This window comes from Mastigoproctus giganteus, chromosome 6 (genome assembly GCF_048544385.1).
Source record: "Mastigoproctus giganteus isolate SK-2022 chromosome 6, ASM4854438v1, whole genome shotgun sequence".
Taxonomy (NCBI): Eukaryota; Metazoa; Arthropoda; class Arachnida; order Uropygi; family Thelyphonidae; genus Mastigoproctus; species Mastigoproctus giganteus.
In genome coordinates this window covers 5,795,359-5,863,746 of record NC_143580.1, presented here as the reverse complement: position 1 = coordinate 5,863,746, position 68,388 = coordinate 5,795,359, and the positions used below count along the sequence as shown (strand labels likewise).

At 39.3% G+C, this 68,388-nt stretch overlaps 3 protein-coding genes across 3 annotated transcripts in view; 1 reads left to right on the top strand and 2 right to left on the bottom strand.

Annotated features, from left to right (window-relative positions):
* The window catches only part of LOC150083857 (clotting factor B-like), a 7,116-nt gene extending 6,298 nt beyond the window's left edge, over window positions 1–818 (bottom strand). Inside the window, exons 1-2 of the mRNA XM_090374901.1 lie at window positions 729–818; window positions 277–344 (exon numbers count right to left, since the gene is read on the bottom strand). Of these exons, the coding sequence (XP_090231027.1) occupies window positions 277–344; window positions 729–781 (121 nt within the window). The 5' untranslated portion in view covers window positions 782–818. The remainder of the gene's footprint in view (window positions 1–276; window positions 345–728) is intronic.
* Window positions 819–8,931: 8,113 nt separating this feature from the next.
* On the top strand, window positions 8,932–48,629 carry LOC150083856 (clotting factor B-like). The gene is made up of 13 exons (XM_090375449.1): window positions 8,932–8,989; window positions 12,277–12,576; window positions 12,723–12,793; window positions 14,928–15,040; window positions 15,146–15,399; window positions 15,534–15,700; window positions 21,296–21,356; window positions 21,537–21,782; window positions 21,918–21,988; window positions 24,250–24,368; window positions 24,500–24,753; window positions 24,860–25,023; window positions 48,358–48,629. Exons 1-13 carry the CDS (start codon window positions 8,932–8,934, stop codon window positions 48,544–48,546), a joined length of 2,067 nt encoding a protein of 688 aa, XP_090231575.1. The 3' UTR covers window positions 48,547–48,629.
* Window positions 48,630–51,076: 2,447 nt separating this feature from the next.
* On the bottom strand, window positions 51,077–67,310 carry LOC150083855 (clotting factor G beta subunit-like). Its single transcript, XM_090375818.1, has 8 exons — window positions 67,231–67,310; window positions 65,308–65,385; window positions 64,607–65,200; window positions 64,278–64,351; window positions 60,031–60,152; window positions 56,972–57,228; window positions 56,617–56,780; window positions 51,077–51,857 (listed from the first exon to the last, which is right to left on the bottom strand). Exons 2-8 carry the CDS (start codon window positions 65,366–65,368, stop codon window positions 51,693–51,695), a joined length of 1,437 nt encoding a protein of 478 aa, XP_090231944.1. The 5' UTR covers window positions 65,369–65,385; window positions 67,231–67,310; the 3' UTR covers window positions 51,077–51,692.
* Window positions 67,311–68,388: the final 1,078 nt, after the last annotated feature.

The following is a 68,388-nucleotide window of genomic DNA, read 5'->3' as shown; positions in this document are numbered from 1 at the left end:
TGTTTATAATTTGGCCAAGTTAGTCGATCTCTAACATTCAGGAAACTTGGGTTTTTCTCCCAGAAAACAGCAAAACTCACGAGGGAAAAAAAAAAAAAATACACAATTAACAAGGAGAAAGTAATTTAAGGATAAAGTAAAAGGAAGAAAATTTTCGAATTTTGACGTTTGCCTCAATAAAAATAATTTTCTCTAAAAAACATCCCGCTTTTCAATTAATATATCTTTAAGATTCTTTAATATTTTAAACATTTTTATTTATAATAAAACACCTACCGTGACTGGTCCCCATGACAAGGGGGAGCAAAATGAGCAGAAGTATAGACAGATGCAAATGAATAAATCTGAAATAATAAAAAAATAATTATCATTATTGCATACGTGTAGAAAGAAATGGAGGAGATTCATAACTGTGAATTTATCTTAAGAAACCTTTTAAAGAACAGGAATAAAGAAACTTTTTAATTAACTCGCACTGCACTCTCGGAGAAGGAAAGTATTTTAAAACCTCCCTTCTCCTTTCAGAAAGGAAGGGCCATACAAAAGGAGGGGTGCATTGGATTGCCGCACCAGGGGTACGGATCTAGTGGACACCAATCGAGGAAGCCATCAACGTCTCAACATAAATAAACCAGTCCCCTTAACTCCTTTTGGATTCGAGCCCCCAAGTACATTTGCACTGCCCTGAAGAAAGGAGTAAACGATAATGAACTAATTCGGACACTTACCTTCTTTCGATTCGATTTCTCTGCAAACAATCCATTTTTAAGATGTTTGACATCGTTGTTAATGAACAACCACAGCCTCCACTTCGCTGAACCTTATATAACTGACCCCTCCTTAGTTGCAAATTCGGGAAAGTTGCTTCAAGGAACTAAGGATGTTTGTTCTTTATCACTTGAGTCTTCCGTTTTCCGGAAAATGTAATTTATGAAAAGAAAAGAATTGTTGTTCTGGTTGTACAGGACTATGCAGCCCTTGATCGATACCCAGCAGTTATTGGAACTTTCAATTTTTATGTTTGAAGGTTTATTTCTATCAAAACTCATGTCAATGAGAAGAAAATAATTTTAACTGTTTCAATAAAAAGTAAATATTTTAACTGTGTCAATAAAAAATTAATGAAGAATTAACTCGTAACTACTGTTAATTCAAAATAATAAAAACAGTAAAAATATTTAAAATAATATTTTTTCAGACAGAAGCGCCATCTCCTGACAGAGAATTGAACTATAACTACAATCATCGAAAAATACAATTTTGTGTCTTGGTAGTACTGTAGTTACGAAATTCAAATTTATGGATGTTACAATTATTTTATGTATTTTGGCCCACTTCTGAGTATATAAATGGAAACAAATTTATTTATTGTTATTTATTTGGAAATATAATAAATGTAAAAAGAAAAATGTATATTTTTCTTCTCTTACAACTTAACTCTATTTCGTTATTTTGCCGCGAGATGGCAGGAGAGGAACATAAGAATATAAGAACACAAAACGTATATTTTCTGAAGGACGCCATTTTTGATTACAATAGTAGTAGTAATAAATAAATTTCCTGTTTATACTCCGGGACGACCAAACGGTCAGATGAGTTCACAAGATAGACAGAATACAAGAAACAGCACCGTATTCACGGGCTTAAATCCCGGTCACTCAAAGCACGTGTACTTATGCACCCGCGCGCCTAACCACAAGGCCACGGCGGCCTAGTAGTAGTAGTAGTAGTACTAGTGGCATGTGATGCAAGAAAGCAAATTTATGAGCTTATGCAGCATCAGCCAAAAAAAAAAAAATCACACCATTCCCTCCAAATGCCTGTCCAGTTCCTCCTTAAATTTATTCAACCTATCAACTTCCACAACGACAGATGGAAGTTTGTTCCAGCAATTAACCACCCGCTGGCTAAAGGCAAATTTCCGCACATCTATTCTACATCTGTCTTTTCTTAATTTGAATTTATGCCCCCTTAGGTTCGTAATCTGAACAAGTGGAAGGATCCCATCAGAATTCAGCGTGCTCAACCCATTCAAGGCCTTATATACCTCAATCAGATCACCGTGCAGGTGCCTAGTCTCCAGCCACTGCAATTTGCAGAACTTAAGCCTCTCTTGATAAGAGGATCCCTTCATTCCCTCACCAATTTTGTTGCCCTTCTCTGTACACGCTCAAGTAAATCTACATCCTTCCTAAAATGAGGCCTCCAGACCTGTACGCAGTACTCAAGTCGTGGCCCGACCATTGCCTTATACAGAGGGATAATCACCTCCTTTTCCCTGCTAGCAAAATTCCTATATATCATTGACAAAACCCCATGACCTGCCCTGGCAGCCTGTCTGCATTGCTCAGAAAACTTCATATCTGACTGCACAATTACTCCCAGGTCTTTTTCATTTTCTACCACCTTAAATGTAGTACCACACAGTTGGTACGTTTCTCCGAGGTTACTTCTACCCATATGCAGTACTTTGCATTTGTCAAGGTTAAACTTCAGTTGCCACTTCTTAGCCCATCTGTCCAAATTATCTAGATCCTGTTGCACTAGCACACTGCCATTACTGTCATTAACAACCCTGCCAACTTTGTATCATCTGCAATCTCATTGACAAATATACAAAACAACAGTGGACCCAACACCGAACCCTGTGGGACTCCACTAATAACATTAGTCCACGAAGAGCAGCACCCATTGATTACCACCCTCTGTCTTCTCGCACTTAACCATCCTTTTATCCACAGCAGCAATTTGCCTCCAATGCCACACTGCTCCAATTTGTGCAGCAGTCTTCCATGTACAACAGTATCAAAAGCCTTTCTAAGATCCAAGTATATAATATCAAAGTTATTCCCTGCATTCAGTTCCTTTGTAACCACATCATAATATCCTATCAAATTTGTCAGACAAGACTTTCCCTTAACAAACACATGCTGTGTCTGAATTATTGCTGCAGTCTTGTCTAGATGATCCTGCAATGCATCTTTAACCAGCGACTCCATTATTTTACCCCGAACAGAAGTTAAACTAACTGGTTTGTAATTACTCGTGTCACCCTTCGATCCCCCTTTGTGAATTGGGGATACAATTGCACATCTCCAGTCCGTGGGAACCTCCCCTGAGTCCAAGGATGCTCTCATAATTATGGCTAAGGGTTTGCTTAGTTGCTTTGCCGCCTCCTTTAAAATAACTGGATTAGCCCATCTTGAAGTTAAAGTTAAACGTAAGAAAAGACCCCCAGGTCTTTTCTTACGTTTAACTTCAACAATTTCTCTTCCACTTTGCTCTCAGTTATTACAAAATCATTAAGCACACTGCTACAATTTGATAACCTTCTGCCATTTTTAAACCTTAATAATTCCTCACGTGTGAATGTAGATGCAAAATTTGTTGTTATTTAAATATTTCTTATTACGCATGTTTGTGCTGAATCCAACGGCGCTGTTGGTTTTTCTGTAGTGTCAATATTTTTGCAGTAATTCAAGGATGTTTCAAAATGTTTCATTTATGTTTCAAAATAAGAATCTGCAGGTAAAGGAAACACTAAGTGATAGTGGCTGCAGTGTGCTGAAGTGGGATTTACTCAAAGAGGTAACTACCATTAGGGATAAAGGAACGAGTTTCTGCTTTCGTAAAGGCGACTACATTGGTCTCAGACAGTTTTTATATTCTGTATAGTGGGACCAACTGATGATGTTACCAACAGTAAATTCTAAGTGGGAAGAATTCAAGGAAGTGATCGGGGACGCTACTAGGCTTTCCATACGATTAAGAAATACTGTTCAAAGTTTAGGCCCAAATGGATGTCAGATGAACTGATGAGACTCGTTGCAGAGAAGCAAAATGTTTGGGATGCATATACATTATCAGGAGACACAGAAGGCTATGGTATATATGAGCTAGTCTGTAATCAAGTCACAAAGGACGTTAGGCAAACAAAGACAGATTACAAGACATGTTTGGCAACGGATGCTAAGAAAAACAGCAAGGGTTTCTTTAGTTATATAAACTCTAGACGGAAGGGGATGAATCAGATTGGTCCACTTCATATCGATGGGTTGAGTTGACTGTTGATGATCCTGCTCAGATAGCAAACAAACTGAATGAGTATTTTGCGTCTATACTTACACATTAGGAATTCTTTAGGAAAGGGGATGCCAGAAGTTTATTAATCGCTAACAGAGAGCTAAATGATTTTATAAAACTGAGGGCTAGGTGGAGGAGAAATTGTTGAAGTTAAACATAAGAAGTTAAAAGTAAGTTGAAGTTAAACATAAGTTGAAGTTAAACGTAAGTTTAAGTTAAACGTAAGTTTAAGTTAAACGTAAGTTGAAATTAAACATAAGTTAAACCCGGGGTGGATGGGATCTAACTGGATAACTGGATAGATACAGTTATCTTTAATATAATTGGATTTATCCAGTTATATTAAAGGAGGCGGGAAGGGAACTAAAGAAACCCTTAGCCATGATTATGAGACCATTCTTGGATTCAGGGGAAGTCCCCACTGACTGGAATGTGCAAATGTTTCTCCAATTCACAAAGGGAAGGGGGGGGGGTTCAAAGGGTGACACGAGTAATTACAGAGCAGTTAGTTTAACTTCTGTTCCGAGGAAAATAATGGAGTCACTGGTTAAATATGCATTGCAGAATCATCTAGATACGACTGCAAAAATAATATTGACGCATAATAGGTTTGTTAAGGAAAAGTCTTGTCTGACAAATTGGATTGGATACTATGATGTGGTTACAAAGGAACTGGATGCAAAACATAATTCTGATATCATATACTTGGATTTCTGGAAAGCTTTTGACACTGTTGCGCATGGAACAGTACTGTACAAAATTGGAGCAATATGGTATTAAGGGCAAGTTGTTACAATGGATAAAAGGGTGGTTAAGCCAATTTGAGTGTGAGCAGATGGAGAGTGGTAATAAATGGACGCTGCTCTTCGTGGACTTGTTATTAGTTATTTATTATTTGTTATATGTTATTAGTGGAGTCCACCATGATTTGGTGTGGAGCCCACTATTGTTTTGTATATTTATCAATGATATTTATGAAGATATATCAGGCTTAATGTCGAAGTTTGCAGTTGATACAAAGGATGGCAGTGTGCTACTGAACGTGTTCTAGAAAAGTTGGTCAAATCGGCTGAGAAGTGGCAACTGGAGTTTAACATTGACAAATGCAAAGTATGGATAGAAGTAAACCCAGAGAACTGTATCAAATGTGCGGTACTACACTTAGGGTGGTTGAAAGTGAAAAATGACCTGGGAGTAATTGTGCAGTCACATATGAAATTTTATGAGCAGTGCAGCCAGTCTGTCAGAGCAGGTCATGGGATATTGTCAATGGTATACAAGAATTTTGCTAGTAGGGAAAAGGAGGTGATTATCCCTTTGTATAAGGCAATGATCAGGCTTCGCCTTGAGTACTGCGTACAGGTGTGGAGGCCTCATTTTTGGAAGGGTGTAGAGTTGCTTGAGCGAGTACAGCGAAGGGCAGAAAGATTGGTGATAGGAACGAAGTGTGTGGTCTTACCAAAAAAGGCTTCAGTTCTGCAAATTGCAGCGGCTGGAGACTAGGCACCTGTGAGGTGATCTGATTGAGGTGTATAAGTTCTTGAATGGGTTGACCAGGCTCAATTCTGATGGGATTCTTCCTCTTGCTGAGTTTGCGAACCTAAGGTGAAATAAATTCAAATTGAGGAAATACAGTTATAGAATAGATGTGCCGAAATTTGCCCTTAGTCAGCGGGTGGTTGATTGTTGGAACAAACTTCCATCTATCGTTGTGCAAGTTGATAGCTGAAATAGGGAACTAGAGAAACGTTTAGAGGGAATGGATGTGTGAATATGTTTTTTTTTTTTTTTTTTATTTGGCTGATGCTACATAAGCTTGCTTTCTTGCATCACATGGCTCTACTACTATTATTATTACTACTACATAAGTGAGTAGCGCATACTTATTTATTTATTTTTTAAATGAAAATATCAAAAAACAAGTCTGTAAATTGCGTGTCTGAGGTCGATTTTTTGTTTACTGGGCGAAAAATCTGAGCAGGAGAAAAAAACCATTCTATTCTCCCCTGAGGCCGACTAATTAAGCCACGTTGTGAAAAAGGCCCATAAAAATTCCTCACATCATCGACGGGACTCGAACTCAGGTCTTTTCCGTCCGTTATTGGGAGGACAGCAATTGGTACCGCGAATGAATTAAAGGCTGTGAAGACAGAAAATGCTTATTGATATTAGACTTGAACTTCTGTAGAATGCAGAAAATATATGTGAAGGAAGGTTGTTCCAGAGAACAGAAGAAGAAGGATAAGTGAAAATGATTTACAGTGTTGAAGAATCTGTGTTATTGCTTTGATTTAATTAGTCTTTATGAAGAAATTGGTATTGATCATAATTCAGAAGAGCGAAGTCCCTTCTTAGACAACTCAAGTCAAAGTTTGAAAGTTATGTTGCTTCACAATTGGAAGATATTCACACCGAATCTCTTCTATTCATATTAAGGAAGGCTACGAATATGTGAATAAATGTATTAGAGAAGATCAAGAATGACCAGTATAAATGGGATGTCCATGTGGAGGACTTCGATATTCTGGGGAAGAGAAGAATCTCTCAGAATTGAGTACAGCTTTGGGCACGCATGTAGTAAATAATGAGTTAATTCTAAAAAAAAAACAGTCTTCTTTCATCATTCCATATGAAGTTGGAACTGATCAACCAATTCGTGAAAGCATTGGATCCTCAAAATGACGCCTTCAAGTATATACAGTCGATGTTTCCAAAATTTCCCGATGCAAAAGTAAAAGGTGGTATATTTAGTGGTCCACGGGTTAAGTAGATACTGGCTTCAAAAGAACTGGAAGGAAATATGATTGATCCTGGGTGAAATGTCTAGCAGTTGTTTCATCTCACGGTGAATGGTTTTCTTGGTGAGATTAAGACTGAAAATTACAACGAACTGGTTGACAACTTGATTGAAAATTACTGAAAAGTGGAATATAGAATGTCAATCGAACTCCATTCATTGCACTCTAACATTGATTTTTCAGACGAAATCTGTGTGATGTTAGTGAACAGCAAAGGGAAAGATTCTACCAAGACATGTAGTCGTGGTAGAATCTATGTTGGGAACCAGATATAGTTGCCCAACAAATGAATCTATGTTGGGCAACTATATCTGGTTCTTGTTTCGAGATAACCACAGTGACTACAAGGGAGGCATTTTTTCATTAACCGGAGGAAGATTTCTACTTTTTAATTTGTGATTTTTAACTCGTTATTTGTATCTGTGCAAAAGTCAAACACTGTTAATAAATCTAATATGGTATTGCTGAGTATTTACTTTTCTTTCAATTCGGGCAAAGTACTGATGCTTTGCAAAACCTAAGGTCACGTTCAGAATTATCAAAACAAAGTTCATAAAGGAATACTAAGAAATTCAAATAAAGCAATCTTTTTGAATATTTATTGCATAATCTTATAAACAGAGCCAAATTTTTAAGTTTTCTTTATTAGCCGCAGTATTTTGAAAAGTATCAAAAGAAGTTAATCACACATTTCGAGAATCCCTTGAGATAAATCGATCAGTACTACCAACTGAAGTGTAGGATTTTATCCCTGTGACCTAAAAGCAAGAAATGGCTGAATGACTTTCTGGTTTTTTAATGAAAGACAATGAACAAAAGTCGCACACTCTTTTCATTTCTGTATTGTTTTTCTGGGGAATCTCGATTACTTTAAAACAATTTCAACTTTTGTAGAAAATTTCGAAATAGTCCTGTGTCTACGTAATTAGGTTTAGTCCATTCTCTACTGGGGTGACGAGTTCTCTAATCTTCAGTTATTTTTAGCAATGGATCGACCCCTGTCCTACTACATACGAATATGGCTATTGAATCATAGGTGGCTCTTATTTTCCAAGACAGTAAAACCAAAGTTTGAAATATTTGATTAACTTTAAGAATGCAGTATAATGTACTTGGTCTTATGAGCCAATAATCTGAACATCTTGTACTTCAGACACATCGGGATTTAGACTTTCCATCAATGATAATTGTCTTATAACGTGTGAAATTGTCGAGGTGGGAATGAAATATTAACTTCTAAGAGCCTGAACCAGAAATTGGTGCAATTTTAAGTGGCATTTTACTTCTTAAACTTCTTAAGTTCATTTCAAGCAGGGCTAAAAAAAGACTCAGATTTCTTCTGCATTTTTTAGTGTTTATCTTTTCTTCCTCTGAGACTTTCTTGATCTCAGGAGAAGAAAATGTAAACAAAAAGATAAATTGACATTGGAACAAATAATTTAGAAAAATCTTAAATCTAAGATGGTTTAATATCATGCGAATGAACTGTGTTTTTTTGTTGTGATTAACGTTCCCCTCATGTTTCCTCTTTCCTGGTACCATCCTGTCCCCCGATTACCGCGCAAAAAACGAATTCGTAATTCAAGCAGGCAATACGAGATCAAGCACCAAATGTCTGTTAGAGGAAGCAAGGCGTGAATCCTTTGGTTTATATTTGGAAGAGCGACATCGCAGGTCGGCATGCATCATTGGTTTTCGCTTCTTTACAAGTTTTTCTTCGTGACAGGCTCTTGAACTTAGCATGGTGAAAGATACCCCTGCTGAAATCAGGAACTCAACTGTGTCAACAAGTTTTTAGTGAGTGTTTGTGTGGGTGACACCCCCAGTAAATGTTGACAACTGCAGGGTCTGTTAACCAACACCGCAAATGTGTATAAGTTTTGACATCCCATGAGTTGTCGGTCAATTTTTCCCTTTAGTAAGCCCTAATCATCTTCAGGGTGTGCTGACGTATGTTTTATTGCATAATCCTTCCCATACACCCACCAGGAAACATGTTATTACTCTTCTAACAGTACGCGTCGTTCGAGGAAGGGACCGTGGTAAAGCCATGAGGGTCTGGCTCGTATTTCTGATTTCTGTACATTCAGTTTCATCCCACCAAAACGGTAAGTGCGCATTTGTCGTCTTAATATCATTTGTTTACCACTGTTTAATCTGAAACGAAAGGTAAATAGGGATGAAGATTCAACAATAACAAAAGTAGAATTGATTATGAATTTTTACATGGTTGCCAGTATGAATTATACCTATATGAGATCTATGCGAGAGTGAGGTATTTTCTATTGTTTAGTAAATCTGTTAAAAATATAGAACTTTTGCTAAAATATTTCCAATACTTATTTCGAGGGCTAATAGCAGTTTTCCACGCTTCAAGCAGACATGGAATGAATTCATCCTTCATGACTAGAGAGTTATGGAAAATCTGTTTTAGAATATTCCTCGAAAATTTCTTTACGCTATTTGTGATAAAGTAGACCAGGCAAATCTATACTGTTCTTCCAAAATGTAGAGAAAGAACTTAATCGGACGTCCACTTTTAATGTCGATCATAGCGGCTTTAGAAGCAATACTGTCTGGAATGGATATTCTGGTGATATACCATTCCTGTTCGAAAATGACGTTTATATCTATGGGATCCGTTTGTTGGGGGCTAAGGCCTACATCGGATGAATCACTCCAAATGATCCCACAGTTCTTTTACAGGATTAATTCCCAATTTTTGTGAGGTTAAGAATGCTACATATCTTTGAAGCTCTGCTGCTTACCAGGAATAGTAAACAAATCATGGAGTGTCTTCTTCCGGCCAAACTTATTCTTGCTGGTTTTACCTCATAGTAACTAACAACTCTAAACCATGTTGCACACCAATATGTTGATAAACTCCGCTAGCCTAATAATGCTCCATTTGTATGAGATGAGATTCTAGATGGCAAATGCCTTCTCCACATTACACCTTCAATGACTCCACCGAAGCAGTGCAACTCTTCTTATAGGTATCTCATACCATGTGACCAAGGACGTCATGGGTTATTTCATTTGCCTACTACTGGGGAGAGGCGTAGATATTGGAATTCTCTAATCAATTGGTAAAGCAGTGTATGTTAGTATGGCCTTCTCAGTATTGTTTGAATTCAAACTGTGTTGAGTATACTTTCTTTTCGTTGGTTGAGAACTGATTTGATGTCAAAGCAATAGAAATATCACTTGGAAGATCCATTGCAAATGAAAGAAATTTGAGTATTCCTTGAAGAGTGGCTGTCCAATCTAGATTTGGAAGCTGGATATTGAGATATACTTAATTAAACTATTAGAATTAGCGTTAGCAAAGGCACATGATGCAAGAAAGCAAGCTTATATAACATCAGCCAAAAAAACACACACCCTTCTCATTTCACCCATCCACTCGCTCGAAACGTTTGTCTAGTTCTGCCTTGAATCTATTTAAGCTGTCCAACTCTACAAAGACAGATGGAAGTTTGTTCCAGCAATCAACCACCCGCTGGCTAAAGGCAAACTTCCTCACATCTATCTCACAACTTTCTTTCCTCAATTTGAATTTATGACCATCTCAGGCGATTATTCTGAGCAAGAGGAAGAATCCCATCAGCATTGAGTATGCTCAAACCATTGAAGTCTTCATACACCTTAATCAGATCACATCGCAGGTGCCTAATCTCCAGACACTGTAATTTGCAAAACTTAAGCCTTTCTTCGTAAGAGCACCCCTTTGTTCCATTCACTAATCTTGTTGCCCTTCTCTGTACTCGTTCCAACAGCTCTACATCCTTCTTAAAATGAGGCCTCCAGACCTGTATACAGTACTCAAGATGTGGCCTGACCCATTTCCTTATACAACGGGACAATCATCTCCTTATCCCTGCTACAAAAATTCCTGTATATCATTGAGAAGACACCATGAGCCACTCTTCCAGACCGTCTGCACTGCTCGGAAAACTTCATATCTGCCTGCACAATTACCCCCAGTTCCTTTTCACTCTCTAACGTATCAACCGTGTAGTACCACACAGTTGATACGCTACTCTGGTGCTACTGTTTCCCTTATGTAGTACTTTACATTTGTCAATGTTAAACTTCAGTTGCCACCTCTCAGCCCATCTGCTCAACTTTTCTAGATTCTGTTGCAGCATTGTACTGTCATTAGTGTCATTAACAACTCTGCCAACCTTCGTATCGTCTGCAAACTTGGACATTAAGCTTAATATACCATCACCAATATCATTAATAAATACAGAAAACAACAATGGACCCAACACTGAACCCTGGGGGACTTCACTAATAACATTAGTCCACGATGAGCAGTGTCCATTGATTACCACTCTGTCTTTTTCCCCTCAACCATCCCTTTATCCATAGCAGCAATTTGCCTCCAATGCCACACTGCTCCAATTTGTGCAGCAGTCTTCCATATGCAACAGTATCAAAAGCCTTTCTAAGATCCAAATATATAATATCAAAGTTATTCACTGCATCCAGTTCTTTTGTGACTGCATCATAGTATCCAATCAAATTGGTCAGACGAGACTTCCCCTTCACAAACCCATGCTGTGTCCGAGCTATAGCTGAAGTCTTGTCTAGATGATCCTGCAGTACTTATTTAACCAGTGCCTCCATTAATTTTCCCGGAACAGAAGGTAAACTAACAGGTCTGTTATTACTTGTGTCTCCCTTTGATTCTCCTTTGTGTATTGGGGTCACAGTTGCACATCTCCAGTTCATGGGTACTTGCCCTGAGTCCAAGGAAGCTCTCATAATTTCATAAGAAGGGGTTTCTTAGTTCCTTTGCTGTCTCCTTTAATGTAACTGGATAGATCCCATCCAGTTTGCTCTTTTTAGATATTTTTAATAAACCAAGATATCAACTTCTACCGCATTTCCTCTTTGCTCATAGAATCATAGAAAGATTTTTCCTGCAAGAACTTAAACCAACAAAACAAAATCATGATCATATCATGTTGCTGTATGCATTGTTATAGGGATTAGAATTGAATTTTGTCAAAGGGACTACTCTTATTTCAGTCTACTCGACAAAAAATTGTTCTGCTTGTGTTCAGCAAGTCCGAGGTGTTTTCAACTATCACTTGGGTCTGATGATTGTGGCAGTCATTACGGTGTTTTGTAGTTACATAGGCGGGATTCACCGTCAATTCCGGTTCTTTGTTTTAGAATCGTTACATAAAACAAAGAACTGGCGTTCCAACCTATTGGTTCCTTTGGGGAGTTTGCTGTACATGAATTTAAATTGCTCTCCAAAGACTATTTTTCATAAGACTAGCTTTTGTGTTATTAAAGGTTTCTTACGTTAAGAGTGGAGTGAACATAGGAAGTGAGACTTGTGCGAGGAATCTAACTATAATTATTTCTCTTTTAACAGCACATGCTTACCACCTTCCGGGAGAATACTTTTATGCTACAGGAGTCACTGAACACCCTTTAATACCTAGTCTTCTCTCCAGAGAATCGCCTCAACACTTGGAGAGCTGCCAGACCCCAGATGGAACTTCAGGATTATGCAAGCGTTTGCTGTCTTGCGAAAGTCTTAGTACAGAGGAGAATGCAGCCACCAGCATCTGCCACTGGGATGATGACATGAATCCCATGGTCTGCTGTCCTGATGGAAATTACCGTAATCGAACGAGGAGGATGACATTAAGAAATCTCAGGAATCTGCCAGGTAGGTTTGTCCTGTTTGTACTGTTGTTTTTGTTATAAAACAAAGATCCCACGAAAAATATAAGACGATTATAGTTTTATTACGATCCTTATTGGCACATCACAAAGTTCGATGTAACTTTACTCAATTTGCTTTCATTGTTCCAGGATGTGGCGTTCGCAGTGTTTTGACCCCATTCGTAGTTGGAGGACAAGATGCAGATGGTTGGCCGTGGATGGTAAGTCATGTGCATAACTATCGAAATAGAAAGACAGGTACGGGCAGAGTAACAGAACCATCATCCTGGCTGGGTGCATCGCTCAGAACTAGTGTAGGACTAATAATACAACTTCCTCAATGCACAGAATTGATAGAAGCGTGGCGGAAAGTATATCTCAATGAATATCGCCAAAACTTCTGTTCGAAATAGGCAACTCAACCTGTCCATGAAGGTAGTATTGGAAAACCATGTCTAATGTTAAAAGATTTTCTTTCATGAGAAGGAATAAACGTTACTTGGTTTTCAAACTTCGTTTCTTGGTATCCTTCTCAAGACCTGGTTTCATTACGAAAAACAAACGAATCAATCATGAAATATAGACAATTGATAAACACGATGCATTGATACCACATGGCCTTACATTGCCTAATTACCCAATATAACTCACTAAGAATCCATTCTGCGATTTTTTTTTTTGAACACCAAATGATGTGCATTCTATTGCTCTGTCCATTCCCTTGGTTATCTCAAAGCAGACGCAACGGTTTAAACCCGATACCTTGGATGAGGTTTTAAGTCTATTATTTTTTCTTTCTAGTACACTGATCGGCAAAATTAACAGAACTCGCAGAAAACGTGGTGCATCTCGTGCAGCTTCCGATGAATCTGGACAAAATTTGGTATGGTGGTGTATAAGGAGACTGCGAGAAACTTCGGTAAGGTATAAGGACATTTATAGGGGGTATATTAGAATTACCAAAAAGGGTCGCATTACAGAAGTCAACACATGATACTCGAAAATGAGGTCACATTACAGAAGTCAATACATAATACTCGAAAATGAGGTCACATTAACTTCACTACGGCATATGATCTCCTCCAAAGGATAAATAGGATTGACAGCAGTGAACCATGTTCGATATAAGGGTGTCTATAAGATTCTGTGGCAACAAATCTCATTCTTCCACCTTAGCTTACCAAGTGACCGAGGAGTTGGCTGCCGGTGTGCAATGTGCGCCCAAGGGAGTCCCACACATGATCAACCAGATTTAAGTCTGGTGATCGTGCTGACCACAGCAATCGTTGTATATCTTCGGTTTCAAGATATTCCTCCACCACTTCAGCTCTGTGTGCAGTGGCGTTGTCGTGCAAGAAAATAAATTCTCCTAAAGGTTCGAGAATCTGTTCTCGGTACCTCTGCGCAGTTATGGTGCCCCGATCATAAACGTGAAAAGGGGTGCGGCTGTTGATCCTTATTCCGCCACACACGAGAAACGCCTCCACCATAAACATCTTTTGTCTGATGTTGGAGGGATGGTACCGCATTCCTCGTTGTCTCCAGATGAGATAACGTCTAGAATCTGTTTGTAGACTAAAACGGACTTATCAGAGAACAGAACTGTACTCCATTTGTCAGGGCTCTGTCACATATTAATAGTACCAGTTTCGACGAGTTCTGTGGTGGTTTGTGGCTAACAGGATACAAAACCTCTGGCTTCCTTGCTTACAGTCCACTTGAATTGAGCCTTCTTAACACATTCCGGTTGGAAATTTTTTCACCTGCAACCACAGCAATCTTAAAAGACAGTTGATGAGAGGACATCGTAGGGTTCTGTCTTGCTGTTAGAGCCAGATAGCTGTATGTTCTGATTGACGCTGTCCTCGATCTGCCTTGGCCAGCTCTTCTTGTAATGGTTCCTGTCTCCTGAAACTGCTTCCAATAGTGTCAAGACAACACTGCGTAACACATTACGCCAACGCGCTTCCTCCGCCTGCGACTGCCGGGTTTCAAGTCGTGCAACGGCCCACCATCTTAAAGAATCATCTAAACAGCGATGACTTGCAATTCTGGGTACTGGAGATGTGGCCATCCCAGTGAGCAAGCCAAAAAAACGAGAATGAAGTGATGTGGTCGCAACCCTTGTTTTTATAGGCATGAATAATTTGCATAATGTGCAGCTCTGTAAGGTGGTAAGAGTAGATCGATTTCTATTGGAGACTCGGAATTTGTATATCAGGATGCCTATTATATCAAATGGCGACTGTTAATTTTGTCAACCAGTGTATTATATGTACAAAGTACTAAGTGTACAATCGTGTTATGTCCACCCGTATCTGGATTGTTATAATGTGATACTCTTTTCATATCCAGGCAGGTATTTATTACACGAATGGGCTTGGAGAAAGATTTGTCTGTGGAGGGAGTGTCATAAGTCGTCGATACATTCTTTCTGCTGCTCACTGCTTCGGACAGTGGGGAAGCGTGTAAGTATACCTTGGAAAGATACTGTAAAAAAAGTCTTTTTTTCTTATTACCTGAAGGAGAGAACCTTTTCTGTGGAACTAATTTGCTCTTTCATTCCCTTTCAGATCCCCATTCAACATAATAATTCGAGTGGGGAGTTCAATCAGGGGGAGGGGGTCGGCGTATGTTGCGAGGTCCATTAAAGTCCATCCAGAGTTCCAGGATGGGATCCATTACAACGACATCTCTCTGATCCAACTGAACGATGCCATTAGAGAAAGTAACGTGGTCCCTGCTTGTTTGCCCTCACCCGGAGTGTTCACGAGTAACCTTTACGGATTGAATGCAGTCGTCCTCGGATGGGGTAGGACCTCTTTTGGTAAGTACGACGCCTTCTTGTATGTGGGACTTCAATTTATTTTACGAGAAGCCTATCAATTCATTAGATGATTTTTCAAACCTTGTTTATTGTTCTGTTTGCTTTGAAATGATATTTTCACTATCTTTCCACAGAGGGGACCACCAGCAGAGTACTTCAGGAAGCTACGTTGCCAATTGCTTCGAACGAGAAATGTAACCGAGCTTATACCAGTCTACCCACCGAAACTTCGCTCCCGATGGGCATCACGGACGTTCATGTATGTGCCGGTCCTGAACATGGACATCGAGATGCTTGCTTGGTAAGGCTAACATCAATGAAAGCTAGTTTACAATTTTATCTATACCATGTTCATCACAATTAATTACAACTTACTGTTTTGACAGGGGGACTCTGGAGGACCACTCCTAGTGCCCAATCATAACGGAAGATGGTTTGTCGTGGGGATCGTGTCTTTCGGCTTCAGGTGTGCAGAGGCAGGCTTTCCTGGAGTGTACACTCGAGTGTCGAGGTTCATCGACTGGATTACGAGTAACATGAATGTTTAACCGAAATCGCCGCATTCGACCTGTAAGAAATTGTACGTTTTAATAAAGATATTGAAAGAATTTGTCTGTGGATCACTGATTGCTCTTCGCAGGTGCATGTAGACTTAACAAATTGAAGTCTCAAAAATTTCTCAACTGCCGCAAGGGAACATTATGTGTATCATCTTAAAATCTGCGCGTGAGCAGATATAGTCCACGGAGTGACAGCGCAACTCTAGGAAACGTTTTGCCAATTCTTCCAATAAGTAGCTGGAGGTGAAGAGGGCACTTGTCATACAGTAGACAGAGTTGGTTTAGGAGTTATTTTTCTGAGGGACATGTGACTGTAAGGTCAACCATATGTCTAGTAAAATCAGAAAATTTGCTGGTTCTATTATAAGACTATGAAGGGCAGATTGGGGTTTGTCTCATCATGGTTACGTATGCAGCGGGATTTTAGTCCCATAGAGCGGCTCTTGTAAGATTTCAGGCTAAATTAAACTAATTGCAAAGAACTATGCTTCTTAGTATATTAAGGATATGTAGAACTGTAGCACGTCTTCGCCTCAAGTGATCGATAGGGCTGTCCCATCGGTTTATCGAGAGTTTTGCTATGGGATAAAGAGGAAAATGTCTACTAGACTTGTTGGTGTAGAAGTTGATATAAATTGTGACATTAAGAGGGAGAAGAGATGATGGTAAAATGAGATTGGCCATCTTGTGGCAAACAAGATGGGACACTTTATCTTCTGGTTGAATGACCAAGAAATTTATTCCTGATTTTATCTTTTTAAGTGACAGAACAGTTCTAAACTGGTTTTCACCGAGTTTATAAACATCATTTTTAAAAACAGATCACTGCTCAACGAAAGCAAAGTTAAATTATTTGTGACCTTCGGACACAGATCTCTGTTTTTGTGGTGAGGGTGAAAGTTGGCAGCATATATTGTATGTGTGTACAATTTACGACAACGTCAGGGAAATAATCAGGGAAAACATTGTTGAGAATGAGTTAGGTCAGGAAGAGATATTTTTATGCAATTGGAGTGTATATCAACTCTTCCAGGACTTTGCAAAGGGAGTCGTTGAATTGAGGAAACATCTGTTAAACAATTAAACCAGGTTATGTGTTGGGAAGATTGCTTAGGGTGTCCAGAATGCTCTAGACTGATGGTGGTGATGAGGTGGAGTGTTTTTTTTTTACGTCTCATAACCAAAGGCCTTAGGCGTCCCATCTACTGGAACTGGCCCAGTGGTTTGGACAAATATTTAGAAGCAGCCTTCCTGGTGATAGCTGCTTCTAGTTAGCCAAGAGATCAGCACAATACAACATGCAGAGGCTGTTCAACTTACAAAGAAACGAAGCGGATTTGAACGGACGTTCTGGGAACTGCCCTACCTACACACAGTAGAACCATGAGCACACCTTTCCTTATGATCATAATTTTTTTTTGGATAATGAAAGTTCTCTTATAAATGATTCTATACTCGTATAGTGGAATTCAAAATAAAAGTGTACCTAAACTTTTGGTACACCTTGTAGGCAGTGTTTTTAAAAGATAATATTTATTAAATTAGATTTCCATTTATGCAATCGCATTTCGGATATGAGCATGTGACTCCTTTTCTAAATGGGGTGGGGGGGTGGTACTTAAAACTGCCCTAGACATTTGAAAACACCGAAGGATTTTACGTGACTTCTGATCCCGTCCTATCACTCAAGAGACATTAAGGTCATGTGACTTGGCCTTAATTGGTGGCGTTTCACGACTTCAAGTTTATGTCACGACGTCAAGTTCTTGTCAAGCTAGTTTTTGGAACTTTCCACAGCTTTATTCCCTCGGGGGAGGAGGGTCTTTCAAGCTATTTACCCGAATCAATCACGAATTTCAGCGACGATTAATTGGAAATTTCAATTCCTCTCCCCATTCTGCCCTTCCTCTCGAAGGTAAATTATTATCACAGAAATCTTTTGGTTTCCGCTGTTATTTCCAGAAAATACTCGTTTTAAAATAAAAACAGAGGGCGCTCTGGTCTGCGCTTCTTCCTGTGTTCAGTTGGACACTTTCCTACAGGAAATTGGGACTACCTGGACAGGGAAAAATCAAGTATAAGGTGCTTGTGACGCACAGAATTACCTTGGTGATTCGTACAGGGACATTAACGTACACGTAAGGAACTTCAAAAGGCCCGCGCACAGGTAAGAGAGTTTTCTTTGTCTGGGGGGGGATTCTTTCTAGAATACCTTTGTTTAACCTCAACCATAATCGTATCTCTTGAAATAGAGACAAACACCTTAATTTACATTTTTGGTGTGAACTTCCTAAGAGTTAAAAAGCCTCCTTTAAGTTTCTTTTGTTCAAAGAACAAAGCACTACATACCTTTGGTCACATGACTAAACCAAAATGGCTGACCCACTTGCGCAGTTATCCGATTTGTAGAATTAGAAATTGCGAAGTGCAAAAGGACTGTTTTTTGGTCTAATCAGTTCAAGCAGTGCTACCAAAACGCCATCCTACCTCCCCCTTTTGAAATTAAGCTAAACAGTGCGTTGAATATAATTTGAATTCAATTTTAAAATAAGCAATATTTATCTAATTTATAATCTGAATCAAACAGTATGCGTTGATCATGATATACCAAAATATTGCAAAATTAGATGAAAAGTATACATCTGGCCAGTTAATGACCAAATTTACAATTTATAAATTATATTAAAATTATTTATTTAGCTCTCGCGGGTGGCACAGTTGGTATAATCGTCGTCCTCACCAGATCTGATGGAAAAGACCTGAGTTCGAATTCCTTCGATGGCGTGAGGAATTTTTATGGGCGTTTTTCACAATGTGGCTGAGTTACTTAGTCTCGGAGGATGGTAGCATGGTTTTTCCTCGGGAAACTTGGGATTTTGTCCAGTAAACCGACTACAGAACACACGCGATTTATAGACGTACAAGGTGCAGCTAAAATGAAACGAGAATCATTACCAGCTCTTAATACTGCGCATGTCACGAACATTCATATCGTGCAGTAGCTTTGTTATTTCCTATACGGATCAGCTTTTGTTTTGTTGCAATCATTTAAGTTTTGATGATCTGTGCCTCTTTAAGGTACGGTGACGAAATCATGAGTCAGCCACGTGTGTACAAATGGTACGAACTGTTCAGAGAGGAACAGGAAGACGTCCACGACAAGAAGAAGAAGACAGGAAGACCTCCAACTTCAAGGACAGACGAGAATGTCGAAGACAATTGGAGAGAACGTGCACCAAGACCGTCAGATAAACATTCGACTAATTGCAGGACACTTACACATTGACAAAGAATCAGGAAGAACAATTTTGACAGATGGGTTGAGTATGAGAATGCGTGCACGCGAATGGTTCGCAGTGAGGGTTTTTAAAGAAAAACTAGATCGAAACATTGGAGCACCCGCCTTATTCGTCAGATCTGGCACCGTGCGACTTTTTTCTGTTCGCAAAAAATAAAATCCACCTCAAAGGAAAGCGATTTGAGGACTTTTCAGACATTCAGAAGAATATAACGCAGCAATTAAAGGCGGTATCTTCCACTGTTGTTTTTAGATCCTGGAAATCGCGAATTCAGTGCTGAATAGGTGCTGCTAGAGAGTACTGGAGAGCAATAAGTTGCGGATGCGCCTTAAACTCAACAACAACATATTATATTTAGAATTACAGCAATATATAGTTATTCTAAAATTAAATTAAATTATGGGTATTGAGGTTTGGTTCTAATCTCGTCACTGACCACAGATGAGAAATCGCATCGGACAGATGGAAAGCACATTTTCTGCTTTGCCAATCTTCCGTCGATCAATAGGATGAAGCGCAACTTGCTTGGGATTTTCATCCAACAGACATATAAAATTTAAGAAATTTTACGTAAATTGTGTGTTTTATATAGTGGATAAACGTATTTGTCAAAAATCAAAACCCAGATTCTGTATAGAATAAACGTGCAACTCCTGCACAACACCGATTAACTCGGCCACTGTTTGAAAAACCCATAAAAGTTTCTTCCATCAGATGTAACACGATCATTGGTCTTTCCCACACCATAACGAAGATCGTAGTGTGGTAAGCATACATCGTATAGAAGCTATTTTGTATAGATCATCCAGAAATGAAGAGCTCATAAAACTCACCAACACTGCAACGAATATGGATGCCATGAAAGAATAATCAGCTCTTGTAGATCATACAGATTTCATATAAAATAGAGGATTCTATTCTTCCTTAGAATACCAAACTGGATCCCCAAGGCCATGAGAGGTTATTGGTAATGGAACCAATCGACTGAAATAGATGATCAAATAATCATTCTGTAGTTGTTTTTTTTTTTAAACAGTCGCGTTATTAGTCACGTTTTAAGGATTAATGTGGGGGTGGTAACCTTCTCACTGCCGTATACAACTCTCGCACCTAGCTCAGTCCTCCCTGAGGGTGTTATTTCGCTACTTGGGTTTCGAATCCAACAGTGACAGAAGAAATTCTTAAAGCCTTTTCATTCTGGATGTAGTTAGCCTAGCTCATCTGAGGAGGAATAGTGTCCCCCGTACTGTCAGCAAGATTATTCAAAAGATGTCAGTAGATAATACGTTCTGTCATGTCCGCTCTTTGACTATCTTGTCCAACAGCGAAGGGAGTTATGGTCCATAGAAAGCAACCAACAACAAATTGTATTCTTATTAGCCTCACAGAGACTTCTAAGATTTCATCTCAATATCGTTCGGCAGTCAAAGTTCTACCGTCGAAGGCATAGAGGGGTGTGCGGCCAATAAGTGATGCCTCCCAATACCATTATCCTCCACAACCAATCAAGTTGAATGACTTGAATCAAAATCTAATGACTGGAAATATTGAAAGAGACGTAGCCACCTAACTACCTTTGAGCCGATATCATCGACAATTAGTCCATATCAGATTTTGAAAATAATAGAATGATATTTAATTGCAACTATTGAAAGTATTTTAAAAGTATTAAAAATACGTTAAAAGTATTTGAAGATAAACTCAGTTGTTTTATTTTCCTCTTCTCTTATCCCATTCGCACACAAATGAAGGTTCTGTTCTCCCGTGGAATACCAAACTGGATCCAGGACCAATCGACTGAAATAGATAATCAAATAATCATTCCATTGTGTTTATAAACAGGCGTATTGGTCAGGTTTAAGTCTGTTTGCAGAATTAGGGTGAATACAACATAATTCTATTGAACCCAATAAGAAATTTCTCTGGTCTCGCCTGAGAGGGAACACATGGGTCCTTATTTAAGGACCTTGTCGTAGTTCCAAATATGATATACCGCTTTCTGATTAAAAAGATCTTTTTTCTTTACATTCTTTTCAGATGGTGCCTTTGTTAATCCTGGTGTATACTGCAGCAGTCATCGCTCATCCAGCCTCTTTGAGTAAGTTCTCTTATCAATAAATTTAAATACTGCACTTTGTTCAATGTCCCAGTTGAAAAAATGAAATCTTTTCACCTGGGACATTGCAATGGTTATGTTGCAAGAGATTTTACATAATTTTTATCTCCTGGATTTGTCTGAAAGAGAGGCTACTTAAGTAAGAACTATTTTTTTCTACAGATGATGAAGTGTTACCAGACAAACCATGTGTGACGTCAGATGGCTTGAGAGGGTCGTGCACACTAATGATATTCTGCCCCGAAATATTTTCTTCATTAGAAAGAGGTCAAAATAACGTCTGCCAATCCGAGAAAGAGAAAATTCCTGCCGTGTGTTGCCCCAGTATAAAAACCGGAAATGGAAACTTCGCTTCCGTTAAGAGGATTCAGAAGAGGGACACACCTGTGCCCAACCTACGAGTGAAAGGTAATAATAATGAAAAAAGCAAGCGTAGTTTTACAACTGCATTTTCTGTTTCCCACATGCATCTAACTTGATGCTTTTATATTAAATACTACTGTACTTTACATTGACTTATAATTCATATATTTGATTGGACAGGATGTGGCTTGAGGAAGGATGTGAACAGCTTTGTAATTGGTGGAAGAGACGCAAGTCAGTGGCCATGGATGGTAGGTGTTGTATTTAAATATTTAATAACCGCAAATAAGGTACATTTGTATTTTCTTATTCTGCTTTCAAAGATTTTAATTAAATTAAAATCATAATTCTTCCACCTCGAATTGATAAATAAAAACTACAAAGGCTGATCATTTAATTCGCGAAATGACAGCACCACCGTACAATTACTAAAGTTTCGGCGAACTTCCGGTAGACAGCAGGAGAGTGTGTGTTCAGGAATATATTTATAAAGTTGCAAGTTCTGTCAGGTAGTTCGATTTGAAGAGAGAGCAACTTTTAAGGTGACAAGTGTTTGAAGAAGACGGTAATTTTCAAGTGGCATTAAAGAAGCGCCCTGGACAACAGGGGACTTCCACCACTCCAAAGAAAATTGCAAAGACCTAGGAGATTCTGGTTGAAGATGGGAAAATCACACTACGTCTTTGGGCTGGCTACACTTTCGGCAAGTAACTTCTTTGCAGCTACCAGACAACGTGTACCCGAAGACAACGTATTCTTAAACATACACTCTCCTGCCATTCAGATTGATGAAATTTATGTTGTTGTACGGTGGCACTGCCATTCTAGAGTTAACTGATCAATTTTTGCATTTATAAACCAGGACTTCAAGACAGTCGCTTTATAATGGAAAATACTTTTCACCATGCATTCAACTCTCGTTCACGTGCACTGATACTGAACTACATATTTAGGGGTTCTCATAAACGAAATACATTGCCCTACCATTAATATCCGGACACTCCTCCATGGATAGGGAAACAGGGTGCATTCATGCATGCAACACGTCACAGAATCTGTTATAAATATGCACACTGGGTTTCGAACAGACAATTGCAAAAGTGGGCACGCAAGATGACACGTTCAACAGAGTTAACAGACTTCCAACGTGGAATGATAGTAGGATACCACATAAGCAAGCGTTCTGTACGAGATATTGCCGTCACTCTGGGGATCCGTAGGTCAACGGTTAGTGGTTAGTGATGTCATATGCAAATAGCAGAGGAATGGGCTTAAATCTGCCAAAAAACGACCTGATAAACGTCGAAAACTAACAGAACGGGACAAGAGAATTCTGCGAAGAACTGTGCCCCAAATCGTAATTTGTCATTGTCTCGAGTCACACAAACCCTCTGTTAGAGAATTGGGACTAATGTCAGCACTAGTACAATACGAAGGAAACTCCATGATATGGGTTACAATGATCGTGAAACTGTTCACAAGCCATTCATCACCTCAACAAATGCTAGACGCTGATTAACATGGTGTAAGGAGCGTGAATCCTGGACTGTAGACCAATGGAAAACAGTCCTATGGACAGATGAGTCAAGGTTCTCACTCTACCAGTCTGATGGTCGTTCCTGGGTGTGACGAATGTCAGGGGAATAGTTCCGTCCTTCCTGATTGTATCCTCGCAACAATGAAGTTTGGTAGAGGCAGTGTCATGGTATGGGGCTCCTTTCATGGTTTGGCTTGGACCCATTAGTCGTTATCGACAAAACCATGAATACTGTGCAATACCAGGACAACCTGGACAATTATGCACTTCCAACGTTATGGTAATACTTCGGGGAAGGCCCAAACCTGTATCAGCAAGACAACGCGCCATGCCAACTGCTCGGGTCGTAACAGAGTGGTTTGATGACACGGGTGTGGAAAAGCTGGATTGGCCATCCCAGAGCGTTGATCTGAATCCTATTGAGTATCTTTGGGATGTATTGAATCGTCGGGTACGTGCACGTCTAGATGGCCCAAAGAACAAGCCCGAATTAGTGCTGCGTTAAAGGACGAGTTGAGCAACATATCATCTGACATTTATAAAAAGCTGGTGGAGAGAATCCGCGAAGATTGAAGGCCGTCATAAAAGAAAAGGGTTTCAGCACAAAAGATTAAATGACACAATAAAAAGTCTTTTTTTTTTTTTTTTTTTGTCTAACTGTAGGTGTCCGGATATTAATGGGAGGGCAGTGTACAAGGGAGATTTAAATACCATTATAAAATCCACTCCGTTCATATATTTTGATGTTAAAATATTTTAAAATTAAGGAAAGAGGAAGTACAGCCATAAAACCTGCGCAGAAGTGGCACAGTGGTTGTAATAACAGTCCTACACACACACACACAAAATAATTATAAAATATATTCAATTATTAAAATATAATAAATTAAATAATCTTAATAACCTTAAAATTGTGATGATCTTTCTCTTTTTCAAATGTCAGGCTGTATCGTGCTATTTACATTTGTTACGCAGGCAGCCATGTTTTTTGTTCAGCCGGATTCAAGTGAGAAATTCCAGTGTGGAGCGACAGTTATCAATGACCAGTATATCCTAACAGCTGCCCATTGTGTCTTTGATGGACGAACTCCCCGGTGAGTGTTGCAATGGAAATTCCATCCATTTTCTTTTCATATCTTAACCTCTATTGATTTATGTTTATGTCTTTTTGGTTGCATGATGGTAAGCACCAGATAAATGGTCATTAACTTGAGTTTCTTTCCAGACCTGCTTCTGAGATTATTGTCCGAGTGGGGAGTCTTAGAATGGGGGAAGGATCTGCGTATGAAGTGAAGTCCGTGAAGATCCACGAAGATTACAAAACTGGGTCCCACGATAACGACATTGCCTTACTAAAGCTGAAGGAAAAAATTAAGGAAAATGGAGTATCGCCAGCATGTTTGCCCAGTCCAGGGATGTACAAAGCCAATTTCTACAACAGGACTGCCTTCGTTGTTGGATGGGGGCAAACAGCCTTTGGTAGGTGGAGTTCAGTTATTATTATTTTTTTTTTTTATGTGGGTTTGACACTGTCCTCTTCAGTTCCCTAGAAAGGTGATTAAAAAGTTTTAATTTTCTGGTGTAGCTGGTAGAACGAGCAACATGCTACAAGAAGCACCGGTTCCCATCATTTCCAACAAGAGGTGTAACAGTACTTATGGCCAACTCAATTCCCCCTCTCTTCCACAAGGAATCACAGAAATGATGCTTTGTGCCGGATATCCCAGTGGCATGAGTGATACGTGTGGGGTAAGTTGTGTTATTTTCACCTCTTACATAAACATCTATTTACCTGTATACCTAAAGTGGAAATTAAATAACAAGAATGCGCGCGCAGCCACTACACACCAAGCGCCGCAAACAAAGCAGTTAACTTGTTAACTTTTTGTTAATGAGAAATCCAAGCACAAATGGAATTAGACCTATAGTACTTAGTACCGTGCATGACTTGAAAGTTGAGCAAATAAAAGAAGATATTTGTTGACATTACACTTGAACTTCGTAGATCATAATTTTCAGGAAATACGTGTGAAGGGAGGATGTTCCAGAAAACGTAAGTTGAATAAATAAATTAGGAAGAAGAAAAGTTGATTCTGTTCAGTTTGAAGTTGGACAGTAAAAGGATGTTGATTGGTTGCTGTGAAAGAGAGAAATTATAGAAGCCAATTCAGGAGAACAGTACTCATGGAAGTATCTATAGAAAGGGCATGCAGCAGAAACAGAACGTCTATGAGACAGAGAGTGGAGAGACTCTGTTAGAGACGAGTCATTGATTAACCTAACTGCACTCTTTTGAACGGAATCCTGAACATGAGAAAGGTTTTGGGGACAACGCCCCAGATATGGGAACGATATTCCATGGTAGGGCGGATTTGCGATTTGTACAGAGTGAACAGCTGTTTGGAAGAAAAGTAACGCCGAGAGATAAAAAGAAAACCCGGTTTTTTAGATGCAGCACAAGAAACAATGTTTGTGGATTGCTTATGCCAAGATAGATTAGAAATCAGGATAATCCCCAATAGATATATGATCTTGACTAGGAATCAGAGTATCCTTGAAGATAAGCATAGGAATGGAAGAATCCTTTTTGCGAGATATAAGACAGGACTGAGTTTTAAAAGATTTAAGCCAACTAAATTATTCTTGCCCCACTGGAGAAATGCCTGGAGATCAGCACTTAAGGAACCGTTAGTGTATATTCGAGAAGTTGAAGCTGTTTGTGCAGTGCAAGGTTACTAAAACTGGAAGGTGGAACAGTTATTTTCTTATATGAATGTTCTCTATTTATTATTATATTGTATTATCACTGTTAACCCCGGCTTGGTGGCCGTGAAGGACAATGCTGTAATCTATCAATATGTTATTATTGCAATAAAGAGTTGTTAGATGGAAGGTTATTTAGAAGACCTTTATGCCAAACATGATTAAAAGCCTTTGAAATGTCATGAGCAATTGCTTGAGTTTCACAAAACTTTTCCGTTGAATTTGTCCATAGATGGGTAACATAAGTCAGAATATCATCAATGGATAGACATTGATGGAACCCATACTGGCGATCGTTGAACAGATGGAAGGAATCTAGATAGTTTAAGAGTTGGCGGTTAATTGATCTCTGCATTGCATTTCTTTAGAAAGAGTAGGGATGATAATTGGATGGGAGGGATTTGTCACCTTCTTTACGAACTGGTTGGATATGAGCAAATTTCCAAGTAGAAGGGAAAATACCTTTGGAATACGAAAATGAATAAAGGCCACACGAAACAGAAGTAAGCTCAGCAGCACAGGTTTTGAGGACAAGTGGAGAAATGCCATTAGGATCTGGAGCTTTCTCAGCATCATGATTCGTCAAAATCCTTCTGACATCCTTTTAATGGAAGTCCACAGGAAGCATTGAATAGAGTGTACTGGGAATTGTAGGAGGTGATTTCCAAGATCATCAATACATGAATTAGAATAAAATTAGGATGTATCAGGTTAGCTTTATCTTTGACTGAAGAGGCGATAGAACCATCTGGTTTTGACAGATGTGGGAATAGAGATGGGCAAAAGCTGCGGCTAATAGTTTTGGCAAGAGATCAGAATGCTCGACTACCGTTTGGATAAGAAGTAAGTTTTCTACTCTTAGCCTGTTAGAAATTCAGTTTGGACTGATTAATAACTCCTTCGCAATTGTTGCGAGCTTTGGTCTGGGCAGAAAATTACGCTTCTGGAGATTTGTATACAAGCCAATTGCGCTGTGCAACATTCTTATCTTGAACAGCCGTAGCACATTTATTGGAAAACCAAAGATTAAATAAAGCACGAGATTTTAAGGTGGAGTGTGGAATAAAAAATTTAATCCCTACAATAATAATTTCATTGGCACGATCTGAACAAACATTGACATCAGAATATTTCAAAGAGTAATCCGAACAAGGAAAAGAAGAGAAGAAATTTCGCAGTTTATCCCATGTTGAATTCTTGTAATGCCAAACAACACGAGGTTGGAAATGGCCATGAGAGAAAGGTTCCATTGGTAAAGAGACCATCACCAAGTTCCGGTCTGAGGTGCCTTGTTTGCGAGAAAAAGATCAAGCGTGTTATTATTATTATTATTATTATCCGTTTATTTCTCTTTCGAGACACCCATAGACAGCACGTGGCTAGAGGGTGTGGTTACATTATATCATTATTTACAAGCATATTTACACGAACTTATTTACAAAATTTGGAGATGAAAAAACAGAATATGTGGTTAATGAATTAATTGTTAAGTTGGTTTAATTAATTGCGAATGGTTGTTAAATGCTAAATATTATTATATAAATTATTAAATTAGTCTTCTTATTACATTTGTACCTGCTGGTACACATTACCAAAGATTTCTGTCCTATACATTTTGTCTGTACATAGTTTCTCTCGATCTATATTTAAATTATTAAAATAATTCACAGTATTTGCTGGGAAAAATCTTCCCAGAGAGTCCAATTGGCACTTGAGACTTGGTTCTTCTCTGTTTATTCTCGGTCGTATCATCCGAGGGCGAGTGATCACGTTTCCCACTTTCGGCGCATCTATTCTCTCCGTTGCCAGGGTTAAGATGTTTCTAGTTATGATGATATATTTCCAGGGTGTGATATCCAAGCAGCCAGGGTGTTGGCTGCGTGGTTATTATTGCCTGGTATTCTGGTAGGTAAATGAACAATCTTTGCGAGGTCATTAATTGCAAAAACCTCAGCATCTCGACCAGCTGGGTCCATGTGAATAGTTAGGGGAGTTGGAGAATGATAGAGGTAACAGATGAATGAACAGATTTCCAAGCAGAAGGGAAAATGCCTTTGGAATACGAAAGTGAATAAAGGCCACACAGAACAGAAGTAAGCTCAGCAGCACAGGTTTTGAGGATAAGTGGAGAAATGCCATTAGGATCTGAAGCTTTCGTACAGCTCTTTCTATATTCAGTGTCAACAAAAAGATTTTGATCTATTACTAAAGAATCACTGTTGGCCTGAGGGAGCCATTATTCGACCTTTCTATGGACGCCCCCCTTTTCCTGGTACTAGGTCATCAGCCGCTGACTTAGCTATCGAAACTAGTCAACGGGAATGACAATTCGAGCATTTTTCAGATATTCGGGAATCTCAACTGGGAAGAACCTCTATAAATGATTCATCTATCGCTTTATCCTACCAGAATTTGAATGACTTTAACTCTTGTGAAAATACCTTTCTGTCATGTCACATGCCAACAATTAAACCAAATAACTTATGCCTTACTACAGCATCAAAAGGTGCAATTACTGTGTTTTATATGAACGCAAGCAGTCTTGTAAAACCATCAGGTTTTACATCTTGTAAAAACTATCAGGTTTATCACATCTGCACACAGTTGCAGATGTGATTCTAAAGGGGGTGGAGTTGCTATTTACGTTCACAATCATCGGCGATGCTCTGCCTTTCCTATCACAAATCTGCCTGATCAAGCTTTTGAAATCACTTTTATCCGCATTGCTTCTCTGGTGATTGGGTGTCTATACCGACCTCCCTCAGCTTCAGTCAACAGTTTCTTTGTAACTCTTGACAATATTCTATCTCACTTCACAAGCAAATCCCTTAGTCTTCTGCTGATAGGAGACTTCAATATTAACATACTTCAAAGCTCTTCCTCTCAAGTGCAAGACCTCCTAGATGTCATTTCTTCCAATGGTTTTTCTCTTCTGACTGACGGAATTATCCCGACTAGAATGGGAAAGTCCCACAATTCCCTTCTTGACTTCACAATTGGGAAATGCTCACTAACCTATGCAGTACTGGATGCAACCATTTCTGATCATTCCCATCTTAATGGTAATTGAAAATGAAGAAATTGTGGAAGAGATCATGCACACTTACAGATCTGTCACTCCATGCTCTCTCAATCGGCTCTGTTATGACTTCCAGCAGGCTTCGTGGGATGGGGCGATTGCTACAGATGATCCTGAAATTGCGACGAACTTCTTCTTTGAGCAAATCCTAAATAGTTACGAAAAATGCGCGTCATACATCAGGATCCCAGGGAATAAAAAGACCACTAGGCCAAGACGGAAATTATCCCATTTATCTCAAACAAAATTTGTAACATGCTAAAGAAAAGGGACAAACTTGCAAGAATTGCTAGAGAAACACGAAAGGAGGCGGATAAAAACAAATACGCAACGTACAGAAACAGTCACCGACAGTATTCGGTCGAAGAAAAGGAAATATTATAGTTCCCAACTTAAAGGCGTCATTACAAGCAAGGAAAAGTGGACAGTCTTGGACAAGCTACTACCTGGAAGTAAAAAGAAATCACAGAGCTACGTTGGAGATGTAGTTGAGAACGAGCTACTCATTTCAGATGACCAGGAAAAAGCCGCAGCCTTCTGTAATCACTTTATCTTAAGTGTGAATAATCTTTATAAAGACGAAGTTGGCTCTAGAGATAATGCAATGAAGAATCTGTCAAGCACTCAATGAGGAGCTCTTTTTTTCTGTCTCCGCTCTCAGATCAAGAGATTTTAGAAGCAGGACATCAATTAAAAGTAAAGGGAGCCCGTGGCGTTGATGAAATATCTTCTGCTCTGCTGAAAAAGGTCCTTAACTCAATTCTAACACCACTGAAGTATATTTACAATCTTTCCTTTCAATCTGGTAAATTCCCGTCTCAATTCAAAAAAGCAGTCATTGTTCCTGTTCCTAAGGGTAAACACTGCAATTCTATCAACAATTTTCGTCCAATAGCTCTACTCCAAATTTTTGCAAAATTATTCGAAAAAATTCTTCACGGCAGACTCATGGGTTTCCTGGAAGTCAATCAGCTTATCCAACAACAACAGTACGCTTATCGTTCAAAAAGATCCACTGACCTGGCAATTGTTGACTTCTGCTCCAGGATCACGGACTGTCTTGAAAAGGGTCACTATGCAATAGCACTGTTTCTAGACGTATCAAAACCTTTTGACTGCATAAATCATAATATCCTACTGAACAAGCTCAACAATCTTGGCTTGAGAGGAAAAATTAACCTTCTCCTTGAAGACTACCTTACTGATAGGCCATTTGTCGTTAAAACAAACCAGTCTTTTTCAGACATTTCTTATTTCTCCAGGGAAGTACCTCAAGGCTCACTTCTTGGACCTATCCTATTTGTTCTTTACATTAATGAATTTCTCTCTCATCTTCCATCTTCCCACCTAGTAGCGTATGCCGATGACATTTCCATTCTAATCACTGATAAATACCCTAACCAGCTTCAATGCAAGATCTCTGCCCTGCTCTCTGAAATGAATAGTTGGCTACAAAAGAATCAGCTTATACTAAACCCAGAAAAATCCAAATGTATGGTGTTTAGGACGAAAAATAAACCATTAAATATTGATTTCGAAATAACATACAAAGGAAAACAACGCGAAAGAGTGAATGATACCAAGTTTCTAGGAATCTGGCTAGATGACAAGCTGAGTTGGGATAAACAAATGATCACCTTACGAAAGAAGACTTCGTCACTAGCAGGAATACTCGCCCGAGCCTCTGCCTGGGTACCTCCTTCCCTTCTCAGACTAGTATTCCTTTCCTTAATACAGCCTCACTTCACATATGGAATCATCTTATGTGGTACGACCAGTCAATATAACCTTACGAGAATCAATTCAATTGTCAATCGATGTGTTCGTTCAATTTTGGGCCTTCCCTGGAATGCATGGGTGCCTTCGAGATATAAGGAAGCGAGACTCTTAAGCATCTACCAACAGATACAAAAAGCTGATGCGGTCTTTGTCTACAATGCTTTGAAAACACCAAACTTTCCTCCTCTCTTCAGATCCTTTTTTATAACAATAGAAGAAGAAGGAATAAGATATAATTTAAGAAATGAAGCGAACCTGAAGGTCCCGCTTTTTAGAAAAGCCATAGGTCAGAAAAATATAAAATACAGAGGCTCAAAAACATGGAATAATCTTCCTGAAAATATCAAAAATGCCATTTCACTAAACAAGTTCAAGAAGCTCCTGACTGAACACATCACCAGGGATGTGTAAGTGTAAGTGTAAGTGTGTGTTGTTGTCTTACGGCACCAGGGGTTTCCCCCATCTCCGCGTTGCTTTCATTGTGGTGAACCAGTTCACTGGGAAATGCCAGAGATTTAAAAGTGTGTGGGAATTGTTCATGTGTTGTGTTCTGTACCGTTGTTCATCTGGTCATTTAGCCGTTGGACCCCTATTGAGGCCCAACGTTGTCCCACTTACGCCCCGTGGAGGCAGACCAGGAACCCAGTAGCTGTAGATTCACTCTGGCAGGTCCTGCCGCTTAATTTCCTGGGATTTCGGCGGCTAGGACCTTAAAAAAAAAATAAATAAAATAAAATAAAATAAAAATAATAAATAAAAAAAAATAAAAATAAATATATAAGTAAATAAAAAATCTGCGCTGGGGTAATGTCGCTTTGGTTTGCTAGGCCGAGTTTTGGGCGTAAGGTAATTTTATCATATTTAGTTTTTGACGTGTGGGGCTTTCGCTATGATGAAGGTAGAGAGGGGAGGGAGACCGAAGATTGGGGGGAAAAGACAGAAATATGGGGCCAATAGAGTAGATAGCCCCAGTTTTCAGTGGGGCATGCCCATGCCCCACCAGAGTAGAAGTTTGGGGGTGGAGGAGAAGGAACAAAAAATGTCCCCTCCCCCCAAGGAAGTGGGAATAATAGGTGAAGAGGGCGAGGGTGTCCTCTTCAGATCGCCATCAAGCTGTTTGCAACTGTGCTGCGTTTAGTCTGTTCTCTACTGTCTGTGCTGCATTCCCCCGTCCTTGCTTTTCTCTTCCGTGTGATCAGCACTCTTCTTTTCCAAGTACTGGTCCTCTGCAAGGTTTCAGTTTTTTTGTCACATTTGGCGCCGATTTTTGTCAATCTCTGTGTACGTTGCTGTAGATAGCTATTAGTGTTTTTCTCCTGGTGAATAAGTCTTGCGCATACTGGGAGAGTGCCCTATATTCATCCTCAGTGTCCAGGAAGTGGTGCTCCAGTCCTTTTGGGAAGTATCTTAACCTTGTTATTAGTAGCCCTCTGAGGTCTTCATAGTGTTGACAATCATAGACTATGTGGCTCCAGCTTTCACTTTCTCCACATATGCAGTTGGGGTCCTCAACGAGTCGGAAGCCAAACAGCTTCTCCTTGTAGGGTCCGTGTCCGGTTAATAGTGTTGTCATATGGCACCCTGGGAAGTACCACGGTGGCTGCTTTGGGTATATTTTCTGGAGGTCTGGTAGAAATCTTTTTGTTACTTCGCCTTTTGTAGTCTCTGTCCATCTTCTCTGCCAAAGATCTAGGAGGTGGGTCTGTAGCCTATTTTTTTTCGTGTTTTAGGTTGCCCGCCGGGTCAGTCGTGTATCCTTGGTGGGTAGCGGCCACTCCCCTGGCCAGCAAAAACAGTAGCCCGGCCTGAACTGCCTCCAGGTCCAGAGGGAGCGCTCCAGCAAGTACCTGCAATGCTGGGGTACTTACCATGCTGCAGGCGCGCGTTGTTGATAGCAGTATGGTCCTTTGGGTCATTTCTAGTGTTCTTTTGTTGACTACCAGTGTCGTTTTTGGATACCAAACCGCTGCTGCATAGGTGATTGCGGGCAGGAAGGTTGTTTTATAGTAAAGCATCAGTGCTTTTTTCTTGAGTCCCCAATCTTTCCTTGTGATTCTGGTTACCAGTCCAGAGTATCCTCTGATTTTTCTTCTGATGTATTTCAGATGCGGCTGGAACGTCATGTTGTTATCTAGGATAACGCCCAGATACTTCAGTTGGCTCACAAATTTGATTGTTACATTGTTGATTTTAATTTGCGGGGGTCGTCGTAGTTGCAGAGTCCCCTTTAGCAGGATCGATGAGGTCTTGTCTGACGATATTTTCAGCTGGTTCTTTGATGCCCATTGCTGCAGCCACTGCAGTGCCTGATTTGCCAGCGTCTCCAATTGGGCCTGGAGTCCGCCTCTACCGTCAATGTCAAGTCGTCCGCGAAGGCGTGTACTGCCACAGAACCCAGGTCCGTAGTCAGGAATTCATCGAGGACCATTGTCCACAGAAGCGGCCCAAGCACCGATCCCTGCGGACATCCTCTGTGCACCTCTCTTGTTATTTTTTGATAGTGTACATTGATTTCCACTCTTCTTTGTGTTAAATAGCTTTCGATTACTTTGTAGAGGTTAAGAGGCACCTCAGCCTCTCTCAACCTTGCCAGGACGCTTGGCCACCAAAGTGAATCAAACGCCCCAGCAAAGTCAACAGAGATGAACAGCAGATACTTTCGTCTACAATCCTGGAAAATCCTTAGCAAGTTTCCCAGTGCGTCCACGGTTGAGGATCCTGGTCTGAAGCCATACTGATTTCTGGCATGTAGGCCTGCCGCTTCATAGTGTTTTATAACTCTCACATGGAGTAATCTTTCAAACAATTTGCTTGAGGCCCCGAGTGCCAAGCGAGTGACTATAGCGATTTCTAAGTGATATTAAAGCGATTTTCTCAAAGAGCGGCTGATAATTATAGTAGTATCCTTCGTTTCTCACAGTTATTTAATTTTGCTGTTCTAAAGTAAAGAATTTAGCGTACCTAACAGAAAGGAAAGACACCTTTCTTCTTGTACATAGGATTACTTATTAACGCACTAACTACTAACCTTCCTTTATCGCTTGGTCACTGGTGGCACCGCTCCTGCCTCCACGTGGCGGGGCTGGAAATCTGGGAGAAGAAAGCCACCCTCCCAGGGCAAAAAGGAGCAAACATGGACAAAATTAAACAGTCCACTTATGGATCTTTTGATCCAGACCTAGATAGACATGATCGAGATCATGATGACACAACATCCCATGCTAAACGACAAAAAAAAGAAGGAACGGATAATACCGTACCTCTCTTTTTAATTCTACACTCCTCCACAGACCAACCATTGAGTAAGCTTTCCCCATTTTTGATACAAAAATGTCTTGAAAATGTGGCTGGCCCTCCAAAAATGGTTAGGCGACTGAGATCCGGAGACTTATTAATTGAAATGACCGAACGTAAACACGCTGAGAGACTGTTAAAAGTATCTGCCTTTGGTGGAATTCCCACGAAGGTTACCCCACATGCCACCTTAAACTCCTCTAAAGGGGTAATATCAGAGTGGGATCTTTTAAACGTATCGGAGGATGAACTTGTCCAGGAACTACAAGATCAAAATGTGACACACGCAAAAAGAATCGTCATCAGAAAAGATGGAGAGGCTGTCCCTACTCGGACAGTGATACTCACATTTAAAACACCGAACCTGCCTACCACTATAAAAGCTGGTTACCTTAGGTGTCAGGTAAGACCTTACATCCCGAACCCAGTCCGGTGCTTTAAGTGCCAAAAATTTGGCCATTCGCAAACTGTATGCAGGGGAGTTTCTGTCTGCCCAAATTGCGGGTCCTTAGATCACAACCAGAGTGAGTGTTCTGCTGCAAAAATGACGTGCGCGAACTGCAAAGGTGACCACCCGGCATATTCCAAAATTTGTGAAAAATGGAAAACTGAAAAAAAAATAGTACGATACAAGATCGAAAACAAAGTCAGCTACCAAGAAGCAAGAAAACTAGTTTCACCTATTATAAACAAAAATAGTACCTATGCTAATGTAGTAAAAAAATTCCAAACAGTCTCCACTCAAACAGATGTCACAGTTCCCATTACCAAGTCAATTTCTGATTGGGCTAGAACTGTCCTCTCTGAGCAACAACCAAGTGTGCGTAAACAACAACCCAAACTCTCAGACCAGGCAAATAACACTCCACTGACAATACCAGCTGCATCTCCTCCTCAGATATGTGCTAATACATCCGATATTACAAACCCAAAATCAAAGAAAAATACCCAGGACATAATCATGGATACAGATGGGACAACTATACATGAAGAACCAATTTTAGAAATCTACGCTGAAGAAGAAATGGATACTGGTCGACCAGTTTTCAAAAAAGACAAATCAAAATTGGAACGAAATAAGCCAGTCACCTCCAAAAAGCAGTCAGATACAGCTCCATCAACTAAACATAAATAATGGCCTGTGTTTTACAATGGAACTGCAGAGGCTTTCGTTGCAACACAGATGACATCCATGCTTTAATTAACCGGTATTCTCCAATTGCTCTTTGTCTTCAGGAAACTTACCTAACCTTACAAATTTCTCCTTCGATAAAGAATTATTGCCTTTATCGAAGAGATCGTAATAGAACAAATGCTGCCCATGGTGGTGTAGCAATCCTAATAAATTCAAATATCCCAACTAAACATATTCCACTTCAAACTGAAATAGAAGCTGTCGCTGTTCATATAACTCACTGTATTTCAATGACAATTGTCTCAATTTACTTACCACCAAACCATACTTACTCCTTAAAAGACCTTGAAGATCTCTTCATACAGATAACTCCACCCCTCTGTATATTAGGAGATTTTAACGGGCACCACCCCTTATGGGGCGATCCTAAACTAGATAGACAGGGTCGACTAATTGAAAGCTTTCTAGAGTCACAAAATCTTACCATACTCAATACTGGTGCACACACTCACATACAACTCCCAACTGGACACACCTCAGCAATAGATCTCTCAATTTGTTCTCCAGTCCTGGTCCCAAGCATAGAGTGGCATGTTTCAAATGATCCTATGGGCAGTGATCACTTTCCAATCATATGCAATTTTTTAATATCAAAGACTCCTTCAAACAAACCCCGCAGGAAATGGAAATTTGTTCGGGCAGACTGGGCAAAATTTCAGATATCAATCTCTCTTGATGAGGAAAAAATCCAGCTCCAGAATATTGATAATGTGACAGACTACATCACGTCACATATTCTTAAAGTGGCCAAGGAGACAATACCATTATCAAATCCCCCTGGTCGCAAGCATTACAATTACTGGTGGAATGAGGAATGTACAAAAGCAAAGAAAGCAAAAATTAAAGCCTGGAATTTATTTCGGCGATGTCCAACCACAACCAATCTCATTAACTATAAGAAACTAAGAGCAAAAGCACGATTTGTACAAAGGCAAGCCAAGAAAGAATCCTGGACCCGTTTTGCATCGACCTTTAACAGAAACACTGATCAGAAAACTATATGGAAAAAAATTAGACAGTTATCTGGTAAGTTTCCTACTATACCTTCTCCAATTCTCTCCTGGAAAGGACAAGATCTATCCAGTCCCTTAGATATTGCCAATGCTTTGGGCAGTACGTTTGCTGAAATCTCAGCAGCATCAGCCTTTTCTACATCATTCAAACGAATTAAAAACACCAAAGAAAAGCATTCTATAAACTTTCACACTGCACGCCTTCTTTCATATAACAAACCTCTGCAATACTCTGAACTTTTGTATGCTATTAGAACAGCTCACAATGGTGCTGCAGGGCCAGATGGGATTTATTATGTGATGCTACAACATCTTGATGACAAAGCTTTGCGCTTGCTGCTGGTTTTTTACAATCGTATATTTTCAGAAAATGTTTTTCCAGCTTCCTGGCATCACTCTACTGTTTTGGCACTTCTAAAGCCTGGGAAAGATCCAACCAACCCCCATAGCTATAGACCGATATCTCTCTCAAGCTGCCTCAGCAAAATCCTAGAAAAGATTGTCCACAGAAGACTCGTCTGGATCATTGAGTCAGAACATCTAATGAGCCATAGTCAATATGGCTTTCGTAAAAATAGGTCGTGCTTAGATCTTATGGTCAAGGCTGAATTCGCCATTCGAAATGCCTTCGTTAACCGTGAACATCTGGTAATGGTTTCAATAGACATAGAGAAGGCTTTTGACACCACCTGGCGGCATGGCATACTTGGTGATCTATACGCCCTTGGTCTGAGGGGCAACCTTCCTATATTTATTCAAAACTTCCTATGTACTAGATCGTTTCAAGTTCAGTACCAACATGCTCTCTCTACAACGTTCATGCAGGAAGAAGGTGTTCCACAAGGATCAGTACTGAGTGCCACTCTGTTTGCTCTTAGAATAGATACTATTACAAGACAGCTTCCAAATTCAATCGAGACTTACCTTTATGCAGATGACCTCTCCATCTCTTGCCATTCCCAAAATATGAGGTCTGTTGAACGGCAGCTTCAGATATCACTAAATAAAATACAACAGTGGGCTAGCATCAATGGCTATCGGCTCTCGCAGCAGAAAACAGTTGCAATTCATTTTTGTAGGCAGCGCAAACTTCATCCAGATCCCGAACTTCAAATTTCTAATGTCTCCATCCCGGTCACTAATAATATCAGATTTCTAGGATTAACCCTTGACAACAAGTTAAATTTTATAGACCATATTAAAAACGTACGTACTTCCTGTCTAAAAAAGTTAAACATTCTCAAAGCTTTATCCGCCCAAACATGGGGTGCAGATCGTACTTCTCTGCTTCGGCTATACAGGTCATTAATCAGATCCCGCCTTGATTATGGAGCTCCCATCTATGATTCTGCCAGAATGAGCGCATTACGCTGGCTTGATCCCATTCAACACAGTGCTTTGAGGATTGCACTTGGTGCTTTTAGAACGTCGCCCAAACATAGCCTCTATATTGATGCTCATGAGCCCCCATTATCGTTACGTAGAAAAACACTGTTACTAAAGTATGCCGTTAAGATACAAAGCTGTGCCTTGCATCCGATTCAGTCATACTTGTTCAATCCACCACTAGAAAACCTCTTCAGAAATAAACCTAGCATAGTAAAGCCAGCTGGTCTTCGTCTCCTTGAACTGATGGAAATTTGGAATCTTTCCGTTCATTCCGTACAACAGGTAGCGACCTGCTGCCAACCACCATGGGCTTCTCTTCCTCTGGTGACTTGTGACACTTATCTCTGCCAATGGGGAAAAGACATTTTACAAGCATCTAATATCATACAACTTCATGCAGTTCACACTCAAAGATATAGTGATTTTTCCCCAATTTATACAGATGGCTCTAAATCAAATTCAAACGTTGGAGCAGCTGCAGTGTTCCCGAATACAGTTATTTCAGTATCCCTTCCACCTGAATTCAGTATCTTTTCAGCTGAAATATATGCAATTAAACTGGCCTTACAAAATCTCTGTGCTGATCGATCTTTAAAATCAGTTATTTACACCGATTCGCTTAGTTCAATCATGGCTTTATGTAATTTCTCAGATAAAGTTCACCCTGTTATAGAAGAAATACGAAACATATTACTAAAAATTGAAGAACGCCATCAACAGGTCATCTTCTGTTGGATTCCAGCACATTCTGGTATTTTGGGCAATGAACTGGCTGACAAAGCCGCAAAAAATCCAACTAGCTTTGACTTAACTAATATCCCTGTTCCGCCATCAGACTTTGCAGTAGCTATTCAAGCTGCATGCTTGTCAGAATGGACAACAATCTGGCACTCTCAAACAAATAATAAATTCTTTCAATTTAAACACGATCCAAAAAATTGGTGCTCCAGTATCCGTACATCAAGACGAGAAGAAGTAGTCCTATCAAGGGCAAGAATAGGTCATACCTATCTAACCCATCTTTATTTACTTAGAGGAGACGATCCACCACAGTGTCCACATTGCTATATAAATCTGACTGTTAAACACATACTCATTGACTGCCCCTACTATAGACAAGACAGAGCATCAACCCTGCTATCACTGGTAAATCTTAATAAACCAATAACTTTAGAGAATCTCATTGGTGACAAGGCAAATATTTTCGAATTTTTCAACTTTCTGAAGCAGATTGGACTTTTTAATCTTTTCTGATTTTATGAAAAAATTTTTTTTTGATTTCCCTATATAAAAATTGAATAGGCGCATTATAGCCATAGTAGCTTATGCGCCATTAAACGCCCATAACAACAACAACAACAACAACAATTTGCTTGCCACTGGGAGCAGTGCGATGGGTCGATATGAATCCGGAAATTCTGGATTTTTGGTAGGATTTTTCAGTATTAGTTTTAAATTTGCTGTTTTCCATGCAGTTGGGAAATGTCCTGTTTCCAAGCATCTATTGTATAGTGTTAGGAGTAGGTGCGGATTGTATTCCACGGTTTTCTTCAGTATTTCAGGCTCAATAAGATCGAGGCCCGGGCATTTTCTATTTCTGACCCTACTAGCGGCCACGCTGAGTTCATCCAGGGTGAAGGGAGGCTCAATCGCCTGGTTTCTGTAGTTATCGTTTCTGTCGCATGTCTGTTTCTGACCTGGCATAGTTAACATATCTGGTTTTTGATATATTCTGTCGAGTATGTTATTCATCGACTGCTCCCAGGTTGTGGTGAGATCTCCCTGCCGAGTCCTAGTGGTAGAAATCACCTCCCCCCTAGGCAGTCTATTGGTTGTTACTTTGTAGACAATGCCCCAGGGGTCATTGTTCCCTGCTGTGGAGACCAAGGACTCCCAAGAGCGTCTTTTACTTGTCTTTATGGCGTCAGTGTACCGGTTTCTTATTTGTCTATATATTTGCCTCAGGGCTTCAACCTCATTTGCTGGCCATGTTCTTCGGGCCCTCTGGAAGTCCTTCCTACTCTTGTTCATTTGTCGCCGGAGCATGGCAATGTCCCGGGTCCACCAGGGGACTGCGCCCAGTCGGGGTTGTTTCTTCCTGATAGTTTGGTTGCTGATATCTATCATCAATTTAGTAATTGCCTTCTGCAGTTCGTTCGGATTATTCTGTGGATCTAGGGACGGAGGTTTGTTGTTAACCGCTGTAGTTAGTAGCTCTTTGTATTGGGGCCAATCTGCCTTGGCAACTGCGTATCTGTGGGGTGTTTGTATATTTGCTGTTGTTCTTGGCAGCGTTCTTGTTACTTTGCAGGTGATGACTCGATGGTCCGAGGTGGTCCAAGCGTCTTCCACCCTCCAGTCGGTCACGTGGTTCGCCAGGTTCCTAGTTGCTAGAGTGATATCGATGGTGGCCTCCCAGAGGGTGTTGCAGAATGTTGGCAGATGGTGCGGTTGGTTCAGTACAACAAATTGTGATCCTATCAGATAGTTTTCGAGTTGCTGCCCATTTGTTGTTCCTCTTCTGTCGGCAGTAACGCTGTGCCATAGTGGAGAGCGACAGTTTACATCCGCTCCTATAATTATTTTTTCATTCGGCAGAGTGTTTTGGAGACGGCGCAGGTAGTTGATTGTGGTCTCAATTTCCTGTCCTGGCCTGCTGTAAAGGGCCACTACATATAGGGAGCCTACTGCTGTAATGAGCTGGGCACAGGCAGCCCAGGTCGTGCACAGTTGAGTTACTTTTGTTGCAGTGATTTTGGTGTTCCTGACTAGGACCGCTGCCCATGGGGTGTCCTCCTACGTGTGGACGGCCTTATATTGCAGTGGATACCCCACCACCCGCTTTGCGTGAACGTATGGCTCCTGCAATATGATTATGTCGGTGTCTTCCTCATCGGCCCTGACCCGGATTTGGTCTGCCACTGTTTTGGCTCGTTGCGCGTTAGTCTGGATTATCTTAATCATTGCTATATTATACTTTTTATTTCTTGTCCCCATAATCGATTCTATTTTGGTATATGCTTTTGGCTTTAAGGTAGACTGGGCACTTCGGGTCCTTGATTGAATGCGCGTGTTCTATTTTCATTGCCTTACAGTTTGCGCAGGTGGCTTCCTTGTCTTTGTGTGGACAGTCTTTAAAGGCGTGTCCCTTCTCTGTGCAGTGTCCACAAGTTGGAACTGTCTGGGTGCAGACATGCGTAGTGTGTCCGAACTTGCAGCATCTAAAGCATTTCGGAACCACCACTCGCTCCCGGAATCGGTAGCTGCCCCACTCAATATATACCCTTGTTCTGTCCTTTAAGACTTGCCATGCTTCCGGTATAAGCTCCACACTCCAGTTGTTGTTTATTCCTCCTCTCGCCTTTATATGAAACTTTGTGGTTATTACTTCGTGTGTTTCTTTGTCTGGTATTTCCTTTTGCAGATTCCTGAGGTAGAGCTCTTCGGCCAGCTGGGCTGCTGTGACTTCTGGATTGACGTCATAGATTATTATTGACGGTCCCTTCCTTTTGGGCGGCTGGGCCGTTAATCCGAGAGCGTCTATTTTGGGGTTTTCTATGATACTTTGTATTTCTTGTCTAGTTTCGGTTTCAATTACTAGTCCTACGTCTCTCATTTTCCGTATTCCTTTTATTCTTGTATTTTTAAGGTCCTCCCTCATATTACTAATTACTTTTGTTTTTAATTCCTCACTAGAAGGGATCTTGCCAGTCTCCTTTGGTCGGAGTATCACCAGGTTTGGTGTTGGCAACAGTGTTTTCCTCTTCTGGTGCGTCTCTGCGGTTGGTTGGGTTTCCGTTGCTATTGGGATCCTCAGCGCTTCCGAGTATGTCGGGACGCGCTGTGGCGTTTGTTTTGCCCCGCATTCTTTATATGCTTGTAGCCGTGGTGTAGGAAGATTCGGTAGAGTGTCCAGCACCTTCTCAAGGATGGAGGTTCTTGTCTTAAGTTCCTCGTTAGTGGTTTTTAGTTTCTCGCTGTCGATAACGAGGGCAGTGGTAATAGATTCAAGGGTGGCCCAGAGTTCTTGAACATAACTTGCCGCTTGTCTGTTGAATCGACTATTATCTTGATTAAGAAAGGTCACAAGATTCCTATGTAAAGCAGATATTATTTGATGGGTTGGAGAGACTTCATCTATAGGTTTGTGAGTTGTAGGGTATGCAGAAGGTGTAGTTACTGTGACGGTTAGTTTTCTAGATTGGGGGAGGCCTTCTGCCTCAGTCTGATCCAATGCTCTGCGTGGTCTCTCTGGTTGTTTGGCAGAGGAGGTCTTAGGAGTCCCTGATGGGGTAGGAATATTGGTTGATAGTTTGGCTGCAGATAATGTTCCAGGACTCTCTGCTAGATTAGGGGAGGGCCCTAGAGCTGCCTGGGAGGCAGGAGCACTTATAGCTGTTGGAGAGAGAGTGGTCTGTAATTTCCCAGTGTAGGGAGAGCTTGCCTGTGAAGGTTGCAGAGTAGGAGGGACAGGGGCTAGGCGAACTACTACTGGCGTTGAAGTGTTAAATTGAAACTTAGATGAGATCACAGGGTCAGATTCATCAAGAGGCACTTTGTTGAGAAATTCTAGTATGGTTTGAGGAGACCGGGGTGTTCTGGTTTTTGCTCTCCTCTTACTTTTCTGTTTCTTTTTCTTGGACTTGTTCACTTTGGGAGGCTGGAGGCCAACTTGGTCTGAATCGTCTGCTACAGCATTCTCGTCAGCCGACGATGAGGATGTTTCTCTTGAACTCATGTCTAAGGGTTGTATGGTTTGGGTCAAAGACCAATAAAGCTATAATAAAGCAATTGTAAGGGGTTGCTCCTGAGTAATTTGATTTCTTCTGAAAGGTCTACCGGAGGTTTAACGGGGTTGAAATTTTTTACGCCTCAAGAGGACTGAAAAAGCCGCCGAACGAAAGCGTCAGGCCCGTGTGATGATCTGAAGCCGCACATCAACGCCTCGAAAATCCCCGAGTTATCCCCAGAACACAAGTGGGGGGAAGAAGTAGCCAGCGGTGAGCGTGGCCCTAGAGAGAGGAACCGACGGCGTAGCCAACTGCTTTTGTTCTATAGTCGGGAATTGGAAGTACTGTATTGATAAAATCAGCCAAGAAATAAATAAAACATTACCTGAGGAAGATGCAGGCGATTTGGCATTATTACCGGACAGATCATCTTTAGAACATCTTTCTCGAAAATCAAAACAGTATAACCGCACAAATTATTAATTTTAATCGGAGCTCATTCGTAGGCTGCCACACACTATACGCGCACGAATTTGCTCCAAATCAAAACTATGTACGTATCGTATTCTCAGCAATATCCACTAGGCCTAACTGTCAACAATACGTGTTTGACTACAGCAAAGCGTTAGCAGAATGCTAAGCCTAAAGGGATTAGGTCTATGACGAGAGAGTACAGTCCAGATAACCCTCGTAATAACAAAAATTTTTCACTCACTTAATCCAATTGCGAAGTTCTTTTAGCTGGTACATTTTTCCAGTGGAAGAAAACACTTTAAACACATTAAAATAACTCAACATTCAGGAGCTCCAGAACACGTGGCTACACTGAATGACGGCCATTTGCAAACTCTCACCAGGGATGTCTGATCTAAATCACCTTCCACTCAACTCCTGAACTTTCCACAATGCATACCACTTTGGAAATTATGTAAACAAGTTGAAGGAATAGCTGTCAAAAAGCTTAACACTCTTCGCAATTATTTCATCATTTTTCTTTCATACTTGTTATTGTAAAAGTACTCACAATGTAATTATAAGTATGTACTGTTGTTAACCACGTGACATGTGTGGTTGGTTTACGAAGTCTCTGTAATGGAATGTAGAAACATGTCCGATTTATTTATAATGTATCTGTTAAATAACACTTGTGTGATTTCAGGTCTGGTTTTTTTGTTATCTTTTTCAAAGGGAACACCCCCTAAAAAGCCTCTGGCTTATGTGTTCTCCCTCCCTTCTTGCTGTTATCGCCCAACAATTGTAACACAAAATAGGATAAATAAATTATCAAATTATCAAAAATTATCTCAGCGTCATGATTCGTCAAAATCCTTCTGACATCCTTTTAATGGAAGTCCATTAAAAGGATGTCATGTGGTAGATAGATTTTAAGCCGGAGAAGATCGAAAAAAGTAGATTCCAAATTACTAAGTCTCTGACAGGGAATATCAGAGCGGGCATATGCACAAGTAAAACCCTTGAAGCAAATGGAATCATGCAGCGAATAATTTGGACAACTGAGATTCTATCAGAAATAGTACGCGGGGTTTGGCAGACTGCAAGTGGAAATGGACAAAATTAAGATTAGAACTGAGACCAGTACATTTGTATATTGAACGAGGAAGTGAAGAAGAAGAAGAATCTTTATTGCAACGCTTAGAATTTACATAATATTAGTTGCAACAGCCCGTCACGGCACAGTGGCCAGGGGTTAACATTGTACTACAGAGACATTATTGCCTCAGGAACCAAAATACATAAATAAATAATAGAAATGATAATTAAGTGCAAAAAAAAAGTACAGGAAAATGGAGAAATGCATTTAGTATACTACATATATAGAACATTAAGTGAGTGTACAATCATTTGCTTCACAGTACATACAGTAAGGATATACATTGAAGTGCATAAATATGTACATAGTTCTTTGGGTTAAGAATATACATTGCTCAAGAATCAAATTATAATAGTAGTAGCCTTGGCTACCCTACTGAGTATTCCTTTCCTATATTGTCTATCACGACAAAACTTATTGAAGTCAAAATCTAGGTCCTGGACTCGAGATAGCATCTGCTGAGGAAGAAACCGGTCCAACAGATAAAGGCGCCTTTGCAGAGGACATAACTGGGGAAGTACTCGTAGACATTCCGGTGGGATCCTCCATGACAGTTTTCCCAGGAGGAGGGGGAGGAGATGAGACCGGTCATGAGTTCGACTGTTGTGACGAGCCTTCTTTTATTAATGAGCAACTTGAGCCTTGGGATGTTAAGCGCATTGGCCATATCGGTGGTCCGGAGCTGTGGAGGCAGGCTACGTTTGTGGCACGCCCACTTGAGAAGCCAGTACTCCGATGAAAAAACTGGTTTGATGGTAGAAGGAGATGCAGATGCCCAAATTTTTGCAGCATAGAGAAGTGGCGGATACACTATTGTTGAGAAGTATCTCATCATGGTGGATTTGTCTGTTACATGGTGATAATGTTGCTTACATATCCATCTCAGTCTGGCGGCTTGTTTTGAGGAGTATGTCTACTTGCTTGCCGAAAAGAAGCTTCGGATCGAAACTTATTCCTATGTCAATGTGATGTTGGACAAGGGGGGGGGGGGTGGAGGCTCCATTGAGAGTTGGATAGATTTTTGTTGGCTGTTTCTTTAACGAGAAGACCATGATTTCTGACTTCTCGGGATTGATACGCAGACCAAATTGTTTGAGGTAGATACATATTGAGGAGAGAGTGGAGGTTAGCTCTTCTGAGACTTGGTGAGGGTTTTGGCTTGCTTTTATTGGCGTGAGTACCTTAAGATCGTTAGCATATACCAGGATATTTAACTTTTGGATTACCAGTGGAGCAATAAGGGCGGTGAATAGGAGGCTAGATAGCACGGCCCCTTGCGGGACTCCAACTGAGATTACTTTGTGGTATCATTAGTTATCTACAGTTATCTAAAGTGGTTGAGAGGTTTACACTGGTGTTCAAAGAAAGAGCATCACCTAGGAATTTCACATTTCTAACCCTTTTTCGCGATGGTATGTTACATTCATGACTAGCATCACAAATAGAATTATAAACAAAAGATATTTATTAATAGTTAAGGCAAAGCTAAGTAATATTTGACAGGTGCTCTCAAAATATTCCAAAATGAGCATTTGCAAACTTTATACAACAATTTTGGTAAACACGACAATTATGGCTGAAATGTTATCAGAAGCCCTCAGTGTGCTTCAGTTTATCATTTTAAATGGAAAACAAAATGAAAAGTTCACCAGGAGCAAACTAATATTTAGTTGAACTGCCTCTGGCCCTGATGACAGCAGCACACCGTCGAGGCATTGACAAGATCAATTTCTGAAGATAATCAACTGATAATTCGTGGATCCAAACACCAATTATGAAGTTCACGAAGGGTCTTTGGTTTCTTTTTGGCAACTGCACATTCCACACGATGCCAACAGTTCTCTATAGGATTCAGGTCTGGACTGTTTCCTGGCCAGCTAACAGCTGTAATAGACCGTTCTTCCAACCATTTTTTCACCTGTAACAAAACGTAAACACATTACTGTCTAACCCCTAAGGCAGAAATGAAGCTAAAGTAACTATAGAAGTGCCTACTTACACTTTTAGCCCGATGACAAGGAGCAGAGTTGTCCTGAAAGATGCAGTTACTTTGTAGGTTGAAATGGTCTCTAATGGTTGGCAGCAATTTGTCTTCCGCTATAACCAGGTATCCATTGGCATTTACGGAACCTTTTATTTTTTAACGTGGTCCTGTTTTGGCCTAGAGACTCGTTTGCGTCCCGTTCCTTTTTTTCTATCAGCAGAACCAGTATTCCTGAGTTTGGAAAGAAATCTACTCACTGTCGACTGATTACAAGACACTCTATAAGCAATATGACCTGAAGAACATCCTTCCTCGCGTAAAGCAACTCTTTCTTAGTGGCGTCAACTGCACGTAACTCGCCATCCTGACACAAGCAAGGAAGGATTGCAACTCTTGCAGAGGGTACTTATATAGCTGAAAGTAACAGCTGATGCAATATTACGTCATCACCTACGCGTGTCAATCTTATCTGATGCAATCTGTAAGAAATATTGCCATATACGTTATTCGGACGACAATTACAATTTTAAGGAGTGATGCACTTTCTTTGAACACCAGTGTAGATCTTTTCGCAGATACGTTTGTAATATTAGTTTGACAATTCATGATGTATTCGGTAGTAAGAAAGGTGGGGTTGAAGTAATGAAATGTTTGGATGTGGCGTACACATATCAAGAATATAACCAGCTCCTTGATATAACGTGGCTTCGACAAGCCCCCCCCCCCACCCGCATACATACTTCTCGGACTCCCTCCAGTCGCTATTTGGCAGAGTAGAGGCAGCAAGATATACACGAACTGATCCGGAAGCCTCCTAGTGAGTTACCAATAGGTTCCTAGAGCACGTGGCCTATGACTGCTAAATACGATGCTGTTTCTTGTATTCTCCCTATTATGCGAACTCCTCTGACCGTGTGATTGTCCCGGAGTACAAACAGAAAATTTATTTTATTTATTTAAATGGCGGGATATGATAAGACTTAGATTGCGATGAATTTTCAATCAAAATAAACTAGACAGACCGAGTATTTTGAGAACAGGAGAGTGAAGAGACCATGACTTTATTTAAAACTTTTTAATGAGCATTAATTAAAATGTTCATTAATGCGTAATTAAATGAAACAAATTTGTGATGGTTTTATTAACTTTAAAGCCTCCTTTGGCCTTGTTTTATATGAGGAACGGGCTCAGGATGGGATTACGCTACTGGGAGTTCATGGTCAATTAATCTGTTTGATGGTCGAAGGAACAATTGTTCAAATGAAGTACGGGGTCAGAGTGTTTCATGATTAGGCTAAGTTATGATGGATACAAAAGAAATCCGGCTTTGATCACTCTCTTTCTATTGTTTTGTTTTTTTGTTATTTTCTTTCTCCTAGATGTCCCAATTAAAGGAACATTGGTAAGCCTTTTTCTCCTTGGTTGAATGATTGATTAATAGGGAGATTCAAGCATGGTCTTCAGGACGACGCTCTCTTTCTGTGTGTGTGTGGAAGTTTCCACTTTCCAATGCCTGGAGTGTCACTTGCGTGTTTTGTTTTTCGAGCTCTCTTTCGGTGAAAGCTGCTTTCATTTCAAGGATAGTTTCTTTATTGTCGGAGTAAGTATCACTTTTTTGTTTTTTCTTATTCCCCCCCCCCAGAGGCATTCTTTCCTTTCCCACCAGTAGTGCGGTACGTTCAGGGAATTCTTTCCCCCCTTTCCAAGCGAGTTTTTCCATTTCAACAGAATCGTTACTTATAGCGACGCCTCCAGAGATGATGGATGACCCGTTTGTTTACGGAAGGGACGAGTGTCGCAAGTTTTTAAAGGGATAGCTTTCTTCATTTAGGACGGTGGGCTGCTTTCACTTCCATATTGCATTCTTAGTAGGAACTATAACTGGTTTTGTGTGATACGAAAAGTATTTATTAGAATTCTAAAACTTTCCAATCCACACCCATTCAGACATACCAGTGGTGATTCTCATACACCCAGAAAAATAAAAAAAAAAGGTGTGGGGATCCTTGCAATTCGAATACTGGTGGTAATTTTCAAATATGGTTAATTGAGCTTTCGTTAAGCGAGGAATACACATAATTAGAATGGACAAATGCTGGTTAGTGACTGAAAGCTAACATTGTGTGGATGATTGTGTCACTGTAGCAGTTAGAATGAAATTTTGTCAATGATAAATTAATAATTTTGGTTGCTCAAATTTAGAATTGCACTACATAATTGCTTATTAATCTTTCTTTTTTTATAGGGAGATTCCGGAGGGCCTCTTGTTCTCACTGACAAAGGTCGGCGGAAATGGTTCCTTGCTGGAATAGTATCATTTGGTTACAGATGTGCTGAACCTGGATATCCAGGGGTATACACGAGAGTATCAAGATATCTGGAATGGTTACGTGATAACACCGACATTCCCGATAGTAATAAAAATAAAACTTAAGGGTTAGCAAACTGACTTCAGTGATCTTTGACCAACTTATAAGTACTCATGTTGTATTTTTAAATAAATTTTTATTAAATTAAGGATGCGGTTAAATGGATCTTGGAGAAAGTGTATACTAGTAATAAAAACTATAATTACTAACTTAAAAGCATCTAAACCAGAGGTCAAAAACCTTTCAAAAGAGGAATGGTAAATTCGTTCCAATGTCGAATGTACTAGAATCCTTGAAGTCTGGAGTACAAGCTAGTAATATTTTTCTAAGATAAAAAATTTTGTTTAAAACGATGCCTACCTACCTTTGTGTAGGTTTATTTTACTTTTAAAAAATAGTGAACACAAATTAAGTAATTTAAAAAAAATTCATTTGGAAATTGCAGTAAAATAATAAAGCTAAATGAAACAAAATTAATTAATTTAAAGGTTAGCTTAAAACACCTGTAGACCTGAATGCCTGAGTGTTCCCCTTCGGCACCAGTTATCAACCACTGATGTGAATGCAATCATAAAATTTTAGCGATTAGAGAGAAATTATATACAATTGATCAAGAGGTTGATCACATTACTCACTTATTGGTCAACGGGCGTTATTGAGATAACTTGGTCATGATATTGCAAAAAAAGTTTCAAACTAGAAAGGTCAGAGGATATTTATTGGTACTGTATCTGAAAAGAAACAAATGTAGTTGGTCACCACTGTTGAAAAATAACCACGCAAATTTTCTAGATTTGAATGAAGTTAAGTTGTAAAGTGTTTACCTTCTAATCACTTTACAAATATCATAATTAATAATTTTCTGTTTATTTTCATGATGAACTGGATTATTTAGATTAATCGCCACGACAGCAAGCCTAGGGGGTATGAATATGTGCGTTCTACAACCGTTTTGTCTACTTAAATGGATGAAAAATTCAAGTTAGTGTTAGTATTAATATTGGTGATACTGGGCAAGGAAGCCAGAGCTCTGAATTTCTCCAAACCATCGGCATCAACTACCTTGGAGATAAGTTTATTAATTAATAATGAATTAATAATTTGCCTCCATTAGCAATTGTTAATAATTTGAACAACTTGATATTCAAATTATTAACAACTCGCTGGTTAAATGAGACTTTCTGTAATTCAGAAAATAAAGCGTATCCGACAAACACGTGAAAACGCCTTTAAAAATGACACCTATCGTGGTGAGAATCCAATCTAAGTCTGCCCAACACTTATGTGGAAGCCTGCATACGATTGTACTATACTGTGTACAACTGTGTGGTACTACACTTAGGGTAGGTAGAAAATGAAAAAGGTCTGGAAGTAATTGTGCAGCCAGATAGGAAATTTTCTGAGCAGTGCAGAGAGAGAGGCTGCCAGATAGGTCATGGGGTGTTGTCAATGATATACAGGAATTATTCTAGTAGGGAAAAGGAGATGACTATCCCTTTGCATAAGGCAATAGTCAGGCTTCGCCTTGAGTACTGCGTACAGGTCTGGAGGCATCATTTTAGGAAAGATGTGGTGTAGCTTGAGCGAGTATAGAGAAGGGCAATAAGATTGGTGAGGGAAACGAAGGGGGTCTCTTACCAAGAAAGGCTTAAGTTCTGCAAATTGCAGCGTCTGGAGACTAGGCACCTGCGAGGTGATCTGATCGATTCTTCTTCTTGCAGTAAGTTGACAGCTTAAATAAATTCAAGGTGGAACTGGACAAACTTTTAGGGGGAATGGATATGTGAAATGTTTTTTTTTTTTTTTTTTTTTTATGCCTGAAACTAAATAAGCTTGCTTTCTTGCATCACATGCCTCTACTAGTTCTAATTCTAAGGATTAGTATGCAGCAATAAATAGATTTGAGGTAGATTATCTGAAAATTAATTTTAAAAAAATTTAAAACTATTTTTTGTTGTTTACATACTTATTAAATATTATATATATATTTTTTCAATTCAGTGATTTTAATAGCTACCGTAATTTTAGATGTTAAGTGTAGCTAAATTATAAAAGCAAAAAGAAATCAAATAATTTTTTTCCATGTATTATTTAATTGCGATTCACTGAAAAGAAAAAATAGGTGGCGCATTGCACATTATGTTGCGTTCAAGAAGCTGTGATTTACTTCATGCATTAATGCATTTTGTACGTTATAAGTTAACATATTTGTGAGTAAATTTTTAATAACATAAAGACGTAATTTACCTTTTCTTCTTTTATGTGGTAAGTGTATAATAAAATATATTATTTATTAAGTGTTATATTAATGCAATTTTAAAAAATAAAAGCGATTATTAATGTGATTATTTGCAAACAGACTTTTAGGGCTAATGCAATTTTAATGTAAATCTGAAAGCGATTGCAATTTTTTACAGCAGGAAATTTAAAATATTTCTAGCTGTGAATATCGAATCGTTTCCTCATAAAATTTCCTCCCTTTTCGTAGAAATCATCTACAGTAATAGAAAAGCCAAAAACCTCTAAAAATACAGAGGTTGTACACGAAATAATTCTTGTAATTAGACGTCTTTTATTAGCTTTTTTACATAAAATTCCTTAACTCAGTAGGTAGTTCGCAAAAATATAATAATTGTTCATGTTGATAATACAGTTCAGTGTTCTCTTGGCATGAAGTTAAATAAATAACCATAGAAACGGTGGAAAAAAAATATACAACCGGGAAGCTCGCAGCTATTTCTTCAATCCCTATTGGATTGAACTTAGAAGTGAAGTTTGTAAACACTCGACGTAGATTGTCTGGGTGGCATTTTCTTAGAATTAACTGCGACTCATAATTCTGATAAATGTTCAGAGAATACACAAAAAAAAAAAAAATACTGTTTTTTCGGTAGAATCTTTCAAACACCTCATCCAGTGAATGCATCCTTCACTTGTTTAAGTCATAGATTCGATGATGGTCGACTTCGTCTGCAGTTGATGTGGTTAAAATCCAAAATGGCCTCTTCTTATAACCCTGGTGTCCTCAGAGTGTAATCTATAGGACTCACGAATACGTGCCCTTTCAATACAGCAAGCAGTTGAGAATCTTCTGGACAACTTCAGTCTTTTCGCATATGTGATCAATTGTCCTTCCAAGCAAAAAACCAAGGAAGCTTCACACATGTATACTGTACATATGGCCACGAGTGTCTTAAAATCAGCGCGTTCTTCAAGATCTTCGAATTTTTTCGTATATCCACGGCAGGTACTGGGTGACTCGAGTATATACTCCTGGGTATCCGGGTTCTGCACATTTATAGCCGAGAGACACCACACCAATGACAGTCCATCGATCGTCGTCTGTTTTCACTACCAAAGGACCACCGGAATCGCCCTAAAATTATTTTAAAAAATTAGTACATCATTTTGCTATTTATTTTATTTTGTTTTATGAAACAGTTAAGCAATTTTTGCAAATTTTACTGACAGCAGAAGCAGAATAATAATTTCTAAAAGGTAATCAAAGAATTGTTAAAGTTTTGAGTCGGGCAGTACCATATCAGTAAACGAAACTTTTTGTAAGTCTAAGGTCGTGTTCAGAATCCAAAGGTACCCCCAACAAACCTTACTTTTGTCAAGATGGGACCAGATGATGCAATTCAACTGCAGAGAGCATTACCCTTCCCTAATTTTTTCGGAGATTCAGTAAATCGATACGATCCCATTATGATGGGGTAAAATAACCTGCACCAAAGCATTTTTATTATTATGCTGTCAGCTCTTCTTGGCTCTGATACAAACCACCCTAAATGCCAGCATAGATAAGATGAAGCATATACCGATGAATTCGGCCACAATGTATAAAAACCCACAAAAATGCCCCACATTTCGAGGGGATTCTAACCCCCCCCCCAATCTTTTCGACACTTTTGCAAGAATAATCTCTGTGCTAGTATGATAATCTCTGTGTGATAATCTCTGTGCTAGCCTCAAGAATGAAACAGTTTGTTACATGCTCTTTACAGCCCATCAAGAATTAGCCTTGAAATTTATTCTTGGTTGATCTTTATCAGGGGAGAGAACTTGGAAGTCGCTATGGAGACAGAGTTTGTAGTGTTAGGCTTCTCATCAAAGTTGCATCCCTCCACGGCCTCGTAAACTGGAATTTTAAGGGACATGGGTATTGGATTTAGATCATGGCACCATATTTTCATCCTTTATTTTTGTTTATACTAGGATCTAGTGGGGTTACCAGGAACAAGTGGTGGCGCTGTTATAGAATAATGCCATTCCCTTGCCTTATAAGGTGAATTAAAGCATAGGAATTCTCTCTTCTTGTATTTTCCGAATTGTAAACTCCTCTTACTCTGTATGGCACCCCCGAAGAGATAACAGAAAACGTATTTATTTTTACTTTGTTTGTACTACAGGCCTCTGCTTGGACCAAAAAAAGAACTCAAATCCAAAAGGATTTGAGTTATTTTTGGTCTTGAGTTCTTTCTTGGTTTCTTTTTGAATTTGGATATGGTGGTTCCAAATATGGGCCTAATTTCCCCAGAGCACCAATGGTTTGTCCAAAAATAACGAAAAAGTAAATATACAATAATATTTAAATAATAATATACAATACGTAAACACTCATGAATCCTTCACCCAGTACGCTCCTGATGAAATATTTATCAAATAAATTTATCAAAAAAATATCGAACAATTTGTCAAAAAAATGTGTTTACGTAACATAGAAAAGTTTATGTTTATATTTAACTGTTTTTCGTGTATTGTGCTGAATCCAACGATATTTAGAGCCTGTAGGATTTGTATATTAAGTTTTAATTTATTATTATTATTAATATTATTTTATTTATTTATTCATTTTTACAGTTTGCTATGGCCACCAAACAAGATGTAGCTTTTCTCCATACTAGTTCTGCTATACTTGTCTATATTACAGATTCAAAGCAGGTGAAGCATAACATCGTTTGTGGCATCAATTTTTGCAATGCATATGAAGCCCATTTTGGAATGCCTGCCTGTGGGCGAATAATAATAATTATTATTATTATGATAATTACTATTATTAATTAAGAGACGTTGATGGCACCTCATTTTTGGTGTGGCAGTTGCATGCCTTTTGCTGTACCTCAAATATGAAGAGAGCCCGTCCACAAATTCATGATTAATGTCACTTTTGTATGTGGGAAGTTAGCGAACAGCATGGAGAGAGAGAGAGAGAGAGAGAGAGATTCTACCATGAAATACAGTCAATGGTAGCAAAGACGGTGGATTGAAGATATGACTGATGATTATGCCTGGTCGGGATGATAACATTCACCACCTGAAGTGGATTTTTTTTTTTCTATTTAATGGTGATTTCTTAGCTTTCAGCAAAGATTGCCATTCAGTTCTCTGCAGAAGCTAAATATTGTTATAAATCTGATATTGTATAATTGCATATTTATTGTCCGTTATTTTTTGGGAAAACCGCTGCTATACGAAAATTAGGGCCATATTCGGAATCAGCCTATCCAAATTCATCATGAAACACCAAGAAGAGCAAATAAATATGGCCTTTTTTTAAAATTTGTTACATAGTGTTACAGATCAACAGAAAGTATATTCAAATTTTCAATAAATGCACCATTTCCTTTGTTGTTGTTGTTAAGGTTTAATGGCGTAAGAGCTGGTATAGCATATTACACCACATTATCCTTTCTGCAGTGTGAACATGCTAGTACGTCGATTCTGTGAATTCCCTGTCCCGATAATCATTCACTCGCCCTCTCGGGTACTACAGTGGATATATAATCCTTCGACATGACCTGAGTTCGAATCAATAACGCGAGGAATTTATTTTTATGGGATTTTTTTCCCAACGTGGTTAAGTTAATCCGGCCTTTCGTCCAGTAAACCAAAGAAAACACGCAGTTACATACATAATATATAGATGCCTTATATCCTTAGTTGCTTTGGCGCTTACCTAGTCATTCAGTACGGTTGGTAAGTCTAATTTTGTGATGATTAAGAATTTTCCAATACCCTAAATTTTGAACATCTCAAATTTAATCTAAAGTTGCCCGTAGGACTCTTGCATCTGGTTGACCTATGCTGCACAGCCTGCTTTGGTTTTTTTAATTGTCAAACACGTTGCTTTAATCTTATCAATTTTTACTTCAACCTTTCCTTTTTAAAAACTGTATCTCGGAACAGAATTTAAAAATAATCCTTTTTATTGTTTCCTTCTTATACACCAGGATTTTCATGGCGTTGAAAGCAATCCTAGTCAGTTTTTTTACTCGTGTTGAACTAGTTCAGACCGTTACATTTCCAGACTAAACATACTTAGTATGGTTTTCTTTCCAACACTACTCATTAAGAATTCTGAATAAGTCAGAATATAAATATGGAAGAACAAATTTAAAAAAAAAAAATCTTAACAGGAATGATTATAACTGAAATTTAGCAAATTTGGGGCTGTGGTTGTGTTCATAAAATAAACAAGGATAGTCTGCTTAATCCAGACTAACTGGTTGGAAAAACGCTTAAGATAAAAAAAAGTTGATAACAGAAAATTAAAATTCTTGAACCGTAATCAGTTATATGATGTCAACAAGGTAGGATGTCGGAGCATGTAGAAGTACACTCAGAGATTGAGACAAACAGCTGGCATGAGCATGATGTTAACCTTGTAGTATTGCACGTCGGAGAAAGGAGAGTCAGAGATATTCTTCGAAATTTGCTAGCTAAAAGCCTCAAATGATAACAGCATGGCAAGCAGACATAAGAAAGAAGGAATTTAAAATAATAACAGGACATCTGTTGTGTTAAGGACAGTGAGAAACAGTCAGCTTTCATTTGGGACAGAAACCGCCATTGAAGAGAAGTGAAACCCATGACAGATTATTTAGTTAACTCTTTCAGCTGAAATTTTTGAGGAAAAAGTGGAGGTCTTCAAAGAGATTAATTTGACTGGTTAATTTTCAAAGTAATGGACTGAGAATTAAAATTCTCAGTCCATTACAGTTTGACTAGTCAACAAAAGAGAGACAATAGCATTTTAAAAGATAGCTGCATTATCAGTAGAATGTCTGCTGAAAAAAAAAGGTTCATCCGTATAAATGAGGTCAACTGTAATGCCTTTCTGGAAGTAATCTAGTAGTTTATAACGATGGAGAATAAAAGAGGATCAAAAGGTGATCCTTGCGGGACCCGCACCATAGTAGAGTGTCAGAAGGCATGGTATTCTTTAAAATGACTATTTTCTATTGGCAATAAGGTAAAATCCATTTTTGGTTGCCATTCAGTAATTTCATAAATGAACTTAGTTTATAGATTTTCCGAAGAGTGTGAACACTTTATAAAGTTTTCTCAATGTCCATGTAAATAATGTCGACTTTCCTTGCTTTTTGAATGACACTTGATACGTTCACAAAATACAGCAAGGTATGAACTAGCAGATTTGCTCTTTGAAAAACCGTATTGTATTGAGAAAAGGTAGTGAGAATGGTGAGAAAGGGTTAGTAGATAATTCTTCCAAAAATTTAAAGAGATCTACATTAATCAGACAGTTTTAATCGATGATAATATCACACCTCATAGGGATTACCTGATGGAGAAACCTAGACTGAACGTACAACATTTATGAATTTGCATGCACAGTAATAACCAATTTTATTCTGTTGTTTGATTTTAGGAGCATTAGCGACTAAGGCTATATTGCATAAATTACGTGTTCTGAGGTCGATTTTCTGTTTACTGGACGAAAAACCCGAATTTGATGGCGGAAAAAACAATGCTATCTTCACCTGAGACCGACTAACTCAGCCACATTGTGAAAAAGGCCCATAAAAATTCCTCCCTGAATTCATCGATAGGATTGGACCTCAGGTCTTTTCCGCCCAGTGTAGGGGAGGACGATGATCCTACCAACTGTGCTACCCACGAGGGCAATTTAATTTCGACAAAAATGCTTTGAATGATTATGAAATTACGATTAATTCCACAAAATGGCATTATAACCTCAGATTCTTATGAAATACTGGTCATATTAATTATATGTATATTATATGCAACGTTTATCAAAAAAAATTACAATTTTGTTGACACGACATAGTTCTGCGCACAAAAATAGATGAAAAACATTTTTCATGGCTTACCAAGCATGCATCTTTTCCTCCTTCTCTCAGTCCTGCACAGAGGATGTGGTTAGTTCCTCTTACGAGAAACGCTGCCCCCTTCACGCGGGAATAAGCTATCGAACAGTCTTCGTTGGACACGACGGGAACTCGGACTTCGTTCAAAATTGGAGAACTCGTGCCACCTGGGAATGATAATGCATCAGTTTTTGCTAGATTATAATTCAATAAATGTAGGTGAAGGGCTCTTATTTGTCTGTCGCTATTGGTGACAGACGGGGATGAAAAACCCCTTAACTCATTTCGATAATTACCATTTAAACTGCAAATAATGATGTCAGAAAATTTAAAGAAAGAGATTAACAGGTTCACTTACGAAAAGAGGTATCGCCCCATCCGGCTACGGTGGCAATGCTGCCCACGAAGCTGTCCCTTACCATTTCTTGTGTGGGAAGACAGACAGGTGCTATCTTGTCAGTATAGGACACTTCGGCAGAGAGTTTCAACAGTGCCAGGTCATTGACGAAGCTGTTTCCCGTGTAATTCTCATGCAGAGTCAGGGAAGACACTGAAAAATCCTCACCCGTATCCAAATAGTGGGAACCCAGCCGGACAAAGAAAGAAGATGCTGGCCTTAAGGGGTAAAAAAATAAAAATCAATAAATTAGACCGAAAAGCACACTAAAAGCGAACATACACTAAAAAAATTTAAAAAAATACCGTTAAATGTATTTTTAAATACTTTACAATTAATTATATTTACTCCAAACATGGGGTTCCACAAGTCTCTTATTTGGGTCCTTCATGAACAGTTCGGATTATGATGCATTTGACTTAAATTATTTCTAAGAATAGTCATTGTACACATCAAGCATAGCCTTTATTTGTACTAGCTATGAGAGAGCGAAGTTTGCACTTAGTGCATCGAGCTCATATTGTGGTGGCACTGCACCACGAGTTGACTTGGAGTTGCACAAATCTAAATAAAAGGAACGTCTCCATTCATCTACATGCTAAATTTCGTTTAACATGGAGATGCATATTACTTATTGCTTTTTAGTTAGTGTATACTACCACTCAAAACCGACCTTCGATTACAGTTGGAGTGTCATTGGTGGACAGGTAGGCATTGTAATGACCTGAACAACCCAGTGATGAGATATATTCACAATATGTGAGGTGCAAGATGGTGTAATAATAATTTAACAGTAGACAGGAACAGCACCACCAGTTGCCGTCTTGTCTGCATTAGCACCTAATAAAGACAATCCAATAATCATAACTGCTTGGAAGTCCATGAGATCCTATCCGTTGCTCATTGTGATGAACTGATTTGGGTATTAGTCAGGCTCGCGGCTTTATAGAGCTTTCATGCACACGTCACATACCATGTGACTTCTTCGATTTACGCCGTTTTGCATAGATTGTCTGGTAGTACGAGAGCTGTTCAATACAGAATGATCATAATTTTCCATGAACAACCGTACTGCTTGCTATTTCTAACTGAGTGTGGAATTTAAGACCAGACTAAGTTGCATCACATAGCAACTGCGCAGTTGACTTGCGCGCACATTCGGTCAAGTTTATGCTGTTCAGTTTTGCCTAAGTAACAATGGACGTGACACGTCAAGAAAATATCAGCTGAAGCGTATGAAATGTTAAAAGAGGCTTATGGTGAATCTACGATTCCATGTTGCACAGCTTTCAGGTGGTTTAGAATGTTTAAAAATAGATGTGATTCATCCACAAAATCCGTTGGGGTCCTGGAGCTCCAACCACCGATGTCGCCAGAGAAACCATCACTGCTTCTGTAATCGTGAGAGAAGACGTCGTATAACAGTAACGCAAGATGCAGAGATATTGAGAATATCAGTAGGAAGCACTCACAGTATGCTCAGTGACTATTTCCATGTGACATGTGTCTGTGCATGCTGGGTTCCAAGACAACTCACACCTGATCAACAGCAAGTTCGCATGAAGGTTTTTCAGGAGCTCCAACGGATGGTTACTGAAGATGGTAAGGTTCCGCAGAAGGTGATACGGCAGATGAGACATGGCTTCATCATTTCAACCCAAGCAAAAAAAAGTAAGCCAAAAAAAAAGCTCTGGGCTTGCATCATGGCCAAAAGAAGCAAAAGTTTTAGCTTCTGTAGGAAAAGTTATGGTCATCTCTTTTGTTTTTTTAACGTTCAAGGAATGGTTGACCAGCATGTTGTGCCATGTCATACGACTGTTATGGGACCTTATTACAGAACTTTTTCATTATCTACCACCCTAACTGTGTGATACAACACTTAGAGTGGTAGAAAATGAAAGAGCCCTGGGAGTAATTGTGCAATCAGATATGAAGTTTTCTGTGCAGTGCTGCCACAACAGGTCATGGGGTATTGTCAATGATATATAGGAATTTTGCTAGTAGGGAAAAAGAGGTGATTATCCCTATCTATAAGGCAATGGTCAAGCCACAACTTCAGTACTGCGTACAGATCTGGAGGCCTCATTTTAGGAAGGATGTAGAGTTGCTTGAGCGAGTACAGTGGAGGGCAACAAGATTGGTGAGGTGGAGGGAACGAAGCGGTCCTCTTACGAAGAAGGGCTTAAGTTCTGCAAATTGCAGAACAAGAGGCTAGGCACCTGCGAGGTGATCTGATTGAGTTATATATGGTCTCGAATGGGTTGAGGAGAGTCAATTCTGATGGGATTTTCCTCTTGCTCAGATTACTCACTTAAGGGCGCATAAATTCAAATTGAGGAAAGATAGTTGTAGAATAGATATGCGGAAATTTGCCTTTATCCAGCGGATAGTTGATTGCTGCAACAAACTTCCATCTGTGGTTGTGGAAGTTGATAGCTTAAATTAATTCTCATACTGTCATCGAATACTTAGCCAGCATTAATGTCAAATGTGTTGCTCATCTGCCCTACAACCTTGATCTTGCACCCACCATTTTTTTATTTCTAAAGTTAAAGAAGGAAGAAAGAAAGACTGGAAACGTTTTCCTCTGCGAAGAAAACGTTTCCAGTCGTCAGCAGAAGTGGTAACGACATCAGAGACGATTCTCAAACTCATGTCAAAAAATGGCTTCCGCCATGTTTTGAAGAATTGCAGAAATGTTGGAGTAAGTGCATTTCATCAAAAGGGTAATAATACCTTGAAAATATGGATGATTAATAAAGGTGTTGTGAAAAAAAAAAATTATGATCATTCTTTATTGAACAGCCCTCGTAATAAAGTGGCCAGGCAGTGTGTATACAAGGCATACAGCCAATCTGCAATAGGACAGATTGTAAACAATTCCAAGAGAAAGGTGCGCAGAATTATGCGCAGTTTCATCTATTTAACAGATGATTACATACCATGCACTGTCGAATCAATGATGTGCAAGTTGAGATAATGAACATCTAAACATGATTAAAAAATAAAATTTTACTTACAGGATGACGTAGTTATTGATGAAGCAATGAGCTGCACTGATCACATAGCGACTGTTAATCAAAGTGCCCCCACAGGTGAAATCGTTAGGACGGGACCCTTGGAATCTTCGAAATATGGCCACCTGCAATAATCAGTGAAGTTAATGAGTTATATACCAACCACAGTGATGCAATCGAGCAAAGTTAATAATAATTGCAATGACATAATAAGAATCCTGTATATAAACAACATGATTTATACTGCATATCATATTTGTATTCTATATGCAAATATCGTGTGCTGCTCTACGTTTCAAGCGTTATATCCTGCTCATCAGACTTCGTGTTTTGTTTTTTTGTGCGCGATGAATATTCGCCTTATGTAATACGAATTCGTAATTTCCTTCCCTTAGATTAAGCCTTTCTGCACGGCTTATTTGTCTACTTTTTCCTTAAACTGTCCACCCATCTTATTATGCACGAGCAATGAAACGCTACCAGCACAGAGTAATGGATCAAAAACAAGTAAAATATCCTTACGTAACTGTGACTGGCAGAGTGTAAATATTTATCTCTTTATTATTTAGAGATCGTACAAAGTTTATTTATTAGCTTTAGGGTATTATATTTAGACTGTTTTGACCCTAGGAGCACAAATATTACTTCTTTATATTATATATATTTTTTATAAAGACATTTTTATAAATATATAAATGCATTCATGAATTAATGCGTACGTCAAATCGGACGTTTACTATTTCTCAAAAGTTAAGGAGCAAACAAAAAAAGCATAAATGGAAAATATTTTATTAGATCATAATATTTAATATGTCTGTATCTTTCCTAGAGTTCGGACCTGGCACTGAACGATTTATGGTTTCTCTACAGGATAAACAAGAAGAGGAACCTCTCCTTTACGTTAAACCTCTTCTGGACCCTCTCCTGTAGCAGGCATCACTTATTGAGTTCTCGTTTGTAAGGATTCAACTAGACCCGTTAAATAGTTTCTATCAAGATTAGGCTATTCTGAAAACAGTTGAGCCTGTAATTCATTTAGGTTTCGTGGATGCTTTTGTCTGCTTTCCAATTTTTAAATCTCTATAGAGCTAAATCTGATGACTTGACGGGCCAATTTAAATACCTTGACATTGCCTCTCATGGCAGGTTAAAACAGTAGAGTCCCTCTGAATTGGATAATTGCCATCCTAGAACAAGAGTATTGAAATCACATGTATCCTCAAATTTTCAATAAAAGGCGCAACCTGACCATCTGGAATGTTTGCGCAGTCAGCCTGATTCATCCTGGTTGATATTTCAAGTAAGGGACCCACTCAATAATTCTTCGTTTACTGAAATTAAACGAAAAAGGATCACTTAGCACAGGGTTCTTTAATACCTGCCATAATGCTCACTCTGTTTCTGTCCCCAATCAATAAAATTTCCCCTTAAATAGAGAAAACGGATAAGGGTGAACGTTTTTTTTTATTATGAAAACCCCAAAGACGAAAAGTAATAGAGCCTATAATACTTAGTCCGGTGCGTGGGTTGATGAATGGGAAGATGAGAGAAGATACTTGTTGACATAACACTTGCATTTCTGTACATTGTAGTTTTTAGGATACACGCGTGAAGGAATGTTGTTCCAGGAAACGGAAGTTGAAGGAATAAATGAGGAAGAAGAAAAGTTGGTTCTGTAGGCAGTTTGACAGTAAAAGGATGATGGCTGGTTGCTGTACGAGTTCAGACTGGTTTGGAAGAAAGAGGGAGAATTATAGAAGCCAATTCAGAAGAGCTGAAAGTATCTATAGAAAAGGCATGCAGCAGAAACTGAACGTCTATGAGACAGAGAGTGGAGAGACTTTGTAAGAGATGGGTCATTAATTAATTAACTTTTGAACGAAGTACAGAAGCTTGAGAAAGATGTGGGAACAATATTCTATGGTAGGGAGGATTTGAAATTTGTACAGAGTGAGTAGTAATTAGGTAGGACAAATAAAGATTTATTAGTATTTAGAAGAAAAGTGACACCGAGAGCGAAAGAGAAAACCCAGTTCTTTAGATTCAGGGGAATCAATATTTGTAATGTGCTTATGTCAAGAGAGAGAGATTAGAAGTCAGAGTAATCCCTAATAGAGATATGGGATCCTGATTAGAAATTTGAGTATCGTCAAGCATAAGCATAAGAGTACTTTTTGCCAGATATAATACAAGATTGAATTTTAGAATGATCCAAATTAATTAAGTTAGCTTTACCCCAACTGATGGTCAATTTAAGGAATTGGTAGCTGATATTCGAGAAGTTGAAACTGTATATAAATAAATATTCTGTTTATACTCCGGGACGACCAAACGGTCAGAGGAGTTCACAATTACAAGAAACAACACCCTATTCAGCAGTCACGGGCTTGAACCCCGGTCACTCAAGGTACGTGTACTTATGCACCCGCGCGCCTGACCACTAGGCTACGGCGGCCTATGAGGGCAAGGTTTCTCTAACTGGAAGATGGAATACAATGTGCTATCATCAGAAATGTACTACCATCAGCAAAACTATGGGATTTCCACTCAATGGAAGACGGTCATTAATATGAAAGAGAAAAAGAATAGGAGAAAAAACTGAACCTCGGGGAACACCAGCATTAGTACTGGGACCATCACTTGCAGTGAGCGGTCAGAGAGAAGACTAGATACCAATTACAGAAAGACGGTTGACAATCCGCAAGATGGAAGCTTATTTAGAAGCCCTTTATGCCAAAGACAATCAAAAGCCTTTGAAATGGCAAGAGTAGTTACTTGAGTTTCGTAAACTTTTCTATTTAATTTGTCCATGGATGGGTAACATAGGACAGTATCACCAACGGACCTACTCTGACGGAATCCGTATTGGTGATCATTGATCAGATAGAAAGTTTCTATATTTCTAGATGGAGGGTTTCTAGACGTTGACAGTTAATGGATTTCTCCATTACTTTAGGAAGCGTAGAGGTAAGTATAATGGGACGATAATTGGACGGGAGGGATTTGTTTTCCTTTTTAGGTACTGGCTGGATATGAACAAATTTCCCAGCAGAACGGAAAACACCAGTGGAATAAAAAGGCGACACCGAACAGGAGTAAATTCAGGTGCACAGGTTTTGGAAATAAGTGGGAAAATACCATCAGTACCTGGAGCTTTCTTAGAATCAAATTTGTTCAAGATTCTTCTGACATCCGTTTAACGGAAGCCCAGAGTAGACATTGAATGGCGTGTACTGGGAATGGTAGGAGGTGGTTTACCAAAATCGTCAATACAAGAGTTAGAAAAAATAGGATGCAAGCAGGTCAGCTTTATCTTAAGCTGGAATGACAATATAACCATCAGGTTTTAATAGATGTGGGAGCAGAGATGGGCAAAAGTTGCGGCTAGTAGCTTTGGCAAGAGAGACCACAACGCTCGACTACCGATGGGACAAGTAGGCGAGTTTTCTATTCCTAATCTAGTTTGGGCTGATTAATAACTACTTTACAATTATTGCCAGCTCTGGTCTAGGCAAATGGTGAACCTGGTGATTTGGATGCAAGTCAATTGCGATATTCAGCTTTCTTTTCTTGAAGAGCTTTAACTTATTTTTTGGAAAAAACGAAGTTTAGATAAAGGACGAAATTTTAAGGCGGAGTCTGGAATAAATGATTTCATCCCTCCAAGAATAATTTCGATCTGAGCAAACATTAACAGCAGTTGATTTAAAACTGTAATCCAACAAAAGAAATGAAGAATGGAAATCTCACAGGTAATCCCATTTTGAATTCCTGTAATGCTAAATAACATGAAGTTGAGAATGACAAGAAGAGAGAAGCTACATTGAAGAAGCGACACCATCACTAAGTTGTAATCTGAAGCGCCGAGATGGCCACTCACCTCGACTCTATACTTGGATGGGTTGTTTGTGAGAAAAAGATCAAGAGGCTTTGTGGTGTACTGTTTGGCATTATATAAAAAATCAACTTGTACATGCGCAATATACAGTTTGAACCAGAAGTCAAGATAAGTCAACAAATGCTTGTAAGTTGATCTTGTGCAGCAAGTAAACTGTATTTTATTGTCTTCTTCAAATTGTTCTGACTCTTGATTCATGATGTATAGGATTTTACATGATATGAGCACATAGATACATATACAAATGGATAGTTGGAAGGGCGCCCTTAAGATTTTGGTGTCCCGGACTACTGCCAGTCTTGTCAGTATCTCGGCACCCTTAACTTTTTATCTTTAGTGGTTTATCACTTACCATCCAAGGCCAGCTGTGTGGTCTTGCTTCATCACCTCCTGCTATGAACAAATTGTATGGCTGTCGACCGCACGCTGTAAAATATTTTGTTTATCAGAAGATAATTCCATGAACAACATTGAAATGATGTAATACTATTGAAATATTAAAAAATACTAATAAATTTACACAAAATGCTCAATATTCTAATATATATGGGCGAGTCAATAAAAAAGTGAATTTTAAGAATGTTTTATTGTCTCACCTGTAAACAAATAGGTTCCATACACTCTTATAAGTATAATTAGACTTTAATTGTAAGACGAGAGCATGGCGCAAGAAATCCTTACCGGGATCTGATGAAGTGTCCCGTGATGTTGCAGGCGTTCCGGAATTCATCGAGGGCCTGACTGGTTGACGTTGCTCACTATGGCCATTGTTATATGGTCGAACGTTAGGTCTTGAGGAGCGGGAGGGCTTACCACTAGGATTACGTCCCCCAGACTCTGAGCGAGAAGACTCGTTTGATCTGTGGGATGTGGGTTTAGAAGAGGGAGGACGTGGTGGGTTTCTTTCGGAATTCGATGGGAAATATGGACCATTGGAGTTGTAGTTGGGTCGTGGAGGATGCTCTGCTAGAGTTTCACGAGGACTGGAGTTGTAATTGCGTCGTGGAGGATGCTCTGCTAGAGTTTCACGAGGACCATCGTAAAATTCTTCTGAAACTTCAGCGAATAGAGGAGACCTTGTGGAAGTTGTGCTGCCAGAGGCTTTGGATTTTTCTTCGGGCACAGGACAACAGACGAAGTCTTCCGATCGGGTATTACAGTCATTGCTGAACTGGTTGCTGGCCACTGATTCTCTACAAAATCTATCAGCCACACAGAGACCCTGACGTCCGTCCCTTGTGTGACATCGTTCAAAATGACGGCAGAACGCAGTCCCTGGAATACCAAAGAAAAGTCACTTTCAGTAAATCTTTGAAAATATACTTTATGTTATTTTCATATCTTTGAGAATAATTATAGGTAAGCATCTTAAGAGACCTCACCTAAAAGTAAGAACAGCAGCCTCAGAGCAGACCAGGAGGACCTACAACCAAAAGCAGACATTCTAGTCAAGTTGCGTCCTGAAAAAAAGAAATACAATTAATTCCATATTTTTCTATCGTCTATCAATGTATATCTACATACCTAGTTTATATTAATATTTTAATATCAGAAAAGACAACTACTGTAGTATCTCTCTAAATTTGCGACATTTGTAATGACGAGGTCCGCCAAAAAAGTCAAAACTTGATCATGTTCAATGACACAATTGGTGGGATTACCGTCCTCCCAACACCCCGTGGAAAAGAGCTGAGTCGTGTCGATGTCGGGTGGAATTTTTATGGGTATTTCCACAACATGGTTGAGTTAATCGGTCTCAGGTGAGGGTAACATAGTTTTTTTTCCCAGAAACTCAGTTTTTTCATCCAGCAAAAAGAAAATCAACCTCAAAACACACGCAATTTACAGACAGTATACACAGAGCAATATAGTCTTAGTTTCCGATACTCCTAAAAAAAAACTCTATTACAATACAATATCATCCACCTTAAAAAATTCACCAAAATTCTCCAACAAAATCCATATGTCCCTTCAAAGTCCCATTCTATCACATTAATATGCTACATCATGTTTTCCAATAATATTCTCACTGAAGTTGATGCATACAAAGCCATTACTTTAAAAAGCACAGCCGTCCCAAGAAATAACACTGCGAATAGCATTTGAAGAGTCCCATATTCGACATTCAACTAACGATCTCTATAACGCCAGATGTTCTAGAGAATAGTTGGTTGAATGGAAGCAAGGGCTCTTCAAGGAGAAAACGACTTCTTTTCCATGGTGTTAGTAAATATTGAGGCAACAGCACCTAAAATCACGATACCTTGAACAGATACCGTATTAACCAAATAATGAGATCACACAGCTCAACTACATTTATTTATTTATTACATTCCATAAAATCCTTTCCACTCCGAGAGCAAAACAACTTACTTTGGAGTACCGTTGACAGTGGTCTTATGGCTCTAGTAAAAAATTTTCTGTTTATACTCCAGCATGACAACCAAGTCAGTAGAGTTTACAATAAATCGTCAATACAAATATTTATTGTATTTAGTAGTCACGGGCTTGAAGCCAGGTCCACTCAAGGAATGCGTGCTATGCACTCTCGCTCCTGACCACTGGACTACGTCAGGTCAGTGTTTGCTAACTGGTAAACATCTCTGAAACGTCTACCAAAACGTGATGAGTAAGAAATTTTAAGAAATTACGTGATGAGTAAGAAACTCTGGGAATGGGGGAGGTGTATAGGTGCACAGGAGAAATGGTTAATCTATAGACATGAAATTTAGTCAAAAGATCCCTAAAATATTCCAAATACGTTCTGAAATATTGGAAAGGGTCTTTTTTTGGAATATCATCGGTGGATGAGTTGGAATAAACTGGAAGAATGTTTTTTATTTAAAGTAATGCAGCACTAAGGTACCTCGTGGCAAAGTGCCTCCAGAATATGAGACTGGAACACGTAATAAAATTTTCATATTGCACAAAATGAGGTCTATGCAATACGTGCACAATATTTTATAGGAAGTATGCTGACATCATGTAGTATTTATTTTTTTAACAGTAATACCCAAACATCCAAAAATTTACTTCCATTTATGATAACTCGAAATTCTAGGAGAGAAAAACAAAAAAGAATTTCTATTGGCTGTTTTTTATTATTTTTATTTTATTTCCGATAACTGCTGTTATACCACTATTATAGCCTTTCTACATGTTGCTATTTCAAATGATGGCCGCACAATATTAAAAAAAAAAAATGACTGAAAAATCGTTGATAAATTTTGCAAGGTTCGTTAGTTCTACGCATGCCTGTGCACCTTTCTAATTGTGCGCCATAAGCAATACTGCTAAGAACTTACCTGAGTTTCGAGGTTTGTCTTGTTGGATGAACGCTTCCTCAAATCCATCGGTTGTTCTCGTAGGTTCTCCTTTCAACTGCCACTATCTGACTCCTCGTGAGAGATTTGTACACGGTTTACATCCGGGGAAACACCCCCCCAAAAATATGATGAAGTTTGTGACCAGAAAACTCTTGCAAGCGTTTCCAAGTAAGTGATAGTGATGCCCAGATCGCCCGAGGGACTGGTTCACGGTCACAGTCGACGTCGCACGTGAAAGAGAGAGAAGAGGAAAAGCGTGTCACGTAATTTGCCAACCCCCTCTTTGCCTTCCCCCTTCGAAGGCTTAATGAAAGGCAATAAAGACGCTGAAGAGCGGTACACACGACAGCAGGTTAATTTTGTGTAGGGTTCAAGGAATACCTTATTAAAGTGGGTAATAATGTTTTCTCTTAATTATCACATATATCTTTGATTGGACACTTTTCCTTTCCTCTGATATAACGAGACATTGTTTGTCTCATATATATATATATATATATATATATATATAGCGGAAAACAGGAATTTGATGTCATATGGACAGTCACTGAAGGTAAAATCCATGGTCAATATTTTGGATGATATCCACAACCGGATGTGACGAAACAGATACAATCTTACCTCTTTTCTGGGAAGTATTGCAGAAATAGCCTTGATCTTTGGAGATTTCCCAGAATTTCCTGTTGAGTTACGTTGCCCTACGACCCTGTTTACTTCTATCTTCCCAATGTTTCAGTAATTAGATAGTCTCAAACCAGTTTAACACATCCAAAAATGAAGAGACGTCGAAGGAACCAAAATGCCATATGAGCCACTATGGGACCGTGAACCACTACGTGATTAACCAAAGTCTGATCTTCTGGATTACTGGTCTGGATCATTACCTTAAGTTAATCATATTCCTATTGTCTGAATTATTGGGTTATTATACTTTGAGTTAATGGTGCAGCCTTCTACTTCTTTTCTGTCACTTGTGCGTCTCATTTTTTGCATTCGTCATCATCTTTACCAGTGAATTAAACCCAAGCATTCTGTTCTGGTGTGACACCAACATTGGCCACACTCTTGGACTGTGCAGCCGAACGACTGTTTTTAGGGAAGTGAAACAAAATTTCGGTTGCTTGTCCTCTTAAAGTT

Coding starts and splice junctions, on each gene's coding strand:
- LOC150083856 (XM_090375449.1), top strand. CDS start 8,932: ATGAGGGTCTGGCTCGTATTTCTGATTTCTGTACATTCAGTTTCATCC. Junction 8,990..12,276: donor AGTTTCATCCCACCAAAACG/GTAAGTGCGCAT, acceptor CTCTTTTAACAG/CACATGCTTACCACCTTCCG. Junction 24,754..24,859: donor ATGGGGGCAAACAGCCTTTG/GTAGGTGGAGTT, acceptor TTTCTGGTGTAG/CTGGTAGAACGAGCAACATG.
- LOC150083855 (XM_090375818.1), bottom strand. CDS start 65,368: ATGTCTGCTTTTGGTTGTAGGTCCTCCTGGTCTGCTCTGAGGCTGCTG. Junction 57,229..60,030: donor ATCAATAACTACGTCATCCT/GTAAGTAAAATT, acceptor TTACCCCTTAAG/GCCAGCATCTTCTTTCTTTG. Junction 51,858..56,616: donor GAGGAAAAGATGCATGCTTG/GTAAGCCATGAA, acceptor AAATAATTTTAG/GGCGATTCCGGTGGTCCTTT.